This window comes from Alligator mississippiensis, chromosome 11 (genome assembly GCF_030867095.1).
Source record: "Alligator mississippiensis isolate rAllMis1 chromosome 11, rAllMis1, whole genome shotgun sequence".
Classification (NCBI taxonomy): Eukaryota; Metazoa; Chordata; order Crocodylia; family Alligatoridae; genus Alligator; species Alligator mississippiensis.
The window spans coordinates 48,461,285-48,532,484 of record NC_081834.1 but is presented as its reverse complement, the minus strand read 5'-3'; the positions used below and the strand labels follow the sequence as shown (position 1 = coordinate 48,532,484).

At 45.6% G+C, this 71,200-nt stretch overlaps 5 protein-coding genes across 5 annotated transcripts; all 5 read right to left on the bottom strand.

The window, feature by feature from the left end:
* Positions 1 to 7,418: 7,418 nt before the first annotated feature.
* Positions 7,419 to 10,125, bottom strand: LOC106737324 (olfactory receptor 2V1-like). The gene is made up of 2 exons (XM_019490634.2): positions 10,120 to 10,125; positions 7,419 to 8,366 (listed from the first exon to the last, which is right to left on the bottom strand). Exons 1-2 carry the CDS (start codon positions 10,123 to 10,125, stop codon positions 7,419 to 7,421), a joined length of 954 nt encoding a protein of 317 aa, XP_019346179.2.
* Positions 10,126 to 21,763: 11,638 nt separating this feature from the next.
* On the bottom strand, positions 21,764 to 26,621 carry LOC132244047 (olfactory receptor 2Z1-like). Its single transcript, XM_059714972.1, has 2 exons — positions 26,486 to 26,621; positions 21,764 to 22,734 (listed from the first exon to the last, which is right to left on the bottom strand). The coding sequence occupies exons 1-2, from the start codon at positions 26,619 to 26,621 to the stop codon at positions 21,764 to 21,766; spliced, it is 1,107 nt and encodes a 368-aa protein (XP_059570955.1).
* Positions 26,622 to 30,839: 4,218 nt separating this feature from the next.
* On the bottom strand, positions 30,840 to 36,993 carry LOC132244046 (olfactory receptor 2V1-like). The gene is made up of 2 exons (XM_059714971.1): positions 36,937 to 36,993; positions 30,840 to 31,700 (listed from the first exon to the last, which is right to left on the bottom strand). Exons 1-2 carry the CDS (start codon positions 36,991 to 36,993, stop codon positions 30,840 to 30,842), a joined length of 918 nt encoding a protein of 305 aa, XP_059570954.1.
* A 1,705-nt stretch (positions 36,994 to 38,698) lies between these two features.
* LOC132244045 (olfactory receptor 2V1-like) lies at positions 38,699 to 39,643 on the bottom strand. The gene has a single exon (XM_059714970.1). The coding sequence runs from the start codon at positions 39,641 to 39,643 to the stop codon at positions 38,699 to 38,701; it is 945 nt and encodes a 314-aa protein (XP_059570953.1).
* Positions 39,644 to 50,693: 11,050 nt separating this feature from the next.
* LOC132244044 (olfactory receptor 2V1-like) lies at positions 50,694 to 51,650 on the bottom strand. The gene has a single exon (XM_059714968.1). The coding sequence runs from the start codon at positions 51,648 to 51,650 to the stop codon at positions 50,694 to 50,696; it is 957 nt and encodes a 318-aa protein (XP_059570951.1).
* Positions 51,651 to 71,200: the final 19,550 nt, after the last annotated feature.

Sequence of the window (71,200 nt, the reverse complement as noted above, 5' to 3'; positions counted from 1 at the left end):
GACCTGGTGCTGGCTACTGGGGATGACCTAGTCGGCGACCTAGTGATCGATGGGAAGCTGAGTGACAGCGACCACGAGCTGATCACCTTCACCATCCGCCAAAAAGCTGGCAAGTCAGTCAGCAACACGGAAGTCTTTGACTTCAGGAAAGCCGACTTTGACAATCTCAGGAGGCTTGTCAGTGAGGCCCTAAGGGACCATGACCACAGGGAGAGGGGAGCTCAAGAAGAGTGGTTGCTCCTCAAGGGAGCGATCCTCAATGCACAAACTAAGTCTATTCCATCTCGGAGGAAAGGCAGCAAGAGGGCACAGCAGCTCCCCTGGCTCTCCAGGGACCTAGCAGACCTCCTGAGGCTAAAAAGAAAGGCCTACAAAGGATGGAGGATGGGAGTCACCTTCAAGGAGGATTATTCTGCACTGGTCCCATCCTGTAGGGAGCAAACCAGGAAAGCCAAGGCTGCAACTGAACTCCAGCTAGCTTTGAGCATCAAGGACAATAAAAAGTCCTTTTTCAGATATGTGGGGAGCTGAAGGAAAAGCAGGGGCAACATTGGACCACTGCTGAACCAGATGGGGCAACTGACAACTGACGACCAGGAAAAAGCCAACCTATTAAATAGGTACTTTGCGTCGGTCTTTCATCAGTCCCATGGGATGCCCATGCCCGCTACGGGACAGGGAAGTCAGGGTGGGGGTGATCCCCTGCCCTCCATTAATGCTGACTTCGTGAAGGAACATCTTGAGAAGCTGGATACCTTCAAGTCAGCCATCCCTGACAATCTTCAACCCAGGGTACTCAAGGAGCTGGCGAACATCATAGCCCAGCCTCTAGCGTGGATCTTTGAAAACTCTTGGCGCTCTGGTGTACTTCCCGAAGACTGGAAGAAGGCCAATGTGGTGCCTATCTTCAAGAAAGGGAGGAAAGTGGATCCGGCTAACTATAGGCTCATTAGCCTGACTTCTATCCTGGGGAAGATCTTAGAAAAGTTTATTAAAGAGGCCATCTTTAATGGACTGGCTGATGCCAACATCTTAAGGGATAGCCAGCACGGGTTTGTTGCAGGTAGGTCTTGCTTGACCAATCTCATTTCCTTCTACAACCAGGTGACCTATCACCTAGACAAGGGAGAAGAGATTGATGTCATATATCTTGACTTCAAAAAAACCTTTGATCTGGTTTCCCATGATCAAGTCTTGGAGAAACTGGCCAATTGTCGCCTTGGGTCCTCCACGATCCACTGGCTGGAAAACTGGCTCCGGGGTCAGACCCAGAGGGTAGTAATTGATGAAAGTCACTCATCATGGTGTCCTGTGACCAGTGGGGTCCCCCAAGACTCTGTCCTTGGACCCATACTGTTCAACATCTTCATTAACGATGTGGACACTGGAGTCAGAAGTGGACTGGCCAAGTTTGCCGATGACACCAAACTTTGGGGAAAAGCATCCACACCAGAAGACAGGCGGGTGATCCAGGCTGACCTGGACAGGCTCAGCAAGTGGGCGGACGAGAATCTGATGGTGTTCAACACCGATAAATGCAAGGTTCTCCACCTTGGGAAGAAAAACCCACAGCATCCTTATAGGCTCGGCAGTGCTATGTTGGCTAGCACTATGCAAGAAAGAGACTTGGGGGTCATCATTGACCACAAGATGAACATGAGCCTTCAGTGCGATGCTGCAGCTAGTAAAATGACCAAAACGCTGGCTTGCATCCATAGATGCTTCTCAAGCAAATCCCGGGATGTCATTCTCCCCCTGTACTCGGCCTTAGTGAGGCCGCAGCTGGAGTACTGCGTCCAGTTTTGGGCTCCACAATTCAAAAAGGATGTGGAGAAGCTTGAGAGAGTCCAGAGAAGAGCCACGCGCATGATCAGAGGTCAGGGAAGCAGACCCTATGGTGACAGGCTGAGAGCCCTGGGGCTCTTTAGCCTGGAAAAGCGCAGGCTCAGGGGTGATCTGATGGCCACCTATAAGTTTATCAGGGGTGACCATCAGTATCTGGGGCAACGTTTGTTCACCAGAGCGCCCCCAAGGGATGACAACTAGGTTGAATGGTCATAAACTACTACAAGACCATTTCAGGCTGGACATAAGGAAGAATTTCTTACTGAACAAACGGTCCCCCAGATACTGGTGGTCAGCCCTGATAAACATATTGGTGGCCATCAGATCACCCCTAAGCCTACGCTTTTCTAGGCTAAAGAGCCCCAGGGCTCTCAGCCTGTCATCGTAGGGTCTGCTTCCCTGACCTCTGATCATGCGCGTGGCTCTTCTCTGGACTCTCTCAAGCTTCTCCACATCCTTTTTGAATTGTGGAGCCCAAAACTGGACGCAGTACTCCAGCTGCAGCCTCACTAAGGCTGAGTACAAGGGAGAATGACATCCCAGGATTTGCTTGAGAAGCATCTATGGATGCAAGCCAGAGTTTTGGTCGCTTTACTAGCCGCAGCATCGCACTGCAGGCTCATGTTCATCTTGTGGTCAATGATGACCCCCAAGTCTCTTTCTTGCATAGTGTTAGCCAACATAGCACTGCCGAGCCTATAAGGATGCTGCGGGTTTTTCTTCCCAAGGTGAAGAACCTTGCATTTATCGGTGTTGAACACTGTCAGATTCTCATCTGCCCACTTGCTGAGCCTGTCCAGGTCAGCCTGGATCACCCGCCTGTCTTCTGGTGTGGATGCTTTTCCCCAAAGTTTGGTGTCATCAGCGAACTTGGCCAGTCCGCTTTTGACTCCAGTGTCCACATCATTAATGAAGATGTTGAACAGTATGGGTCCAAGGACAGAGTCTTGGGGGACCCCACTGGTCACAGGACACCATGATGAGTGACTTCCATCAATTACTACCCTCTGGGTCCGACCCCGGAGCCAGTTTTCCAGCCAGCGGATCATGGAGGACCCAAGGTGACAATTGGCCAGTTTCTCTAAGAGGTGATTATGGGAAACCAGGTCAAAGGCTTTTTTGAAGTCAAGATATGGGGTTTTTTAACATGACATGGCCTAAGCCAACGCATAGCCTAAGCTTCATTCCAACTGGACCCTCTGGTGCTACAGCCATGTGAGACTAAGGTGGGAAGTTTTCATCCCTACCTGGGGTAACTGTGCTTTCTGTGGCAGAGTACAAATCCACACTGTGGGGGCTGGAGGGATCTGAACAGAAGGGGCTGAGCATCTGGCACTTGTGTCTGTCTCTCAAGGTGGTGTTACAGGAAGTGGCTGCGTGTTGCAACCAGCTGGAGTTGGCACCCCTGGAAGATGGCGACAAGGGGCTTTACCAGGACCAGAAACTTTACCAAACCCATTTTTCCCTGGGTAAAGCTCCCTTTATATACTCCTTCCCACATCTGCGGAACCTTTGAATTTCTTTTCCATCTTCAGTGCTATCCTTACCAGTAGCTGGCTGCTGTTTCAAATCCATGTTTTTAACACCACTGCCATTTGCTAGCACTTTTATTAGCTTCTTAAATTTCCATAGTTTCCATTATTTGATCCCACCACCTTGTCTTGGCTCTTCATTTTAGTCCGATTTTTTGCAGTCTGCTGCAAGCCTCTGCCAACCAGCCTGCTACACATCCTCCCCCTGAAGAAGGAAACCCTCTTAAAGTTTCTCTCCCCAGCTCACACATTTGGTAGGGCCCTCCTTTCCATCCATGCCCTAGTTACATTAAGGGCTTCAGTGGCAGGGTACAAGGTAGGATAGAGCCCATGAAATAACCCTCAGCTGGCTTACAAGAGCTACAGCCCAGCTGCATTCAGTTGAGAGTGATTACAGGCTGGGCCAGCTGAGAAAGATAATTATGTGGCCACAGGAAGTAAATGTCTCCCAGGGAAAGGCACCAGCAGGAAGAGATTGAGATTGAGATTGAGATTGAGATTGAGATTGAGATTGAGATTGAGATTGAGATTGAGATTGAGATTGAGATTGAGATTGAGGCATTTTCTCAGGGGTAGAAGAGACAATTATAAATGCACTCTTTATGGGCTATACTGAATTAAGCTCTTGAGTTCTGTTTTATGTTGCTGATAGCTCCTGAGAGGCAAGAGTGTCCAGGAAATAAAGAGTCTTTGAGAGCTTAAAGATTTTTGAGATTAAAAAAACCCAAATCTGCTACAGGGTCAAAATACAAAACTATTTGGCATATTCTAAATGTGAGAGGGGGATGGAAGGATTATAGCCATTCATGAATTATTTTATTTGAATCAGTACAGGCAGTCCTTGGACATATGACAAAATTGGTTCCAGAAAGCCGTGTCTTAAACCAAAACTTTGTAACTTGGAACCAATTATCTCATAGGAAACAATGTTATAAATGAAGGATTTGTTCCTGAACCAAGGCCCGATACCCTATTTTCACCAAAAATAACCCAGAATTTTGTACTGTTGCCCTGTGGGTTCAGGCCAACTCTCAGGATCTCAAGATTGTGCTGTTAGACAGGAGGGTGTGACACAATTGCACATATAAAAACACATAAATCAATTAGGTGCATACACACACACACTACCAGCTCTGACACACACACATCCAAACCAGCCTAGGCACATGCATACCTATCACCAATTCAAGCACATACACTATACACCCCAAAAGTTAGACACAGATCACTAATCCATATATCATGCACACAATGACATATATATATACACACACTCATCAGTTTGCACACATACAACCCACCTACACATACACACAAGTAAGTTCCTAACTTGGATGGTACAGTGTGTGCTTGGGGTACCTGGGATACTTGGGGGAAGGTTCAGGTGAGAGAGAGAGTTGCCAGACCCGGGATTGGAACTGGTGGACTCCAGAGAAGCTGGCTGAGAAACTGAGGCTTGGGTTTACTTAAGGTAGACTGGGGCTCTATACTGAGGCAGACAGCTGAGCTATGGTGGGTGGGGGCAGATAAGTGGTGGAAAAGAGGAGACAGCCCGGACTGAAACTGAGGCAGAAACCTGGTTGCCCAGGGGAAAAGGGAAAGGCAGTGGGGATAAGACAGTGGCAAAGAAACATGGGTTTGAAGGCAAAGAGGAGCTCAGGCCAGGTGTTGGAGGTGGCAGTGAGCCAGAAGCAGGAGAGGGAGAAATGAGACAGAAGTTAGAGGGGCAAGGAGCAGAGATTGGAGCAGGGCCAAACCATAGTAAAGCAAAACCCAATGTAGGGGTCCAAATAACAGTTTTATTACAAAGACAACACACTACACAGCCCCATGAAGTCATTGGTACGCATACGCGCGCATGCACACACACACACACACACACACACACACAAGCACTCAGAATGGCAACAGGAGAAAGAGACTCAGTGGAAGGGCTGGAGTCCAGGTGGGGAAGAGAAGCAAAGTCCAAGGCCTTGGTTGAAGAGTGGGTGGGGGAATGATAGCTACCTGTCTAGGCTGGAAGGGGTCCTTGTCCAGTAGGTGTTGTCCAGAGGGGGGGGGGGGGGGGTCGCTGGCAGGGCCTCTGGGTGGTTAGGTGGTGTGGCACAGTGCTGATCCAGATGGAGACGGCGTCCCACTGGGTCTGTCTTCACTGCCCCTTTTTAGAGGGGCAGACCTTGTGTCACCCTAGTGAAAGGAGGCATGCCCAGGCAAGGGTCAGCCCCTGGCATACTGAGCATGTGTGCTCCATGCAGGGATGTGCAGTTTTGGGTGTCTGTAATGGTGGGGTACAATGGTAGAGTTGCTGGTTCTGCAGGGTCTTTTGTCTTTCAAATGATGGGGTCTTGTCTCTGTTCCCAGTTGAGTTCCGTGGTTCCTGGATGAATCAATGCAAGGTGATGGCCTGGCCAGTACAGGCCATTCAGTAGAGGCCTGCTACCATTGTATTTCAATCATTCCCAATCACTCTCATTCATCTGGAAACCAATTTACATGGGAGGGGTACATGAATCATACAGTTGCAACACAGGGGATGCCCGGGCAGAGGACACAAGATGGAGGCTTGACATACAAAATGGAAACTTTACATGACTTATGCTAACTTACATATTTAGGCCTAAAACAGTAATCACACAATATAAAACCAGTACAAACATAATAATTATCACTTACAGAACAGTGGGTATCGATATCAAAATAGCAGGGAACTTATTTGCAAAGAGGAAAAATAAAACTTACTACCTAAAATAAAATGTTAAAGCTTATCCTACATCTTAGCTTTCTTATACTTATCTATAGGGAATAGAGAGGGAGAGAAAGAGTCAGCAATGTTTGGGGAAGGGGAGGGAATGCATTTTAAAATAAATAAAAAGAGAAAAACTGGGGGTTTTGCTACAGTACTCTATCAATTATAGATGAGTAATATAGCTACATTAATTTATTTATAATGTAAGTAGCAATCATATTCATTTGGAAGGACTTCTTTGAGGTGACTTTGCTGGGCTTCTTGAAGGGCTCTTGGCTGGAGTCTTCCCAGGAGCCTTGGCTACAGGTTTTTCTGGAGTCTTGTCTGCTTCTTCTAGAAAATGTCCAAGGACATTTGGACAGATCTTCTTCAGGGAGATTGGCGATGCAGCAAACTTGTTCACTGGCATGGTATGGCATCAGAGAAAGCATTGTAAAGTCAAAACTGACGTCAGAAAGTTGAAACAGGGTGTCAATTTATAAACATTGTCAGTGCAAAATGTTGTAACTCAAAAAGTTGTAAGTAGAGGACTCCTTGTATTTGCATTCAGTAAATTGTGCATCACAATCTGCTCCAGTTTTTCCAGGTACAGAGAAAGAAACCCTTTCCTTTTCACTTTCTCTATGAAGAAAGTCTCATTATGGATGTAAAGTTAGGAAGCTGCCTAGTCTTCTCTCTTTCCTTTTTAGTGATGCAATGCATTAACCAAATTAATGTATTTTGAACAAAATGTATAGACCTACTTGTTAAAAGTGAATTCCTATTTTTCATGATTAAAGCTACCAACAAAAAAAAATATTATAATTCAAAATGAGCTCTTTCTCTCACACTCTTCCTACCCCCCGGCCTTTCCCCCCCATCCTGTCTCTGGTAAAACCCAATGATTCAACTCTTGAGCTCTGTGGAGTTTAATTTCCTTAAAACAGATGTGGGTAGGAGAAGAAACAAGCCCAATTACACCTGGAGAAGTGGCTGCTGGATATGTGTCCATTTGAACACTTGACCTATTTCCTGCAAGAGAATTTCAGCCTTTTGTAGGACATGGGCTACACAGGTTTCCAATCCCACATAGTCTTGTGATAATCTGGTTAAATCTCCTGCAACAGGGGCTGGAAGGCTTTTCCTAAAGGATCAAGTGATAGAGGAGTCTGAATGCCCTTGTTTTGCAGAAGGACACAGACAGTTAAGGCAGAGGCCTCAGAAATGTAAGGTTTCTTTGTTCTGAATCTTCCAGAATATTCTCTTGTCTTTGATCAGACCAGTCACATAACAGGAAACTATGGTTATCAATTTTACTAGAGGACTCGGCATTTTCCAACCAGCCTCCTAAGGGCTCCTAAAACATCCCTGTTTCTCAGGCTGTATATGACAGGATTCAGAATGGGGGTGACAATGGAGTAAAACACAGGCACAATATTGTCTTGCCGTGTTGAGTGGTCAGCATTGGGTTTAATGTACGTGAACATTGCTGCCCCGTAGAACAGCCCCACCGCAGTCAGGTGTGAGGAGCAAGTGGCCAGAGCCTTCTGCTGTCCTGTGGTTGACTTCATCTTTAGGACTGTAGCAAGGATTCGAGCGTAAGAGGCTAGTATAATGGAAAAAGGGATAAGGAGCAAAATACTGCTATTCACAAATATCAGAGTCTCATAGGTGGAGGTGTCGGAGCAGGACAGTTTGATAAGGGCTGGAACCTCACAGAAGAAGTGGTCAATGTAATTTAAGCCACAGTAGGGCAGACGCATGGTATAAACAGCATGAATCAAAGCATTTATGGGTACACAGATCCATATTGCAGCTGTCAGGCGCAGGCAGACTCGTCTGCTCAGGAGGACGGGGTATTGCAAGGGATTGCAAATGGCTACATACCTGTCATAAGACATGACTGGCAGAAGGAGGCATTCTCCCACTCCAGTGGTCAATATCAAGAAAATCTGAGTCCCGCAGCCAGCCACAGAAATGGTGTTGCCTGGGGTCAGAAAGTCCACTGACATTTTGGGGATTATAAGCAGGCTGGGGCAGATGTCCATGAAGGCCAGTTGGCTGAGGAAAAAGTACATGGGGGTGTGAAGGGAGGGAGTCACTTGAATTAGAAATATGAGGAGAGCATTCCCAGACACAGCGGTAATGAAGGCAAGGAAAATCAGAGCGAGGAAGAACATGTGGACTTTGCTGTGATTCAGCAGTCCCAGCAGAATAAATTCTGTTGCATTTTGCCTCTCCACTTGCACTTCTCTTGGTTGGTCCTGAAGGAAATAAGGAGAGAAAGCTGAGAGGATGTGCATGTTTTGTACTGGACAAACCTAGAGATGCCAGATTTGTGGCTCATTTGCAAAAGGGCTGTCTGCTCCAAGCAGGGGAAACAGCAGTGGCAGCAGAAATCAGACTAGCTTCCCTTTGGGACGGTGCCTTCAGCACCTCACTGCCTGCTGGTCCCCCTTAGAACAGATTTACTGGGGGGTTTTTTGGTTTGTTTTATTTATTTATTTATTTTAAATAAAGAAAACCCTTTTTGCTTCCTTTCTGTTCTTTGCCCTACTGTTGAATTCCTTATACAAATAAGGATTTTTTTTTCTTTCAAACAATATAAGCAATTGTTTTGCTGTGGTCTTCAGTACCTTTTCGACTGAAGGACTATGCAAATCATTCCCATTTTCTGCACAGTGACTGAAACAGGCACATCAAGCCATATCGTGTGTGTTTTAATCTGCCTCTCCTCCAGTGCTGTCCTATCTTTGTTATTGTCCCCCTAATACATCCCTCTGGTCCTTTCCAGTAGGTCTGGGGAACCAGGGCTCTGTCATCACTCTGCATGCTCTGTCCAAGCAAGTAGGGGCTGGGGGGGGGGGGTGTAGGTGCTAAGGTGCAGGCTTGATAGCCCAAGAGGGTCATGAGTTTGTGTCCATAGCAGAAATGTGTATAGTCATCTTGTGAGATGCCCACAAAGCCTTCTAAATACCTTTCCAAACAGCTGCAGTTCCTGGAGAGCTGCTCTAATTAAACTGACTGTCACATATATTACGCCCCTCCACATTTAAAAATGGCAGTGTTGTGATTTATTTAAACCTCATTCAATGAGGTTGGTTCAATGCTGGAGCCTCCCAGTTAGAACAGAGAACAGTGAGGGCATGTGGAGGCAGCCAAAGATTTTACAAAGGAAACAAAGGATCCAGGCAATTCAAAGTGTCTGAAACATGCCCTTTACCAACCCCAGCAGGGTCCATGGGGTAGCTTGTGAAATAAGGGAGACAGTTTAGAGAAGCCATTTGTATTGATCCTGCAAAGCTTGGCGGATGCTCAGCTTCATGGGTGATAGAGGAGCCTCTAGTTCCACTCAATACAATAACAGGGTGCAAAGTCTCACACAGGCAGGAGGCTTTCAGGAACAGAGCCAAAAGGTTAATCTTTGAAATCCAAATCTCTATGTGATTCATTCTTGTGAGGCACATAAAAAAAAACAAAGCAAACCTTGCATGATCTCGCTAGGTGATGGATTCAAAAGAACTAGACATGAATATTTGAATGAGAGCAGAATAAAAAAATCCATATTTGAGACTTCCAATGAAATTATGCCTCAGTTAATCATTCAGAGGGCTTCTCTCCATAATGTCCGTACAATCAGGATTTCACCCCTTATCACATTCTGTAAACTGCTGCTTCTACTGCCATGGACACGGGTCTGGTTTATGGAGCTTCCCTAACGGGAACATTCTGCTTTAGTTAAAGAGGGACTGTCCAACTAATTCATGAAGTTATCTGCATCCTTTACATATAATGCTCATCACATTTTAAATTTTTCTGCTAAAATTAATACACGTTATTATTGATGCTACTAATTAGGACATGGAGAAGCATTTACTCTGACCTTTATTTAAAAATCATGAGTGAAATTAGGTAAAGAAGAGCAAATAGAAGAGTGGCGGTGTTGGTAGAAGGTCATACCTATTTCTGAAAATCTAAACCTCCGTAACTGGCAAACCTTAGGAAACAGAGACTTACCTTCATCAGTCTTATGTAGTTGAGAGAGCAGTTCCAAAAGGAGAGAATATTGATCTTTTGAGCCAGGAACTCTTCCAGATTTAGTCTACTGGGTTTTTCTGTTCATAGGACACATTCTTTTCCGCATCACTCTAGTAAAGAAACACCTATAACAGAACCATAATTTTGTGATCAATATTTATTGCAATATGGAAAGAAACAAGCAACTCCTGTGAATCTCATCTTCTTTGCCAATCAACAAGTGTCATAGAACATTGCATCATTACAGACACAGATACTGAGGATATGAGTTAATATGCCCTGTCCATCCTGTAATACTGCTCAATATTATTTTCTTACAAAAAGCAATCAGTTCAAAATGGTTTGAGCCTAAGTTCCATTTCCTTTCCCAAAACAAAATACTCCATTACATTACGAAATATTACATAAAAGATCCATGCCTCAAGTATGAAAAGATCTTTGTGGATCTCTCTATAGACTAAAAACTGGATCACTGACAAGGTCATAAAAAGAATCTCGAATTAATACCAAAGTGACAGATGGACCGTTGAACTGAACATAGTACAGCAAGAAAGAGTAATAACACTGCATCTCCAACTTACTTCTACAGCTACCCACATCAAGTGCTTATGGGATTGAAAGCATATGTAATTCTCAGAGAAAAAGCAGTCTTTTATATGCTGAATCAACATTGAGAGAATTACATCTTCCAAGCAGAGACCATTTTAAAGCACTAAACAAAACCATTACATTAATTTTCCCAGGCCCTGGGGACTCTTTTCCCAAGTCTTTAATTAAAGTTCAAAAACAGGTAAGGCCCTGCACTAACTTTCTCTACAGAGATGTAAGGGAACAACTGTGGCCTCCTGTCTTTTACTCTGTTGGTTCAAGGTGGGAAAGGCTGCAAAATACAACATTTTGAAAAAGGGAAAACAATGTTTAATTTCTTCCTAAATGAAATTCTGTGGTTACGTGTAGTGGGAATTGTCCAGTATTAATGGTTTTATTTTAGTTCACGAGGGAAAGCATCCCAATATTTAGGAACTTTTGGTGCAAGAGGAATCCGGGCCCTAACTGGTTCTAGATGACATTTATCGATGAGGACCAGCCATTCTTCCAACATGCGTGTGGAACAAATCCCAGATCAAGGAGTCACTTCTGAACATAGCAAGAGGGAAAAATCAGTGTTTCTACAATGGGTCTCAATGTTTTACCTTAACCGACTAACACTAATTCTGGTAGGGGACCAGGCCCACACACCTCAGTTTTGCAGAGTTTCTATACAAATAAGCAGGAGGTTTTCTTGAGTAAGAACCGTAAATGCAGTTCATTATCTAAGACTGGCTTGCCTGTAGATACACAAGGCTGAAAATGGAGTTGCATCTAAGAAACAAGATGGTGATTAATGGGAAAGTTAGAAAAGTCAGGATTGACAGCTAGGTAGATTTAAGTGCTAGATCATTTTTCATTTTATGTCTTTATGGCTGGTGTGGAACCACAGAACTGCAATTATTGGCACTTTTGCACAATTTGGGATTCAATTACCTTGTAATTGTAGTGACAGAAGCTGTGATTTAGAGACACTCCTTTACTTGGAAGACTGTAAATGTTGGGAATTGGGAGCTGGTTGAGGAGTTAGAGGGACTGAAGGTATGCAGAGGGGGTCTACTGCTCCACAATAAAGTCCAGTATTTAGTTCATCTCATTCACACGTACGTGTGTAAACTAGGCCTGGCAATTACTACAGTGGTGACATACAACTGCCCAGCAGGCCCATCTGCCCAAAGTAAGTTAGCAGTGGAAGGCAGCCCTCACGCCTTTCTGCCATATGATCAGGGCAATCTTCCAGGTGAAGGAGACCCAGATTCTAGGCACCTTTTGCACAGAAGACTTTGGAACCAGCATTTCCTGTTGCCTAGCACAGGGCAGTAACCACCAAATCACAGCTCAGCCCTTAACCATTTCTCTGTCTAACTCTTCTCTTGGAGCTGGCGTGTTGTACCCTACATTCCCTGGATTCACACCACTGGAAAAGTTTCTATTCAGTAGGATCAGGGGTCCAAGCTAGAAGGTAGGATCTCCTCCCATCTGAGGCAGCAGATTGAGTTGCACACCTGTCTTGTTCTCTTCCTCCTGGCTCCACATATCTCCCTTTCTCAGCTTCTCAGTGGGCCAGCTTCAAGAGGAGGATATGTTACTTCCATGCCTTTGAGGCTTTTTAAAGTGAAATAGAATTAATAACATTATATTGTAGGCTTTGATGTTTGTCTGTCTCCAGATCTGGGTTGTGAAAGTCCCCAAAAGCCACTTATGCACAAGATGGCATTCTGTTCCCATGCACAAAACCGTATGAACTGGGACGTCGATACAAGACTACATGGAGCAGGGATGTCAAACTTAGGGACTGAAGAACTATCATGTGGTCCTCAGGGGTAGTGGAGGGGTCTGCCATTTGAGATGGGGCCTACCACTGACATCCAGGCCAGAAAGTCCTGTTCAGCAACAGAGAGTGAGTGATGGCCACATAAACTCCTGCAACCACTGTAACTTGAGACCATTGCTTCTTGTCTATCATTTGCCACCACTGAGAACATCTATCAACATCTATTATCTTTCAAACTCCCCTTCAGGTAGGTGAAGGCCCTATTAAATCCTGGATAAGTCTCCTTTTCCTTAGACTAAATAATCCCAGTTCTCTCTGTCTTTCCTCACAAGTCATGCCCCCCACCCCCTTGTCATGTTTGTTTCCCTCTGCTGGACCCTATACAATTGATCCATGTCCTTTCAGGTGGGGGGGTGGGGAGGGGAGGGATGTGGGGAGAGGGTGGCAACACTAAACAAAGTACTCCAGATGGGCCTCACCAGTGCTCAATAGAGGGGAATAATTGGACACTTCCCATGACCTGCTGGCAACACTCCTACCAATGCATCCCAGTATGTCATTAGCCTTCTTCGCAACAAGGGCACACTGTTGGTTTATATTTAGCTTATTGTCCATTGTAACCCCAGGGCATTTTCTACAGAGCTGCTGTACAGCCAGTCAGACCCCAGCCTGCACCAGTGCATGGGATTGTTCTGTCCTAAGTGCAGGACTTTTCACTTGTCCTTCTTGGGCCTCATGAAATTTCTTTTAGCCCAATCCTCCAACATGTCTAGATTGCTATGAATCCTAGGCCTACCCTTCAGCATGTCTACTACTTCCCCAGCTTGGTGTCATCTGTAAACTTGCTGAAGGTGCACTCTATGCCATCTTCCAGGTGATTGAGAAGACATAGAACAAAACCGGCCCCAGGACCAACCCCCTGGGGAACTCGGCTTGATAGTGGCTGCCAACTAGACATACAGCCATTGATTATTACTCTCTGAGCCTAATGCTTCAGCCATTTTTCAGTCCACCTTACAATACATTTATCCACCCCATACTTCCTTCGTTTGACTGCAAGAATGTTGTGGGAGACCGCTTCATAAGCCTTGCTAAAATCAAGGTATACCACATCCACGGGTCTCCCCATATCCACAGAGCTAATCATCATGTCATAGAAGGCAATCAGGATGGTGATGCATGACTTGCCCTCAGTGAATCCATTCTGACTGCTCCTTCACCTTCTTCTCCTCCAAGTGGACCACAGTTATAGGGGGTTACACCCTGTATAGGAGGGATCATGTTGGGAATAAGGGCAGAGGGGTTGCTCTCTTTGTGCAGTAACATTACACCTCCCTAGAAGTGAAGATTGGAAAAAAAGAAGGGTGACTTGAGACCCTCTGGGTCAAGTTACAAGGAGAGCAATGGGAAGGGGATTTAAAGGAGGAGCTTACTACAGACCTCCAAACCAAGAGGAAGAACTCAACTAGAAATCTCTAGAGAACTGGCAGAAGCTGTATGCTTTCAGAGCATGGTCGTCATGGTTGACTTCAACTACCCAGACATCTCATTGGATAAGCACTCTGCAAGATCAGACTGCTCACAAAGTTTAATCACTCGCATTGAGGAGCTGTATCTGACTCAAGAAGTCTACAGGCTGAACAGGGGTAAGGCACCCCTTGGCTTGGTTCTGGCCAAAGGGGATGATCATGTGAAGAACCTGAGGATCAAAGGCAAACTCGGCAACAGTAAATATAAAGTGATCATTTTCTCCATCTACCATAAGTCAGGGAATCATAGAATCATAGAAGTAGGGTCAGAAGGGACCTTGCAGATCTTCAGGTCCGACCCCCTGCCTGGGCAGGAAGAAAACTGGGCACAAATGACCCCAGCCAGGTAGGCATCAAGCCTCTTCTTAAAGACCCCCAGGGTAGGAGCCAGCACCACTTCCCTTGGAAGTTGGTTCCAGATCCTAGCTGCCCTGACTGTGAAGCAGTTCTTACGGATGTCTAATCTAAACCTAATCTCCAACAACTTGTGGCCGTTATTCCTTGTTATCCCAAGGGTGCTAGCAGAAACAAGGTCTCCCCCAAACCTTTCTGGTCCCCCTTAGTGAGTTTATAGACGGCCACCAGGTCCCCCCTCAGCCTTCTCTTGTGAAGGCTGAACAGGTTCAGGTCCTGTAACCTCTCATTGTAGGGTCTGCCCTGCAGTCCCTGGATCATGCGGGTGGACCTCCTCTGGACCCTCTCAATGTTGTCCACATCCCTCTTGAAGTGGGGTGCCCAGAACTAGACACAGTACTCCAGCTGCGGCCTGACCAGTGTCACAGCTGGTCAGGCCAGGGAAATCAGACAGTAAGGTAGAAATCCTTGATTTTAGGAAATCTGACTTCCACAAGCTTAGGAGATTGGTTGGTGAGGCCCTGCCGGACCACAGTCCAATGAGGAAGGGAGTGCAAGGAGAGTGGTTGTACCTCAAGGAAGCAATCTTAGGAGCACAAAGGAAGTCCATTTCTTTTCATAAGAAAGGCAGCAAAAGGGGTGGGTGACCCCCTTCACTCAAGTACTAAGTCATAGACCCCCTGAAACTAAAAAGAGAAGCCTACTAAGGGTGCAAGTCAGAAATAACCACCAAAGAGGACTACTTAGCAGTAGCCTGCACCTCTAGGAAGCAGATTAGGACAGCAAAGGCACAAACCAAATACAAATTGGCAACTGGAATCAAGGCCAACAAAAAGTCCATGTTTAGATATGTAGGAAGCTGGGGATAAAATAAGGGAACCATAGGGTTCCTAATGACTGAAATGGGATGGCTGATAACTGACCCTCAGGAAAACACTGAACTCCCAAATGCATACTTCGCATCAGTATTCCACCAGTCCAAGGGTGTTAGCTTGCTTGATAGGATATACATGATTAAGGTTTAACAATTTCTTCACCTCTATTTTCTTGTGCAGGGACCAGGACTCCCATACCAAGATTCAGGATGGACTCAGGAGAAACTCCACCAAGCCTAAGGTCAGGGAGGACCGGGTTCAAGAACTTCTGGAGGGGCTGGGCATGTTCAAATCAGCAGGTCTAGATGATCTCCACCCCAGGGTGTTGAGGGAATTGGCAGGGGTTATCACAGGGCCCCTGGCATGTCTTTATGAGCACTTGTGATGTCTGGCCAGGTGCCGGACGACTGGAAGAGGGCCATTGTGGTCCCCATCTTTAAAAAAGGGAAAAGGAAGGACCTGGGCAACTATAGGCCCGTTAGTCTTACTTCAATCCAGGGGAAGCTCTTTGAGAATATCATCGAGGAGCACATCTGTGATAGGCCAGCAGCGGGAATAATGCTCAGGGGCAACCAGCATCGTTTCATTAGGGGCAGGTCCTGTCAGACCAACCTGATTGCCTTCTATGATCAGGTCAGAACATCACTGGATGCAAGTGTCATGGTGGATGTAGTCTTTCTGGATTTCGGGAAGGCCTTTGACACTGTCTCCCACCCCATTCTCATTAAAAAGCTAGGCGACAGTGGCATTGATGCCTAGAAAGTCAGATGGATTGCAAATTGGCTGAACGGTCATACTCAGAGAGTGGTGGTGGATGGGTCAGATTCGACCTGGAGGGAAGTGGGCAGTGGGGTCCCCCAGGGCTTGGTCCTTGGGCCCACACTGTTCAATTTCTTTATTAGTGACTTGGACAATGGGGTGAAGAGCATCCTGTTTAAATTCTCAGACGACACCAAGATTTGGGATGCAGTGGGCATGGTAGAAGGGAAGGACAGATTACAGCAGGACCTGGACAGGTTACAGGCAAATGAAAATAGTATGGGTTTCAATACTGACAAGTGCAGGGTGCTGCACTTGGGCAGTAGGAACCAGAAGCATACCTATACATTGGGAAACTCCCTTCTCGAAAGCACGGTGGCAGAAAGAGATCTTGGTGTCATTATTGACTCCAAGATGAACATGGGCCAACAATGCGAGGTCACGGTCGGTTGTGCTAACTGTACCTTGTCCTACATCCACAGATGCATCACAAGCAGGACCAAGGAGGTGATCCTCCCCCTCTATGTGACACTGGTCAGGCCACAGCTGGAGTATTGTGTTCAGTTCTGCACGCTGCACTTCAGGAGGGATGCAGACAGTTCGAGAGGGTCCAAAGGAGGGCCACTCGCGTGATCCGGGGACAGCAGGGGAGACCCTATGAGGAGAGGCTACGGGATCTTAACCTGTTCAACGTTCACAAGAGAAGGCTGAGGGGGGACCTGGTGTCCATCTATAAACTTACTGGGGGGACCAGCGGTGTTTGGGAGAGACCTTGTTCTCCCGAACGTCTCCCAGAGTAACAAGAAATAATGGCCATAAGTTGCTAAAGAGTAGGTTTAGACTAGACATAAGGAGGCACTACTTCACAGTCAGGGTGGTTAGGACCTGGAACCAACTTCCAAGGGAAGTGGTGATGGCTCCTACCTTGGGAGTCTTAAAAAGAAGGCTTGATGTTTACCTGGCTGGGGTCATTTGAGCCCAGTTTTCTCTCCTGCCCAGGGCAGGGAGTCAGACTAGAAGATCTACAAGGTCCCTTTCGACCCTTCTTCTATGACTCTATGAATCTATTAATCTAGAGGGGGTGATCACACTCCCATAGTTGGTGAAGATCTTGTGGGGGAGCACCTACAAAGGCTAAATATCATGTCAGCAGAATCAGATGAACTATACCCGAGTGCTAAAAGAACTGGCTGACATCACTGTGCAATATGTGGCAAAGCTATTTGAAGACTCTTGGCACTTGGGAAAAGTCCCACATGACGGGAAGAAGACCAATGTGGTACCTTTCTTTGAGAAAGGAGAACCCGGGAAATTACCAGCCAATCAGTTTGATGTCAATCCCTGTTAAAATCATGGAGAAAATTATCAAAGAAGCCATTACTGATCACCTAACGAAAAACAGTATTCTGATGGATAGCCAACATGGCTTCACTATGGGTCAGTCATGGCAGGACAACCTCATTTCCTTCTATGACCAGGGAGCTCGCCACCTGGATAGGGGAAATGAGGTCGATGTCATAACCTTGGACTTGAAAAGGACTCCCATGATGTCCTCATGGTAAAATTGAGAAAATATGGCCCAAACTACTTTATGGTCTGGTGGCTAGGTAACTGAATCTGAGGTAGGACCCAAAGAGCATTGACTGACAGAACTGAGTCAACATGGTTGAAGACATCCCCAGTGGTGTCCCCCAGGGTTCAGTACTTGGACCAGTACTTTTCAACACATTCATCAATTATTTGGATTTGGGTATAAAAAGCAAACTGGCAAAGTGTGTTGATGACGACAAACTATGGAGGATTTTGGTCACACTAAAGGACAGGCTGCCAATACAGTCTGACCTGGCCAGGCTTGCACAGTGAGTGGAACTCAGCCTGATGAGGGTTAATACAGAGAAATGTAAAGTGCTCCATCTGGGGTGAAATAATCTGCAACACACTTACAGACTTGGCAGTGCTACGCTTGCCAGCACCACAACTGAATGAGACCTGGGTGTCATGATAGACCATAAAATGAACATGAGCCAGGAATGTGATGGTGTAGCTGGCAGAGCTAATCAAATACTGGCATACATCTACCGAGGCATCTCAAGCAAGGCTAAGAATGTCATCCTCCCACTCAGCTTAGCCTTGGTTAGACCACAGCTGGCATACTGCGTCCAGTTCTGGGTGCCACAGTTCAGGAAGGATGTGGAGAAGCTCAAGAGAGTCCAAAGGACAGCCAAGCTCATAAATAGAGGCCTAGAGAGCAGGTCATATGAGGAGAGGCTGAAAGACTTGGGACTGTTCAGCCTGGAGAAGAGAAGTCTCAGAGGGACTTGGTGACAGCCAATAAGTATATTAGGGGTGTAAATCGGGACCTAGGGGAGCATCTGTTCACCAAGGCCCTAAAGGAGAGGGCGAGAAACAGTGGGCACATACTGGTTGAATATCACTTCAGATTGGACATAAGGAAAAAACTTCTTTACAAGTGAAGTACCGAGGGTTTGGAACAGGCTCTCCACAACAGAGGTTGTACAGTCACCCACACTAGCAATCTTCAAAGCCTGTCTTGATGCCCATCGTGCTGGGGTCATCTGATCCCAGCAGTCTTTCCTGCCTAAGGGCAGGGTGGTTGGACCTCACGATCTGTAAGGGCCCTTCCAGCCCCGAACATCTATGAAACTATGAAACTATAAGAGCTCAGAAATGGATTACTTGAGGATCTGCTCCATAATATTTTCAGGGACTGAGGTGAGGCTGACTGGTCTGTAGTTCCCTGGATCCTCCTCCTTCCCTTTCTTAAATATGGGCACTATGTTTGCCCTTTTCAAATCATGTGGGACCTCTCCTGATCTCCATGAGTTTTCAAAGATGATGGTCAGTGACTTTGCGATCACATTGGCCAACTCCCTCAGTGCCCCTGGGTGAATCCCATCTGGCACCATGGACTTGTACATGTTCAGCTTTTCTAAATAGTCCCTAAACTGTTCTTTCATCACTGTTGACTGCTCACCTCCACACCAAACCTGTTGTCCAGTGCAGTAATCTAGTAGCTGACCTTACCTATGAAGAATGACACAAAGAAGCCATTGGGCACTTTAGCCTTGTCTGCATCTTCTGTCACAAAGTTGTCTCCCCATTCAGTAAGGGACCCACACTTTCCCTGATTCTCTTCTTGCTATCGACATACTTATAGAAACCCTTCTTGTTACCTTTCATGTCTCTTGCCAGCTGCAACTCAGTTGTGCTTTGTCCTTCCTGACTTCATCCCTGCATGCCCGAGCAAAGCTCTTATACACCTCCCTATTCATTTATCCAAGTGTCACTTCTTGTATGCTTCCTTTTTGAGACCTAGTTTACTGATGAGTTCCCTGCTAACCCAAGCTGGTTTTTTTTTTTTGCCATACTTGCTAGTTTTGGTCCCCCAGAAGTTGTCTAACAGGGGTGAAGACTTCAGGTTGTTCCCACTTGGTGGCAGACTTGACACCACTGGCTGGAGTTTTTTAGAGCCTCAAGAAATTCAAGCTAGTAAACAGTTAGTAGCAACCTGTGTTCTGTGCTCTGTAGACCCAGGAGCCCTACTAAGGAGTGCTAGTCTTCAAGAACAGCAGCCTCATGTAGTATTCATGGGGCACTAGCTCATGTCTCCTGATACCCCGAGTCACAGTTTCCATGGGGAGAAGGTGGTCCCATTCCCTATATAAGAGTCCCTTAACCAAAAGGTATGTCCCCTTGCATTTCTCATTAAGTGGATCGAGCCCCTAGTCCTCTCCTAGGAGGTTCACGCTGTAGTTCGTTTCTGAGCTCAGAGGTTGAGGCATGGAGTCTTCATTTGCCTCCTTCCCTGCCTAATTTTTCTTGTTCCCTTTTACGATTACATATGCAGTACTATGCATCTAACCTTAGGATCCACAATTTAACATTATGGTTTTATCCATTTAGCTCAGACCTAGGGCATCCACTTCCAAGTTTTAGAATACTTGGGTAATTGCCTGACGTCATTGCAGAATCACTAGCTTTTTCGTGTTTTTCTTCTTCCTGAGAAGTCATGGAGGTGTCATGAGGTCCCAGAAGATTGGAAAAGAGCACATACTATACCCATGTTTTCATGGACAGATGGTGTGGTGCATTCATCACCTATAACACAACACACTTTTCTCCAGGTAAGGATAAATTTGGTGAGATCCTAAGGCTATATTATATAATTTAAGATTGAGGCAAAAACACATACAACTTTTCTGGAATGTGCATTCATTATCTATATGATATTTTCAGTATAAAAACACAACAGATGAGGCAAATAATAAAAAAAAAATATGTTGTTTCATTATTCCTGTAATTATTGAAATTAAATTTATGTTTTATTCAGATTCATAAAATAAAATCTAACCTTGTGTGTCTTGACAATGCATCTAGTATTTCACTGACAGTTAGCCCCAGTAGGTCATGAGTGTATTAAACACAATCTTACCATGCTACTCAGTTGAGTTGGGCCAATGGTGTTTGGACATGGTGCCACACACACCTGGGAAACCTATACCACTTGGGTAGACAGGCATAATAGTCATGTGAGCCACCCGCTCCACACCTGAGGCCAGCCCTGCTGTGCCAGTGCATTAGAGATATAGAAATTAACTCCTTCAACCCTGGCCGTGGCTGAGGAGCTGGCTATGTGCTACCTCTCCTTTGATAGCTTCATCACACAATTTACTACACAAGTCTGCAATGCACAGACCTGTCCTAGGGCTGCTCTGGCCCCCAGGGGGGCTTCTTGGGCCATTTGAGCCAACAGAGCCCTGAGTGCCACGGGAATGATCGTACTGTTCAACGATCTCCTTTCCCTGGTGTGAAGTGGGGGCTGTTCTTCTCCCCAAACCCCATACCTGTTTCCCCCTTCTGGAAAATTTCAGAACTAGTCCTACTATCAACAGGTTCATCAGCCACTTTCACCGAGGACCTTGTGGTCCTCGAGCACAGACTCAGCTCGGGAGGTGGGCAGGGGGAATAAGACACGCATCTTGTGCTAACAATACAGTGCTCACAGCAATGGAAGGCTTTAGAAATCAAAACTGATTGGAATTTCCTCCCAAACTCATGAATCCATCCCATGGATCTGTGCATTTTGTTGAGGTGATGTTGAGAACAGTCACCTTTTCAGTTTTTATTGCATATTTCCAAGATATACAGCTTGGCAGCTTCCGGTTCCTCCCTCCTACCTTTTTCCATGATGTAATACATAAACCAAATTAATATATTTTATGCAAATTTTATGGACCTAGTTGGTTAACAGCCACTTCCAATTTTTCATGTTTGGGGCTGCTAAAGATAGAAGACAAGGATTTAATCAACGCTTTTTTTTCTCCTTTAACACCAAGGGCTCCACTGCTGAACTCAGTGGAATATAATGGGTATAAAACTGATGCAAGTGGAAGGAGAGTCAATACAAAAGTCCTGCCTTGACAAGCTGGCATTTGAAATGTCCAAATCTAAACACATGACCTATTTCCTCCAGGATTATGGCTATACAGGATGTCAATCCCACTTGAGGTGCTAGCTACATTCAAGAATCATGTTCAATCTCCCATAATATAAAGTGTGTGTGGCAGAGGGAGAGGGGATGAGACAGGAAGAAGCTTCTTGACACCTTTTCTGAAGTGATTCAATGGTAAAGGAGGCAAAATGCCCTTGATTCTAGAAAACCCAATCAGTGGCCTTCTGGACTTCGTTCAGTCCTAGCACAGATCAGGCAAGTAGACCTCACATTAGTTTTGGTGGAGGACTCTGCATTTTCCAGCCAGCTTTATTAAGGCTTGTAGGACATCCCTGTTTCTCAGGCTGTATATGACGGGATTCAGAACCGGGGTGACAACAGTGTAAAACACAGCAACCATCTTGTCTTGCTCTGGAGAGTGGTAAGTGTTGGGTCTGATGTACATGAAGATAGTTGCCCCATAGTACAGCCCCACCACAGTCAGGTGTGAGGAACAAGTGGCCAGGGCTTTCTGCTGTCCTCTGGCTGACTTCATCCTCAGGACTGTAGAGAGGATACAAGTGTAAGAGGCTAGTATGATGGAAAAAGGGATGAGGAGCAGGACAATGCTACTCATGAACACCAGAGTCTCGTATATGGAGGTGTCAGAGCAGGACAGTTTCAGCAGGGCGGGGACCTCACAGAAGAAGTGATCAATGTCTTTTGAACCACAGTAGGGCAGGTGCATAGTATAAGCTGTATGGATTGAGGCGTTCACCGTTGCACAAATCCAGACAGCAGCTGCCAGGCTCATGCACATTTTCCTGTTCATGAGAATGGGGTATTGAAAAGGATTGCAAATTGCAACATATCTGTCATAAGACATGACAGCCAGAAGGAGACCCTCTGCTCCACCCATCATTAGCAGAAAGAAAATCTGAGTCCCACAAAGTGCCAGAGAAATAGTGTTGCCCAGGATCAGAAAGTCCATTGACATTTTGGGGATAACAATTAGGCTTGGACCCATGTCCATGAAGGCCAATTGCCTGAGGAAAAAGTACATGGGAGTGTGAAGGGAGGAATCCATTAGGATTAGAAACATGAGGAGAGCATTTCCAGAGAAGGCAGTAATGGAGGCCAGTAAAATCATGGCCAGGAAGATGGTGTGGACTTTGGTGTGCTTCAGGAGTCCCAGCAGGACAAATTCTGTTGCTGAAGTTGCATTGCACCTTCGCTCCTTCTCTTCACTGGGCTGGGCCTGAACTAAATGAGGAAAGACCAGAAGAAAAAGCTCATAAAGTGGGCACACGTTTCTTGTTGTGTAAACCCTTTGGTGCCAGATTCAGAAGCACTTCCCCTCTTCTGTGAAATGGCTGTCTGCTCAAAACTGAAGAAACAGCCCTGGCCGCAGAAAACAGAAACTTGCCTACCCTGAGGATATTGCCTTCAACAACTGACTGTCTAGCCAGAATCCCTTCTGCTTGCTGGTCCCACACATCCTGCTCCCCTTGTTCCCATCTGGCCCAGCTTCAGCAGAAATATTGTAGGGGGTCCCACCCAGCTGATTTTATGGGCCTGTGATAGGGAAAGTTGGGAAAATAAGTTTCCTGAAACATTTCTTGTGTTGAAAAAATGATTTTCCTTTCATTTTCTTATATCTACATACTTTAGACACAGAAGCATTTTTCTCTAGGTCAGTGTTTTTCAAACGTTCTGAAGTCATGAAAATCTTTATTGTCACTTCTTTTGCCATACAGGCCCCACCCCTATTTTAAAGACTAATGCAGAACCAGGTGACATGGCCTGGCATTCATCTTTCATTTGACAGGGGTCTGTCCTGGGCCTGCTGTTGTTCAAAGTGTTTATTAATGTTTTGGATGCTGGCATAGAAAGCTTCTTGAGCAAGTCTGCAGACCATAGGAAACTGGGAAAGATGGTGAACACAGAGGATCTTGACATATTGGCAAGCTGGGCTAGTGCAAACAGGATGAAGTTCAATGTGGACAAATGCAAGATACCACACCTTAGGAGCATGGATGACTGGTGTCACCTTAGTCAGGGGCCACCCCCCAAGCAACCAGTCAGTGACTGGGACCAATCTCACCGACGGTGGGGGGATGGGAGGGGGGGTGCCGTGGCTGATCACGAAGTGGCCGCAATGCTCCCAGAAGTGGCTGCAGCACTCCTGGAAGTGGCCATAGCTCTCCCACTCCCTGGCTGAAACTTGCAGGAGGGGCACCGGAGCTCCCGCTTGCACCCCCTGCCCATCGCCTAAGCAGGGAGCACGGCCTGTCAGGGGGTACAACGGCGCTCTCAGGGGGTGCATGTGCCTCTCTACTCGGCACTGTTTAGGCCTCCCCTAGAGTACTCTGCGCAGTTCTATCCACACAACTGAAATGTTTGACACACGTGTTTTTTAATATGTCTGGCAGGTATGTGACATAGTTAATGAAATCAGGTAGGCAGTTAAGTGCAGTCATCTATACTGTGGCCTTGACCCTGCAAAGGGTCGGGTGCACATATGACTTTCTGGATGATAGCTGAGCTTGCTTCCCTGAGGACAGATACAGGATGTAAAGGTAGGAGTGAGAGAAAGCACAGCTACACACAACTGTCAGGCTTTTCAGGAGCAGAGAAACCAAAGCTTGTTGGTACTTGCTACTGAATGGGTCAAAAGGACAAATCATGGACATTTAAATGAGATTAGCTGCAAGGTACTTCCTTAGATGGGAGATTTTAGATGAAATCCTGACCTCGTTAAAGTTACTTCATCTGGTTTCTCTGTGATGTCCACATACCCCTTTAACCAAGTTCTGTGCACCACTGTTTCTGCTTTCCTGATAGGAACGCTGTGCTCTAACTGAAGATAGAATACAAAATCATTCCTGAAGTTATCCACATTTCTATGGAATCCTTATCATGTTTTAGTATCTTTCAGCTAAAAACTTAAAATAGTAGCAAAACAAACGTTATTATTTATACTATCAATGGCAATAAGAATGAATGAAATCGCATTAGCCCAACTCAAATAATAGAAAAATTCTTTTTAGCAAGCTTTCAGGTATAAATACGTTTCATGAAGCTCTAAGCTTGCAAAGAAGATTTTTTTTCCCCCCAACTATTTGGGCTGGTCTAATAAAAGCTATCAGATTTACCAAAAGAACCCTCTCTGCCTATGTCCCTAGACCAACACGGCTACAACCTACACCCCTAAAATTGCATTTACTTTTATCTTTAGTAAAAAGTCAGAATTGAGATTCTGTAACACAAGAATGGTGGTACTCTTAATAAAAGGTAAATATTTCCAGAAATCGAAACAGCTATAATCTGGAGATGTATGGCAGCAGTACTCACTTACCTTCATCTGTCTTATCTAGATCTGACAGCAGTCCAGGAAGGAGAGGATTTTGAACTCCTGAGCCAGCAAATCTTTCAATTCTAGTCTACTGTGTTTGAATCTAGTCCTAGAATATAGTCATTTTTACCTAAACTCTGGTATATAAACAATCACAACAGATCCATAATTATGAGATCAAAATGTACTGTAATAGGAAAAGACCTATGCCACTCCTGTAACATTCATTTTTATCACTGATACATTTGTGGTTCCAGGAGTACCAAAAGCACAATGTCTCACTGCATACCCAGAATAGGACCACTTTAGGAAATGTGTCCGTCTCATAACATGGGGCAGTACTATTTTCCTAAGGAAAGGAATTGGTTCAAAATATTTCTTGTATGAATTCCATTCACTTTCCCAAAATAATACACTGTCAGACGAGATCTTTGTGGCCCTTTTTATTGATTAAAAATGGCATGAACAGCAGTGGCCTAAGATAACCCAAAGTCAATACCAAAAAGACCTCTGGACCCTTCACACTAATCAAGGGGATGTAACAACACTGAATCTCCAACTGTCTTCTACAGCTACCCATGTTAAGGGCTTACTGAATTGAAAGCACAAGTCATTGTCAGCAGGAAGGAAATTATTTTATAAACTGAGTCAAAACTGGGAAAATTACATCATTCGAGCAGAGATAATTTTCAGAATCTAAACTAGGAAAATTAGGTGATTTTTCCCAAGCTCTGGGGATTCTGGTCCCAAGTCAGTGTATTTAGGAGCAGATGAGGCTCCATGATAACTCTCTATATGAAGATGTGTGCAAAAACTGCAGCTTCTGTTCAGGGAGATTGCTTTGCATCCTTTGTCTAGAGGTAGGGTCTAGAACAAGACATTTTAAAAAGGGCAAAAGAAAATATGTGAGAGGCAAGGATTTTTGTGTGGGTGCTATCTGTTATTGGACCAACTGTATGTTTGGGATGAAGATAGACAAGCTTTCAAACACAAAGCATTCTTCATCAGGTCTGAGACACACCTTGCATTCAAAAGCTTTTCTAACTTTATCCGAACCCTGCAGTTGGTCCAATAACAGATAGCACCCACAAGAATCCTTGTCTTTGCATTGTTCCTGGACCATTGTCGTTGCAACATCACTCCAGAGCTACCAAAAGAAAATATGTGTTAGTTCTTCCTTATCAAAATGGGAAATTTCCAAATGTTAGTGTTTTCATTCTGCCTCCTGAGGCAGAGCTTCTGAAAGTTAAGGCATTTCTGGGGAAATGGTTATTCTAAGTTCTGACTGGCCCATGATGAGTTTAATGCATAGGGAACAGCCACTCTTCCAACATTTGTTCAAAACAAATGGCATGCTTGGAGCCAATTTGGAAAAGAGAAAAGGGGAAAGGATTAAGTCATTGTTGGTCCCTGCAACCTACATTAGCTGAACAATGGAAAGTATGGTGGAAGTTGTGTCCCAAACACTTCAGTTCAGAGTTTTTACACAAAAGAGCAGCATATTTTCTTGAATAAGTTCATTAAAAGCAGTGCTTTATCCCAAACTAATATGCACTCGAGTGTCATACATCTGAAAGTGGACCTACATCTTTAAAGACAAGAAAAGAAGAAAGGGTGACTAAAAGGAAGCATATTAAAGGCAGGGGTGAGAGAAGGTACCGGTACAGACAGGTGGCAAGCTCATCTTTGTGTGGTACTGAATGGGTTCAAAAGGACTAGTTGGGGCTATATCAATGAGGTCAACAGCAAAGAAGTTTCCATAGGCCTGAGATTTTTGATGAAATCCTGATCCCATTGAAGATACCTAACATGGTTTCTCTTACTGATGCCCACATACCCTTTTGACATAATTCTGGAAAATGTGGATCCTGCTCCTGCTCCTAAAGGTCTTGTTTAAGAACGGTTCCTAATAGGAACTCTGTGATTTAATTGAAATTAGAATGCCAAGTAATTCATGGAAGCTGCTCATGTATTAATATTTAGGAAGCAGCAGAGGTAACAAACAACTAATTTATGAAACTGTAGCATGGGGGACAGGGAATTATGTGACTGACTTTTGTATTTTTGGTAGACAAACAGACTAGGATTAAAGTCTAAAGGATTTGCACCATTACAAGCTGGGGACTGCCTGGCTAAGCAGTAGCTCTGCAGAAAAGGACCTGGGGGTTACAGTGGTCCATAAGATGGATATGAGCCAACAGTGTGCCCTTATTGGAAAAAGGCTAACAGCATACTGGGCTGCATTAGTAGGAGTGTTTCCAGCAGATAGAGCAAAGCAATTATTCCTCTCTACAGGCAGTCCTCAACTTACAATGTTTCGAGTTACAACGAACAGCACTTACAACGTTATAAATTGACACTGTCAATTTCTGATGTCATTTTCAACTTTATGACACTTGATCTCATGTGATGCCATGCCAATGAACAAGTTTGCTGCATTGCCCATCTCCCTGGAGAACATCTGTCCAAACTTCCAGGGAATCTTTCTTTAACAAAGCAGCCAAGACTCCAGATAAACCTGCAGCCAAGAACCCTTCAAAAAGTCCAGCAAAGTCAACTCAAGGAAGTCCTTCCAAATCAATATGATTGTTATTTACAATATAAATACATTATTGTAGCTTTATTACTCATCTATAATTGGCTGAGTACAAAATTCTGGGTTATTTTTGGTGAAAATACAGTATTGGGTCTTGGTTCAGAAACAAATCCCCCGTTTATAACATTGTTTCCTATGGGAAAATTAGTTCTGGGTTGCAATGTTTCAACTTAAGACATGGTTTTCAGGAACCAGTTGTGTCATAAGTCCAAGGACTGCCTGTAGTCAGCACTGTTGAGGTCACATCTGGAGTACTGTCATGTTTTGGGCCTTCCACTACAGAAAGGATGTAGACAAATTGGAGAGAGTCCAGCAAAGAGCAATGAAAATGGTTAGGGGGCTGGGGCATGTGATTTATAGTTCCATAGTTTCATAGTTGTAGGGTCGGAAGGGACCTGAGCAGATCATTAAGTCCAACCCCCTGCCATGGCAGGAAGAGCACTGGGGTCAAATGATCCTGGCAAGGTGTTCACCTAGCCTCCTCTTAAAGACCCCCAGGGTAGGAGCCAGCACCACTTCTCTTGGAAGTCGGGTCCAGATCCTAGCTGCCCTGACAGTGAAGTGGTGCCTCCTGATGTCTAGCCTGAATCTACCCTTTGCCGGCTTGTGACCGTTATTTCTAGTCACTCCTGGTAGTGCTCGGGGAACAGGGACTCCCTCAATGCCTGCTGGTCCCCCCTGACTAGTTTGGAAATGGCCACTAGGTCCCCCCTCAGCCTTCTCTTGTGGAGGCTGAACAGGTTCAGGTCCCTTAGCCTCTCCTCGTAGGGCCTGCTCTGCTGCCCCCTGATAATGCAGGTGGCCCTCCTTTGGACCCTCTCCATTTTGTCCACATCCCTCCTGAAGTGTGGCACCCAGAACTGGATGCAGTTCTCCAACTGCGGCCTGACCAATGTCGCATAGAGGGGGAGGATCACCTCCTTGCACCTGCTCATGATGCATCTGTGGATGCATGACAAGGTGCGGTTGGCCTTCCTGACCACATCCCCACTCTGTTGGCCCATGTTCATTCTGGCATCAATAATGACCCCAAGATCCTTTTCTGCCTCTGTGCTGATAAGAAGGGAGTTCCCCAGCCTGTAGGTGTGCTGCTGGTTCTTCATCCCCAGGTGCAGTACCTTGCACTTGTCAGTGTTAAAACCCATCCTGTTCTCATCTGCCCACCCCTGTAACCTGTCTAGGTTCAATTGCAGCTCATTCCTCCCTTGTAGCATGTCCACTTCTCCCTACATCTTAGTGTCATCTGCGAATTTGAACAGGGTGCTTTTTACCCCCTTGTCCAAGTTGCTGATGAAGATGTTGAACAGACTGAGCCCTGGGGATCCCACTGCCCACATCCCTCCAGGTCAAAAATGACCCATCCACCACCACTCTCAGGGTGCAGCCCTCCAGCCAGTTAGCGACCCATTTGACTGTGTAGGTGTTGACACCACTGTCCCCTAGTTTTTTAATGAGAATGGGGTGAGAGACAATGTCAAAGGCCTTCCTAACATCCAGAAAGACTACATCCACTGCTACCCCTGCATGTAAGGATTTTGTGACCTGGTCATAGAAGGCCACCAGGTTGGTCTGACAGGACCTGCCTCTAATAAACTCATGTTGGTTGCTCCTAAGTATGATCTCCCCTGCCGGCCCCTCACAGACATGTGCCAGGATAATTCTCTCAAAAAGCTTACACAGGATCGAGGTAAGACTAACTGGCCTACAGTTTCCTGGATCCTCCTTCCTCCATTTTTTGGAAAATGGGAACCACATTGGCCCTTTTCCAGTCCTCTGGCACCATGCCAGAGCACTATGAGTGCTTGTAAAGCTGTGTCGGGGGTCCCGCAATGACCTCTGCTAATTCCCTCAGCACCCTGGGGTGGAGATCATCAGGACCAGCTGATTTAAATACATCCAGTCCCACCAGAAGTTCTCTAACTAGATCCTCACTGACCCTGGACCTGGGTGCGCCTCCCCTGGGGCCTGTGGGGGTCCCAGTGGGAGGTGACCTGGCCCCTGCTCAGAAAAATGGAGGCAAAGAAATTGTGAAATAGGAAGAGAAGCTGAGGGAATTGGGCTTATTTAGTCTGAAGAAGAGAAGACTGAGTCGGGATTTAATAGCTGCCTCAACTGCCTGAAGGGTGGTTACAAAGAGGATGGGGCTAGACTTTGCTCAGTGATGGTAGATAACATAACAAGGAGCAGTGGTCTCAAGTTGCAGCAAGGGAAGTTTAGATTAAATATTAGGAAAAACCTCCTCACAAGAAGGGAAGTAAAACACTGGAACAGGTTACCTAGAGAGGTTGTGGACTCTCCATCCTTGGAGGTTTTTAAGACCTGGCTAGCCAAAGCATTGGCTGGGATGATCTAGTGGGGATGGTCCTGCCTTGAGCAGGGGTTGGACTACATGACCTCCTGAGGTCCCTTTCAGCCCTCATTTTCTATGATTCTATAAAAGAAACTGACTGCGAATCAGACACATCAGGGTCAAAGGTGAACATAGCTGAGAGGATGATGTCATTTCACTCTGCTTTACCAACAACTTTCTCAGCCTGTTCACTTAATAAATGCTCCTTTAATGTTACCAACTACTTGATAGGCATTTCAATTAATTTGGTTTAATGCTTCTTAGATAACCACTTACAAATATCACATTTTATTCAGCCTCCTTTTATTTCCCTGAAATTGAAAGTCTTCAAACAGGACTAGATTCAGAAAACATTGACTTTCTTGTGGCTCTGTAGTGGTCTAAAGCAGTGATTGATAATGTATTTCCCACCAAGTTACAAAAGGCAGGCTTGTTAGTAAATTCATATTTCACATGAATGAGGCGCCTAGAGAGAAGTCAGACAGAAAAATGAATCATAGGCTTATTTATTTGTTTACATAATGAAGTAAGATTTAATTTTATTGATATTTATGTACATAATGAATAACCTGTGCATCGACAGAACTGGTGGCTAAGGTCAATTCCAAGGCTAATTTTGTTGTCAGCTACATATGTGAAGCTTTATCCGTTATATAACAGAAACTCTCCACGTAGCCGGGGGCAGGCACCAAAAGCAAAAAGGTTCACAGAAATGTCACTAGGTATAAGGAAAATGGGATGAGACAGATGAAAAGTGAGCAGAATTTTGGCCTGTAATACCCATGCTATTGGCAATGATGTGCAACAGGGAAAGAAAAATCAGGAATACTATCAATAGAGGAAACTGAATTAAATATTCCAATGCATTAGAGGATAAAGCATTAAATATTGGTCAAGAAAAGAGAGATTGCATTTTCCCCATTTTTTTTAAATGCATATTGAATTTAGGAGCCATATGCATAGAATTGAATTTCACCCATTCTTCAGTACAATAAATATAAACCCAGTTCAAACCAATGCTTCCTCTGCTATGAGCACTACAATTTAAATAAGTCTGTGACAAAATGTTATGAGGAATTATACTTCCCAAACAGCTTTCTTAGGGCTCCTAAGACATCCCTGTTTCTCAGGCTGTATATGAGGGGATTCAGTACTGGAGTGACAATGGTATAAAACATGGGTATGATCTTGTCTTGGTCCGGCGAGTGGTAGGCATTGGGTCTCATATACATGAACATTGTTCCCCCATAGAACAGCCCCACTACAGTCAGATGTGAGGAGCAAGTGGCCAGAGCCTTGTGCCTTCCCTTAGCTGAGCTCATCCTCAGGACTGCAGAGAGGATGCGGGCATAAGAAGCCAGTATGATGGAGGAAGGAATGAGGAGCAAGATGACACCACTTATGAACACTGCAGTCTCATAAGTGGAGGTGTCGGAGCAGGACAACTTCAACAGAGCTGGGATCTCACAGAAGAAATGGTTAATCTCTTTGGAGTGACAATAGGGCAGCTGTATCACATACACCATTTTTATGAAGGCATTTAGTGTCCCACCACACCACACCCCAGCTGCTAGGCTCAGGCAGACTCTCTTGCTCATGAGGATGGGGTATTGCAAGGGATGGCAAATTGCTACATACCTGTCGTAAGGCATGACTGCCAGGAGGAGGGACTCAGATGCTCCAATAGTCAGGGTGAGAAGTATTTGCGTCCCACAACCAGCCAGAGAAATGGGGTTGCCTGGGATCAGGAAGTCCGCTGACATTTTAGGGACAATGATGAGGTTCTGACAGATGTCCATGAAGGCCAACTGACTGAGGAAAAAGTACTTGGGGATGTGAAGGTGGGAATCCACCCGGATTAGAAACATGAGGAGAGCATTCCCCAACAAGGCAGTCACAGAAGCAAGTAGGGTGCAGCAGGAGGGTGTCTATCTTGGTCTGGTTCAGGAACCATTTTTTCCCTTCATTTCCTCATCACTTTGTTTGACCTGATGGGTACCAATTTGAAACAAACAGACAGGCACATATGGAATAAACACAAGTTATGGTGAATAACAAGAAGGGAGCTCATGCGAAGGAGAAACCAGTCTCCACTGAAATAAGCAGTAAACTTTTGGCCAAATCCTCTTCCACCTTTTAGGTGCCTAAGTGGACTCAGGTTGGCATAATGGTGATCCTGTTCCACCATGCTGAAGCCCCTGAAGAAACTTTAGCGCACCTACTGATGTAAAGAGCCATCATCTTGCCCTTAAGAGTTAGGCTGAGTTTCAAAAAGACAAGAGCTGGAGCAGGACCATCCAACTTTTTCATTACCTGTTTTTCAGACTCAATCACCCAGAAAAGGATCCTATGTCCACTTAGGTGCCTATGTCCACTTAGCTACCTCAGATGCAGAATAGGATTTGGCCCTTTCTGTTTTAACACAACTGTCCCTTGGAGGCCAACATCAGCTCCAAAGAAGAGTGGCTCAAAATCCTGTGGGTCAAACTACAGGGGGCAGGGGCAGGGGCAGGGGCAGGGGCGAGGTGAGGGAGATCTAACTGTAGGTGTATACTACAGACCACCAAAACAGGGGAAGGAACTCAATCTGGAGTTCTTTTGAGAACTAGCAGATGCTACATGCACACAGGACATGGTTGTCATGGGTGACTTCAATCACCCAGACATCTCTTGGGAGGAAATCTCAGCTAACTTCGACCGATTGTATTACTTCCTGACCTATATCAAAGAGGAAGGAAGGGCATGGACCAACCAGAAATAACGCTCTCCTAGACTTGGTCTTGGCCAAAGGAGACAATCTGGTGTGCGACTTGAATACAGAGGGTAGCCTGGGTGACAGCGACCAGGAAACCATCATGTTCACTGTCCATCGAAGGCAGGCAAAGCAGCTAGCAGGGTTGATGTTTTGGACATAAAAAAAAAATGAATGTCAGCAGGCTCAGAGCAATAGTAGTGGAATTCATAGATTTCATAAATTTCATAGACATTAGGGCTGGAAGGGACCTCGGAAGATCATCGAGTCCGGCCCCCTGCCAAAAGAGCAGGAAGTCACCTGGGTTCATAGGATCCCAGCAAGATGAGCATCCAGTTTCATCTTGAAGGTGTTCAATGAAGGCGCTTGAATCACCTCCGGTGGCAGGCTGTTCCAGTACTTGGGGGCTCGGACAGTAAAGAAGTTCTTCCTTATGTCCAACCTGAAACGGTCTTGTAGTAGTTTATGACCATTCGACCTAGTCATCATCCCTTGGGGCACTCTGGTGAACAAACGTTCCCCCAGATACTGGTGGTCACCCCTGATAAACTTGTAGGTGGCCATCAGATCACCTCTGAGCCTGTGCTTTTCCAGGCTAAAGAGCCCCAGGGCTCTCAGCCTGTCACCGTAGGGTCTGCTTCCCTGACCTCTGATCATGCGCGTGGCTCTTCTCTGGACTCTCTCAAGCTTCTCCACATCCTTTTTGAATTGTGGAGCCCAAAACTGGATGCAGTACTCCAGCTGCAGCCTCACTAAGGCTGAGTACAGGGGGAGAATGACATCCCGGGATTTGCTTGAGAAGCATCTATGGATGCAAGCCAGCGTTTTGGTCGCTTTACTAGCCGCAGCATCGCATTGCAGGCTCATCTTCATCTTGTGGTCAATGATGACCCCCAAGTCTCTTTCTTGCATAGTGCTAGCCAACATAGCACTGCTGAGACTATAAGGATGCTGCAGGTTTTTCTTCCCAAGGTGGAGAACCTTGCATTTATCGGCGTTGAACACCATCAGGTTCTCATCCGCCCACTTGCTGAACCTGTCCAGGTCAGCCTAGATCACCAGCCTGTCTTCTGGTGTGGATGCTTTGCCCCAAAGTTTGGTGTCATCAGCGAACTTGGCCAGTCCACTCCTGACTCCAATGTCAACATCATTAATGAAGATGTTGAACAGTATGGGTCCAAAGACAGAGCCTTGGGGACCCCACTGGTCACAGGACACCACGATGAGTGACTTCCATCAATTACTGCCCTCTGGGTCCGACCCCGGAGCCAGTTTTCCAGCCAGTGGATCATGGAGGACCCAAGGCAACAATTGGCCAGTTTCTCTAAGAGGTGATTATGGGAAACCAGGTCAAAGGCTTTTTTGAAGTCAAGATATATGACATCAATCTCATCTCCCTTGTCCAGGTGATAGGTCACCTGGTCATAGAAGGAAATTAGATTGGTCAAGCAAGACCTACCTGCAACAAACCCGTGCTGGCTATCCCTTAAGATGTTGGCATCGGCCAATCCATTAAGGATGGCCTCTTTAATAAACTTTTCTAAGATCTTCCCCAGGATAGAAGTCAGGCTAATGAGCCTATAGTTAGCCGGATCCACTTTCCTCCCTTTCTTGAAGATAGGCACCACATTGGCCTTCTTCCAGTCTTCGGGCACTTCACCAGAGCGCCAAGAGTTTTCAAAGATCCACACTAGAGGCTGGGCTATGATGCTCGCCAGCTCCTTGAGTACGCTGGGGTGAAGTTTGTCAGGGCCAGCTGACTTGAAGATATCCAGCTTCTCAAGACGTTCCTTCACGAAGTCAGCATCAATGGAGGGCAGGAGATCACCCTCACCCGGACTTCCCTGTCCCATAGCGGGCACAGGCGTCCCATGGGACTGATGAAAGACTGATGCAAAGTACCTATTTAATAGGTTGGCTTTTTCCTGGGCGTCAGTTGTCAGTTGCCCCATCTGGTTCAGCAGGGGTCCAACGTTGCCCCTGCTTTTCCTCCGGCTCCCCACGTATCTGAAAAAAGGACTTTTTATTGTCCTTGATGCTCAAAGCTAGTTGGAGTTCAGTTGCAGCCTTGGCTTTCCTGGTCTGCTCCCTACAGGACTGGACCAGTGCAGAATAATCCTCCTTGGAGGCGACTCCCATCCTCCATCCTTTGTAGGCCTTTCTTTTTAGCCTCAGAAGGTCTGCTAGGTCCCTGGAGAGCCAGGGGGGCTGCTGTGCCCTCTTGCTGCCTTTCCTCCGAGATGGAATAGACTTAGTTTGTGCATTGAGGATCGCTCCCTTGAGGAGCAACCACTCTTCTTGAACTCCCCTCTCCCTGGGGTCATGGTCCCTTAGGGCCTCACTGACAAGCCTCCTGAGCTTGTCAAAGTTGGCTTTCCTGAAGTCAAAGACTTCCGTGTTGCTGACTGACTTGCCAGCTTTTCGGCGGATGGTGAAGATGATCAGCTCGTGGTCGCTGTCACCCAGCTTCCCATTGATCACTAGGTCGCCGACTAGGTCATCCCCAGTAGCCAGTACCAGGTCGAGCAGCACTTTGCCTCTCGTTGGCCCATAGACTTCTTGAGTCAGGTAGAGGTCATCCACGCACGAGAGGAAGCTTTGCGACTGCTCAGATTTTGCTGAGCGATCCTCCCACGAGATGTCTGGGTAATTGAAGTCACTCGTGACAATCATGGTCCTGGAGCAAGCTGCCTCAGCCAGTTCCCAGGCAAACTCCTGGTCAAGCTCAGGACTTTGGGTGGGAGGTCTGTAGTAGACTCCCACCATTGTGTCCCCTGTGCCGTGTTCCCCACAGATTTTAACCCAGAGGGTCTCCAGCCGTCCACCCTGGTCGCCAATATCAGCTTGCAGGGACGCGTAGCTTTTCTTAACATAGAGAGCTACACCCCCGCCCCTTTTCTCTACACGATCCCTCCTGTACAGGGTATAGCCATCTATACCCGTGGTCCAGTCATGGGTGCAGTCCCACCAGGTCTCCATTATCCCTATGATATCATAATTATTTGCATTAAGCAGGAGGAGGGTGGGAATTGCTGTGGGACCAGGCACCAAAAGTGAAAGGAGTGCATAAAGAGTGGTCATTCCTTGAGGACATGATCCCTGAAGCACAAAAGAAGTCCATTCCCATGTGGAGGAAGGGTAGCAGAAGGGCTGATAAGCCCTCTTGGCTGAATAGGAATATCATGGCCCTCTTGAAAAGAAGAAAGAGGCATACAAAACTTTGGAAGCTTGGGGCAGTTCCCAAGGAGGACTATACAACAACGGCCTACACTTGTAGGGAGAGGATTAGAAAGGCTAAGGCAGTGACTAAATTTAAACTAGCAACAGAAATCAAGGACAATAAGAATTAATTCTTTAGGCATGTAGGGAACAGGAATAAAACAAATGGAAGTGTCAGGCCTTTGCTTAACAACTCAGGACAGCTTGTTACCGAAATTCAGGAGAAAACTAAACTCCTAAACAACTACTTTGCTTTGGTATTTCACTGGGCTAAGGGGAAAATCATACTAGATAAGGTTCAGAGTGGGCATGGGGGGAGTGAATACCTTCCTACCGTTGATATTGAGTTGGTGAATGATAAGTTAGAAAAGTTAAATATTTATAAATCAGCACGCTCAGATTATCTTCATCTGGGAGTGCTGAAGGAGCTGGATGAGGTCATCATGGGACCTCTGGTGAAACTCTTCCAAAATTCATGGCAATCAGGAAAGGTCCCTAAAGACTGGAAGAGGGCCAATGTTGTGTCCATCTTCAAGAAAGGGAGGAGAAGGGACCCGGGCAACTATAGGCCAGTTACCCTAACTTCTATCTCAAGGAAAATCCTGGAAAAGTTCACCAAGGACTCTATGTCTGATATGCTTACAGAAGGTAGGTTTCTGAGTGACAGCCAGCGTGGCTTCATTGTGGACAGATCTTGTTTTACTAATCTCATCTCCTTCTACATCCTGCTGGACAAGAGAGAGGACATTGACATTGTATACCTAGATTTCCAAAAGGCCTTTGATCCGGTATCCCATGATGTTCTCATGGGAAAATTGGAGGATTGCAGGCTTGACTACGTGACAGCTAGGTGGGTAGGAGGCTGGCTGCGAGGTAGGACCCAGAGAGTTCTAATGAACGGATCTGTGTCGTCCTGATGAGAAGAGGCCACTGGTGTCCTTCAGTTGTCCATGCTTGCTCCAGTGCTTTTCAACATCTTTATCAATTATTTGTATGTGGGGGTGAAGATATCACTCGCCAAGTTCACAGACTACACCAAGGTATGGGGGAGTGTGGTCACGCTTGAAAATAGGCTCCAGATACAGGCAGACCTAGATAGGCTGGCGAGTTAGACGGATTGGAACCAGATGAAGTTCAACAGTGAGAAGTATGAAGTGCTTCATCTGGGGATAAACAATCCCCAGCATACCTACAGGGTCGGTGGCGCCAAACTGACTAGTACCACGACTGAAAGGGTAATAATTGACCATGGTATGAACATGAGCTGTCAGTGCGATGCTGTAGCCAGCAGGGCAAACGATTCTCTGGCTTGTATCAACCGATGCATCTCAAGCAAAACCAGGGAAGTGATTCTTCCACTTTACTCAGCACTGGTGAGACCACAGCTGGAGTACTGCATCCGGTTCTGGGTGTCACACTTCAACAAGGATGTGGAAAAGCTCGAGAGAGTCCAGAGAAGAGCCACCTGTATGATCCATATGAGGAAAGGGTGAGGGACCTGGGTATTTTCAGCCTAAAAAACAGAAGGCTGAGAGGGGACTTGGTAGCAACTTACTGTTATGTCAGGGGAATACATCAAGAGCTTGGTGAACAGCTGTTCACCAGGGCACGCTTGGGGAAAATCAGGAGTAATGGCCACAAACTCCTGGCACCATTTCAGGCTTAACAGTAGGAAAAACTTCTTCACAGTCAGGGTGTCCAGACTATGGAATAAACTCCCTCCAGAGGTGGTGCAATCACCTACCCTGGAAATCTTCAAGAGGAGACTGGACAGTCACCTCACTGGGGTCATCTGACCCCAGTTGTCTTTCCTGCCTAGTGCAGGGGGGCTGGACCTGATGATCTTGTGAGGTCCCTTCCAGCCCCTGACAATCTATGAATAATCTGTAAATGGGGTCTGTACTCCCCTAGTAGGTCCATGAGTGTATTAGACATAGTCCCATCATATACGTTCTTCTGCATACAGCAATGTCACAAGGAATTACCTTTCAAACACATGATGAGTGCTAAGTCCATCACATTTTCTTGTGCATTTTTATGTGCATGATACAGGGAAGATGAGGGAAGAGGCCATGGCTTTGCAAAATTGTTATATTTGCTCACTGAGAATTGGTGCCAGAATACCAAAGTCATCAATAAATTCTAGATGTAAAATGGAAGAATTATATCACCTAACCAATTCATTTTCAGCATTTTTATATACATTTAAGGAATAAATCAATATCTGTATTTATGATATTAGACAGATCCATTTCTTCCAGTTACAAAGAAATGATATGCTGAACACCATCTCTGTTCACTTTCTACTGTACATAGTCTCTCTTGGTTTTAAAACTATGACTCTGTCTGTTTTTCCATCCTTACCTTTTCTGACATTATACATATATCAGATTATTAAAATAAGGGTGAGGACTATTTTATTAACAGCTATGCCCCATTTTTCATGATTAAGGCTCCTAATGAGAGAATACTAGGATTAGGTTTGAACTTTTTTTCCCCCTGTAAAACACAAAGGATCTAGTGTTGAATTCAGTAGAGTTTAATTGTTTGAAAGTTAATGCACATGAGAGAGGAAAAAGACGCCCTCAGTACAGTCCCACACTAACAAATAGTTTTTGGAAATGAGCTGTCTAAAAACTGAATCTGTTCTGTGCAAGAAAATTTCAGCCTTGTGTAGAGGGTGAAGATGATGGCTACACAGATTTTGTATTTCAGAATAAGGTCTTTGGTGCATGCAATTATTTGGTTACATTTTCACTACTTCCTAAACCTTTTTCCAAAGCAATTACATGATAGAGGAGTTAACATGCCCTTGATTTTCACTGGGCCACTGGCTGTGGAAGAAGACAGGTGCTTTAGAAAATGTAGTCACCCTCTAAATGTTCAAGAAAAACCTGCTGACAACCTTGTTGATTTCAATCCAACCTACAGCCTAACAGTAAACTACAACTCCTGTCAGTGTTGCTGGATGACTCTGTATTTCCCAGCCAGCTTTCTTAGGGCTCCTAAGACATCCCTGTTTCTCAGGCTGTATATGAGAGGATTCAGTACTGGGGGAACAATAGTGTAAAACAGAGACACAATCTTGTCATGCTTAGGTGAGTGGTAGGCTCTCGGTCGCATGTACATGAATATAGCTGCCCCATAAAATAGCCCTACCACTGTCATATGTGATGAGCAGGTGGCCAGAGCTTTCTGTTGTCCTTTGGTTGACTTCATCTTCAGGACTGTAGAGAGGATACAAGTGTAAGAAGCTAGTATGATGGAAGAAGGGATGAGGAGCAGCACAATGCCACTCACGAACACCAGAGTCTCATATAGGGAGATGTCAGAGCAGGACAATTTCAGCAGGGCAGGGAACTCGCAGAAGAAATGATCAATGGCTTTTGAACCACAGTATGGCAGATACATGGTATAAACTGTATGAATCAAGGCATCTCCTAATGCGCCAATCCAGACCCCACCTGCCAGGCTCAGGCAGACTCTCTGGCTCAGGAGTATGGAGTATTTCAAGGGATTGCAAATTGCTACATATCTGTCATAAGCCATGACTGCCAGGAGGAGGCACTCTGCTCCACCTATGGTCAGTGTGAGGAAAATCTGAGTCCCACAGCCAGCTGGAGAAATGGGGTTGCCTGGAGTTAGAAAGTCCAGTGACATTTTGGGGACAATTATCAGGGTCTGACAAATGTCCATGAAGGCCAAGTGACTGAGGAAAAAGTACATGGGAGTGTGAAGGGAGGAATCCACCTGGATTAGAAACAGGAGCAGCGTATTCCCAGCCAGGGCAGTAATGAAGGCCAGTAAGATCATGGCCAGGAAGAAGGTGTGGACTTCAGTCTGGTTCAGGAGCCCCAGGAGAACGAATTGTGTTGGTGAACTTCCATTCCCAATCCTCATTTCCTCATCACGTGGATGGACCTGACGCACTGGGGAGGAACAGAGACCTTTTTGAATAAGGAGTAGTGGGATCGAAGAAATGTTGAAATGTCATTTTATTTTCCCATTATTTGCATGTCTAACAGGCACATACTGATTGATTGACTTGGATGTAGGCATAAATAATTTCTTGCTCTGCTCCCTGCTGCTGATAGTACTCAGACTTACCCATAAATCTGACCAGAGTCGATAGGAAATTAGGCTGCTCATAATCTTGGGGAATTAGCTCCAAAATCCAAACATTTCCCCAATGACCCAGTTGCCCAGATTAACTGTTCTCCTCTTCCAGCAACAAAAACAATGACATAGATTATGACCACTATCAGTAGGAATAGGTGGAGCAGCTTGATGTGTGAAACCCCAAGCATTACCATAGGGTAGGGTATGAAAAAACAATCTCTGTCCCCCAAACCTCATCTTTTGATAAGTAATTAAAAAAAAAAACAATACCTACTCCCAGACCATAGTGTCTGCTGGGCAGGTGATGTAGGACAAAAAATTTGTTAAGACAAAATAATTTTTATGTAAAATTTGCAATGAAAATACGGCTTTTTTTTTTTTTCAATGGAAATTTGAATACAGGAAAGTTTCATTTGGGAGCTGAAGGTGAAATTTTCAATTTGTCTTTTTAACAGAGAATAGTCCATCAGCATTAGATTTTGATTTTGTGTCCTACCTTTCAAATCCACAGCTTGATACCCCCTAAAACATCTGAATGTTGGTGGCTAATCGAAGCACAACTTGGAGAACCCAAACTGACATACAGGAAATCATTAATTAATATATAATAATAATAAAGTAGGTTGTTAAAAGATGGAAGTTAAACATGAAAAGTATTTTCTTGAAAAAGTGTGAAACTTGGATATTCTATTTATTGATTAATTTTTGCTGTAGCTGAATGAGGTGATGGAATCACCTCACTCAGCACCCACATTGAACACCTTCAAGAGCAAACTGGATGCTCATCTTGCTGGGATCCTATGAACCCAGCTGACTTCCTGTTCTTTGGGCAGGGGGCTGGACTCGATGATCTTCCGAGGTCCCTTCCAGCCCTAATGTCTATGAAATCTATTAAATCACCCCCAGTATCCCAAGATGTTATTGAGGCAATAGCTTCAACGATCAGGATTTGATTCTACAAATGCTCTGAAATATTACTTGAATATCGTTATCCTCCCACTTTTTGTGCCAGCAGCCCAGGGAGCAAGAGAGGCAGTGATGAGTCACTCTCTACTACAGGGGATTTGGCTAAAGCCAAGTGCTCTAACCATTAGGCTACAGACTAGTGATTGCCCAGAGCATTCTCTAGCTGCCTCTTGAAGCTGACACAATGCATCTAGTATTTACATGTCACTGGATAAGCAAAACTAGGACAATTTCTACCCCGTGGAGGGTAAGGACCAAGTTGGAACCAAGGGTCTCCTCCCTTCCAGGTTGGTGTCCATCCCACTGAGAGGCCAAGGTTTCAGGTTCAAGCGGACGGTTGGAGAGGGATAATATCTGTTGGCTTTGTCCGAGTGGTTTGCTAGAAAGATGGAGATGGAGATACCAATCCTTTCTGAGTGAGGGGTGAGGAAGGGAGACTAGAAACCAAGTTTCCTGCTGCATAAGCTAATGTCACTGGATAAGCAAAACTGGGACAATTTCTACCTCCTGGAGGGCAAGGACCAAGTTGGAACCAAGGGTCTCCTCCCTTCCAGGACAGTGTCCACCCCACTGAGAGGCTAAGGCTGTCACAGGACAATGCCTGTCACACTAAGCTAAAAGGAGGAAGAGTCCTGTCTCTGTGGCTGCCTTCCTTCTGGCAGATGTGCTTGCAAGGTAAACTAGAATACCACACTGCAGCCACACAGCTAAGTATGCCGCATCCAGACACTTAAAGTAAACCTAGATTTACCCCTAATGTGCAAATTTATGGACAAGAGAAAGTCCTTGAAGTGTGGAACCTAAGCTTTGCGTCTGACAGAGCCGGGACCACAAGCTGGCTGTGAAACACACAGTGGTGGAGGACATTGAAACAACAAACCCTTCTGCAGGATGGGTTTCAAAGGCATTCAAAACAGAAGTGTATTGTGTGATAAATAGATATGATTATATATTATAAATGTTATATTCAAACTATGTATTATTATAAAACAAATCTATCTGTGTCTGATATTGCTAAAGGCCCTAAATGTGGCCTGGGTGAAATCCTGGACCTGTCAAGGTGAATGGGGATTTTGAAATTGATTCCAAGAAAGGCTGGATTTACTTATATGTATGAGACAAGGGTTTATTTGAGGGATATCTTTTATTTGACCAACTACATTGTTGTCATAGAGTTAGACAAGTTTTTGAATGCAAGCCTTTCTTCCTCAGGTCAGAGGAAGACATATATAGTTGGTCCAATAAAAGATCATCCTAAGAAATCTTTGCCTCACATAAAATCTGGACCATCACAGCTACATCATCACTCTTACACTCTTTATATGTAAGCATTTAAACATCAAATTCATTTGAAATGCATCAATATATGTAGCTGTCCTCACAGGAATAATCTGCCTTCACGAAAAATTGGAAGATGCAAATAATTAATTGTCATTTGCATCATTTTCAATTATAGATCACTGGTTTCTCCCTGCCTCACTGGTGGCAGGTTAGGGTGTTCTGCCTCCTGGCTGTTGCAGGGTTGACTGTGTAGTTGTACTAATAGGTTAGACCAGGGGTTTTCAACCAGGGGTACTTGGGAAGCCCCCAGAGGGTACTTGGCAGCTGCCTGGAGAATTGGGGCCATCTATCTGTGCGCCGGTGGCACTTTAAGTTTTGCCACTGGCGTTTCTGTGCTTCGTGATTGGCCTCTGGGTACCCCCCCCCCCCCCGCCACCACCCTCCCCACTGCCCCAGCTTGGTGATCAACTGGGGGACTCCATGATTGTCAGTATGCCGGGGGTACAACAACCCAAAAAGTTTGAAAACCCCTAGGTTAGACAGTGGATTAGTATAGGATGTTTTGAACAAGGACAATGACCTCTGAAGGTCAGCCCCACTTTTCTATGATTCTATCATATTGCAGCACATTTTCAGTTAAAAAATCAACATGAAATACAACAGGTTTTAATATTAATAAAACTAGCAGATGTAACAATGAGCAAAAATTAAACTTAATTTAAATTTATTGAAAAGTAGCAACTGAACTACATACAAAGAAACATTCCAGTGAAACCTCCTCTACAATTATCACAAGGAACCTTCAGTCAAATAATGGTGGTGTTTTTCTTTTAAAAAATCCTATTTTTGAATGTCTTAACCTGTACAAAACAGGAATTTGCAAAAACAAGAATCACTTACCTTGATCTGCTTTATCAATGGCCAGTCTAGAAAGGAGAGCAGCTTGACATCTTGCAAAAAAAATGCTGTCTGTCCATCATGTAAAATGAATCTCTCAAGCCAAGGATCATTACATTTCTATTCTCCTGCATGCTGTTATAATCCTAGAAGACAATGTTCCTGGGACACTGGTAAATAAGCATGTCTTGGAAATAAAGTTATTATCTTGATAGTGATTGCCGTAATTCATATATGAGTAATCCATATAAATCTCTTTTTGCAGTCTTTACTTCCAAAATAAAAAAGTGACTGCACTAGTTAAGATTGCATGTCTTTCATATGAGGCAGCAGTACTTTTCTAAGGAGGTAAATAAGTTTAAAATCATTCAGGCATGAATTCCCATTTAGGTTCCAAAATTCAAATTATATATAAGGATTCACGTCTTCAATTGGAAAAAAAAAAAATGTTTTTACTGGTTGAAAAATGCAGCACTGGCAATACGTAATAAACAGTATGAAATCAGTATTACGAATCACATCCTCTGCACTGAATCTCTAACTTTACTTCTGCAGCAAGCTGTGTGAGTTACCTAGTGGCAAGAGAGAAATACTCATATTAAAGATGCAGTCTTTAAAAAGGCCAGGTTAAGCTTGGAGCCATTACATCACTCAAGCAGCAATAAGCTTAATATCTAAGTGGAAGAAAACAGTCTTTGGGGAATCTTGTCCCAAGTCCTTAATTAAGGTTATGTGCAGGTGGTGCCCTGGAAAGGCTTTCCCTATTCCAGTTGTAAACTCTGAAAACGTCTGCTTGGTGGGATTTCTTTGCATCCTGTGTATTGAAGTAGCTGAGGGCTCACAACCATGAATTTTAGAAAGGACAAAAGACAATATTTTTCTTTTCTTTTTTTCAGTGACACATATTAAGCTGTAATGTTTTCAGTCCAGTGCTGAATGCCAAGCACCTCACTATGTTTGATTTTCTAGTGCAATGGGAATTTGAATAACCTCTAGGTAATCTTTTTTTTTCCATTAAAGCATCAATTCCTGCATCATTTATGCATGAGACATATTACTCACATGGACAATTTTGAACAGAGGAAAGGGGAAGAAACCTCAGCAGGTCAAACCTAAAGCATTACATTATAAGTACATTATTTGTCTGATATGCCTTAGGGTGGAAAGCCAGGCCTGTAGGCCTCGAATTTGAATAGATGCTGCTCAAAGGAGCTGCAGTGTTTCTTGAACAGAGATCACAGAGGCAAGTCCATTATCAGACAGGTGTGTACAAGTCACATATATGTGAAAATACACCTGTATTTAAGAAAAACCCAGCACTGATTATCCGGGGTAGAAATGTGAAAGGTGTAAGTAAGAGCTATGTGTCTTTCGGTAGGAAATGAGTGCTTGCCTCCTGGCAGGCTTTGGAAGAAGTCTTGAATTCTGCCACCAATCCACTCTAGGCTGGTGGTTTAAATAAGGCCTCAGCTACACAAAATGCATAGCAAAGTAGAGGACCCCCTCCTCCATCACTACTTCTCACCAACTGACATATCTATGCTATGAAAAATTTGAAGTGAGGACAAGGCCCTGTGAACCTACTCTGAAAAATTCTCACGCTCAGGCCAAGACATGGTGAAACAAATTTCCTGTTTTTTTCTAAAAAGGGTGGCCCTGCATATATTAAGCATGTTCTGCTATGGTTATGTCTGCTATGGTAACTTTGTGGATCTTTTCTCTACCTACCCTCATTAGTTTGTCCTTTCAGAGGTTTGGGGGCTACTTGCATCTTGTGTTGCAGTTTATAGACTTGTTCCTGCTGTTTGTAGATAAAATTTGCAGATGTAAGGTCAAGTGGCTCTGATCTTTATTTCCACATGGCCTGCTTTCCAAAATTGTAAAGTTTACAGGCGTGCAAATGTGGCAAATTGGAAGTGGCATAAAGGCCAGCACTCACTGTGGATGCAGCAGAGATCCTTAGTGGGGTGGCCTCAGTTCCAGCCCAATCACACAGGCTGTGAGAAGCAGTGGAGGCTCTAGCCAGGTGTTGCTCCTTGGTTGGCTTTGTGGATAAACCATCACTTTCTCAAAGCAATATGTTCATGTGCACAAGAGGCCTGTAGTGTGTTAAGATAAAATCTTACTGAGTTTGCCTTTGACTACTATGCAACTTGAAGAGGACCAGCAGTGACCTCTGATGGTGGCTGTGACCCCTGGCAGAGGTTACTCATGATGATGCAGCAGTGATCTTCAGCAGATATGCAGCGGCAGTTGTGGAGGTAAAGCCCCTAGCACAGGGCAGCAACCCCTTGTGGCAAGAGGCATCAGGATCCTCCGCAGCGGAGGCCCCAGCAGCTGGTGCAGTTGTCTGGTGTAAGGAGCAGAGGCATCCTTGGGTGAGCCTCCCTTCCCAGTGCTCTGGCCTCAGTGGTGGCCTCATTGGGTTGATTTGCCAGTGGCTCTGAGAGTCTGTGATGTGACTTGTTTTGGGTTCCAGTTAATGTTTAGTAATTCAAGTTTTCTTTGATGTTGTGTGTGTCCATTTTCCCCTGAAATATATCGTGTTTTAGTTTAATGTGTGTTTGCAAGCAGGGAAGTTTGTTCACATTGAAACACCAAGTAACCATGTATTTTCCCAAGTTTCTGGGCAAGGGCTTGAACTAGATTTAGAAAGTTGGTGTTAAACCCCTAAAGCTGAACCTGGCCCTTGCAGCTGCTCTCTGGTGCCTGGCAAAAGGGTTACGTAAGTAAGAGCTACCTCTCTTTGTGGATCTTGTTCTCTTCCCCTCTCTCGAGAACGCTGCATTCATCATCATTTTGAACTGGCTGCAGTAACTGGCTACTCACATAATCTTTCCAAGGGAAAATAAAATACCTTAGAGACCCAGAAGGGAAGAATATATATATATATATATATATATATATATATATATATGTGTGTGTGTGTGTGTGTGTGTGTGTGTGTGTGTGTGTATGTGTGTATATATATGTGTGTGTGTGTGTGTGTGTGTGTATGTATATATATATTCTGGAATAATGAGAGACTGTTCGTGAAACTCATCTCTGTGTTGAATACCTAAGGCAAAACCATTTTCCAGGCTCAAGTGGCTTGTACTGTTGTTCATAGCTGCTAAGCTAGACAGGACACGTTTTAATTTCAACCACAATGAACAGTTATCTGAAGGTCCAATGTGCAAATATGGGCCTGGCCATTTCAGTAAATTGATACTACTTCCATTGGCACCTTTCAGTTGTTTCCATCCTGTCTCTTTCCTTTGATCTTTGGACAATGCTAGTCATCAGTGCCAAAGATCGCTATATAAACTGTTTATCCTGAGTGCATTAATGCTTGAACTGCACAGAGAATAGCCTGCTTCTGCTGCAGCCTAAAGCAGGGGGCTAATCCCTTAGCACATGAGACAGGATTCTGGGTGTTTGAACCCATGAATGTGTGTCTGTACCACCCCCCATCTAGCTAGAGGCACAGCCATGGTACCCACTCCTGCATGCCTGGGCCAAACCTAGACAAGAGGCGAAGATGTGCCCATGGGGCACCTCCTGCTGCCACTATCAGGCAGAGCTGGGGACAGAGCACTTGACACCGGGGGTGAAGTCGCCTCAGTGCTGCTTCGCTTATTTATTTCTAATTTTATGGTGGCTTTCTATTCTGCTCCTGGCTATCTAAGTGTCCCAATATGGTCATCTCTATGGCATTTTTGGTCGTGCAATGTTGCTTTTATGCAGGTAGAGGGGATTCAATTCTTGGCCATGTAGGTTGCATTGTGTAGATGACACACACACAGGTTAGGCACGTGCTGCAGGCTATGTATTGGCCATGTATGTATGTATGTATATGGCAAGGGTAGACATGAGATCTTCTTGCAGACACTTGTTTTTGTCTCAGGACCAGAAATGTAGTCAATCAAGGGCGTTGTTACATGTTTCAATTGGTATGTGTTAACTCAAAGGAATATTTGGTAGCACTGAAGTTAAGGGGTAATACCCTCCCTTACAGGTACAGCTCTAACTAAGCAGATGTGTGGCTAGGAGCTGCCACGTCTATCCTGGAGCTGCCTGGTAGGCCTGCGTGAATAGAGAACTATTCGATTCAGATTTGGATTCGGACAGTTTGATGCCAAGATTTGATTCAGAGATCTGAATCATTTTTCTGATTCAATTCGGAGATTTCTGATTCAGAGATTCGGCCCTAGAATATAATAGGGAATCAATGAAATATCTATAACTTTGTTGTGTTTTGGCTGATTTGGATGAAACATGCAGGGATGATATCCTCTTCAGTGAGCATGACACGTACCACGTTTCAAGGTGCTAGGTTCAGGGGTTTCTGGAAAACTGCACCTCAAAGTCCTGAAAGCAAACCTCATGTCACGTGTGTGTGTGTTAAGCCACAGTGGGGTGAAAATTGTAAATATCGTAGCTCTTACTGAGGCCACAAAGCCTGCCAAGTTTCAAGGAGATAGATGCAGGGGTTTGGGGGAAACTGTACTTCAAGCTGTGGACAAGCAAAACTGGTGACGTATGTGACACTGTGTGTGTTAAGGCACAGCAGGGTGAAAGCTGCAGGCCTGCTAGCCCCTGCTGAGTCCATGAAGCCTGCCAGCTGTCAAGGAGATGGGTGCAGGGTGGTTTTGGGGTCCTGCACGCTTAGCTGCTGACAGGCAAAACTCGTGACATGGGTGCTTGTGCAACTGACTGTCGGTCTTGGGGCAGAAACAATTTCCGGCTCTCTATTGATTCTTTCCTCTCCATTCTCTGTGGATGTGTAGGTGTTAATCCTTGCTCATTAACTCATTATCTAGTAGCTAGTTACTGTGTATTGAGCTGGTCCCTGAGTGAATCAAGATTGGTAACACAATAGCCTAGCAGCCAGGCCTGCAGTAGTTCCCCCCCCCACCCCAACCCTGAGCCCCACGACAAACACAGTTGAACAAGCAGCCATGTCATGAGTTTTGCCTGTCAGCAGCCAGAGGTGCAGGGCCCCAGAACCCCTGCACTGATCTCCTGGACAGCTGGCAGGCATCGTGGCCTCAGCAGGGGCTACCATCCCTGCAGCTTTCACCCTTCTGTGCCTTAACACACACAGTGTCACCCATGTCATGAATTTGCTTGTCCTCAGCTTGAGGTACAGTTTCCTCCAAACCCTGGCACCTAGCTCCTTGAAATGTTGCAGGCTTTGCAGCCTCCACAGGGGCTACCATACCTGTAGTTTAAACCTCAATGTGTCTTAGCATATACATGTGACAAGAGTTTTGCTTTCATGATTTTGAGGTACAATTTCCTGGAAACCCCAGCATCTATCTCTTTGAATCATTGCATGTGTCATGCTCTCAGAAGAGGCTACCATCCCTGAATTTTTATCCAAATCAGCCAAATGACAACAAAGTTATAGATATGTCATTGATTCCCCATTATACTCTATGGCCGAATCTCTGAAACTTTTGTGAATCTTTTCCTAAAGCTTCCAGCAATTCAATTCAGATTTGTAGATTCAGCCTCCGGATCATCTGAATTATCTCCAAATCTGAATCATGATCCAAAGCTTTGCATAGCCCTGTCTGGCTCCCTGGTGGCCCTATACATCTGTGCCTTAGTTTCCTGGATGTCACTCACAGGCTCTGTACCTGCACCATTCTGCCCCAGCTTGGGGCATGCGCAATCATGTGCCTGAGGCGACAGGCATCCTATTCTCTGCCTGTTTGCCTGCGTCCCTCTCTGAATGAGAGCATTCTGGCTTTGACTTCACATAAGGGCAAAGATGCTGAATGTGACCCTTCGCCAAGAGTCCATGCAGTTCCATAGTGACATCCCCATGGTTACTTGGACATGAAGTCCAACATCTATGGATTCCCCCCTTGCATCTCACTTCAGGTATATCCAAGCAACAGTCTCCAAGTTCACAGTCCCTAGTATGAGGATGGCATATTAGGTACAATCTCATGATGCCCACTCTATTGGTCAAGCCAACAACACTGGCATCATGCTCATGCACCCGAGACACCTTTGTCGTTCAGTTCTACAGGTGTGATACTTCTGAGAGCCGCCCACTTGGGGCCTATGGCTACCTTGCTGTATGTAAATACAGGAAGTGGAAGAGTGATTTCAGGGTTCCCAGCACTGCATGACTAAGATGCTGGTTGCATGGCCCTCTCCTCTGAAACCTTCATCACACAGTTAACTCTATAGATCTGCAGTGCAGGGTCTGCCCAGGCTGTGCTGGCCTCCAAGGGCCTGTTTGGGCCATTTGAGCGAATATCACCCTAAATGTGACAGGAATGACCCAGTTTCTCCCCTTCCGTTCTTGAGAGTCAATTTGGGATCTTTGGGTGCATCTACACATGTGCTGTACTGAGGAGTTGACTAATTAGCTCCACAGTAAAGCGTCACCATCTACACATGTGCCGGTATTAGGGCTCAGTAAATTAATACTCCACTGTAGGAGAGAACTGCTGGGGATAGTACTGTCCTATAGCAGAGTAATTCACCCCCCTAAAACACACGTGTAGATGTTGACGGGGCTGGCTGGGCCATGAGGGTGATACAATTGGGGAGCTGCCTGCCACCTAGCCCCGCGCTGTAGCTCCATTGTGCCCCAACCAGCCCTTCTGCAACCCAGTGCCCTCTGTGCCCCATGGCCAAATGATTGGGGTGGGGTCAGTCTGCAGGCCAGATCAAACCCTGTGGGCAAGGATCAGGTCCTGCTTGCCCTCTGGAACTGAGTGCCAACACCTGGAGCCCAGGGCTGACACGCCAAAAGGTTGAGCAGCACTGATATAGACAAATTCAGAGGAGACAGCTAGCTGATAGCTAGGAAGCAAAGCAGTCTGGGATGTGGACCTGACATCCCTCAACCAGCGATGGCTTATGTTCTTATAAATTTACCAATTCATTTTCCAACAATTTATTTTTTTTTAAGGAAAAAGCTTCTTTTTTTTTCATAAATGACCTGCATTCTATAAATCCCATCTACTTATTAGCTCCATTTCTTCCAGTCACAAAGAAAGGCAACATTGAACACCATACTGTTTTCATTTAGTCCCATGCAAAGTTTCACTGTGGATATAAAGGTAAGGGTTTCTCCCTGCTCTCCTTTTCCATGATGTCTTGAATCAGTCACATTAATTTATTTTATGCAAAGCTTAGAGACCTACTTGAATAATGGTCACTTTATATTTTTCATGATAAAGGCTGCTAAAGAGAAAGTACAAGGATCAGATCTGATCTCTTTTTTCCCTCTTGGAAAAACCCAGAATTCCCTGGCTGACCTCAGTGCAGTTAAAATTTCCACAGTTTAGAACCAATGCCCATGAGAGGAGAATCAGGCCTAAAGTACGTTTCTGGCTCTAAAATGTGGCATTTAAAATATCTCCACGAAAGCAATGGATCTCTTTCCTTCGGGCTACACAGGAAATAGCCTGAATTTAAGGCTACAGAGATTTTCTAGGGCAAGATAGTTTTTCCTGTATGCAATGATCTGATTAAATGTCCTATACAATCAGTGGGGGACTGACTTCCTGAAACATTTTTTAAGTAATTAGGAGATGGAGGATGCTACTAAATACCCTTGAATTCAGTGGGACATATCAGCACTAAGGTGCTTTATAAAATTTAGTCTCCTTCTAAATGTTCAAAAAGACACTGTCTGTGGTCTTGTTAACTTTGGACAGACATGGAACCTAAGGGTAAGTCACAGTTCCTGTCGGTTTTGTTGGATGACTCTGTATTTCCCAACCAGTTTTCTAAGGGCTCCTAAGACATCCCTGTTTCTCAGGCTGTAGATGAGAGGATTCAGCATTGGAGTGACAACCATATACAAGAGAGAAACAATCATATCTTGCTCTGATGAGTGGTAAGCATTGGGTCTCATGTACATGAAGATGGCAGCCCCATAGAACATGCCCACCACAGTCAGGTGTGACGAACAAGTGGCCAGAGCTTTCTGCTGTCCTTTGGTTGACTTCATTCCCAGGACCGTAGAGAGGATGCGAGCATACGAGATGATTATGACAGAAGGAGGAATGAGAAGGACAACAATGCCGCTCACGAACACCAGAGTCTTATAGGTGGATGTGTCAGAGCAGGCTAATTTCAGCAGGGCGGGGACCTCGCAGAATATGTGTTTAATCTCTTTTGAGCCACAGTAGGGCAGATGCATTGTATAAACTGCGTGAATCAAGGCATTTACAGGGGCACTAATCCATACCCCAGCTGCCAGGCTCAGGCAGACGCTCTTCTTCAGGAGGATGGGGTATTGCAGGGGACAGCAAATTGCTACATATCTGTCATAAGACATGGCTGCCAGGAGGAGGCACTCTGCTGCACCCATGGTCAGTGCAAGGAAAATCTGAGCCCCACAGCCAGCTGGAGAAATGGGGGTGCCTGAGTTGAGAAAGTCCACTGACATTTTGGGGACAATGGTGAGGCTCTGACATATATCCATGAAGGCCAATTGACTGAGGAAAAAGTACATGGGGGTGTGAAGGGAGGAATCCACCTGGATTAGGAACATGAGGAGAGAGTTCCCAAACACAGCAGTAAGGAAGGCAAGTAAAATCATGGCCAGGAAGCAGGTGTGGACTTTGGTCCTGTTCGGGAGTCCCAGCAGAACAAATTCTGTTGGTGAAGTTGTATTCCCTGTCCCCATTTCCTCACGGAGTTTGTCATGTGCACGTCTTCCTACTAGGTCACACTATAGGATCTGTTATCACCATCAAGTTCTCCCTCCTGTGGAAGAAATAGCAGGTATTGTGGTTAACAAGTATTTTGGTTGTCAATTTAATAAAAATAGTTCTATAATTTTTGTAAAAATGTCAGTCATTTCACTTATATGGACTGAATTGTAAAACAATAACAATATGAATTTTAATGCCCTCTGTATTAATATAAATTATGCCTGAAGAAGGGTGATTGCACCTGAAAGCTTGCAAATAACTTTTTCGTCTAGTCTGTTGGTCTAATAAAAGATATCACGTCTCTCCAAAGAGTCTTGCCTGCCTATGTCCTGAGACCGACACAGCTACAACCACAAGCCCAGCTCCATATTAATAAGTACATTCAGAAAACTTCTAGTAACACACAATGGAAATACTCTGTGAGGCCCTCAGCAGGAGAAAATTAGACCACTGACATATTAAAAGAAAGCATGATGGGATCTAATGCATGATCCCAACAATTGTACTTCCTGCCACAACACACGTGTAGGCTCCCCTTGCACTGACAATCTTTGCTCCGGTGGCTGAGAGCCCCAACAGTTGATTGGTGATCCCAGCCCAGGGGTGCGCCATGTGCTCCTGTGGCTGAAAACTCCCGTCAGCTGATGGAGCTCCCAGTTGCAGAAGCGCATGGTGCACCGCTGCAGCTGGGAGCCCCATCAGTGATCAGGCCTGTCCATTACTGGGACGGGGGCATCCTGCGCCCCCGCGGCTGGGAGCCCCATCAGTGATAGGACCTCTCAGCCACTGGGATGGAGGCATCCTGTGCCCCTGCAGCTGGCAGCGTCATCAGCTGATCAGGGATCCCAGCTGGGGAGCTCATTATAGTCCCTCAGCTAGGAGCCCCACTCAGCTGACCAGTGCTCCTAGCCTCTGGAGCACAAGGGAGTATGGTCTAGAGGCTGGGACCACTGGCCACAAATTCAGTTAAATCTATGATAGGAACCAGTGACAAAGTTACTACACATATTTTGTGTAATGACTGTGGCTTATTCCTAGTCTATCGCACCATGAATTGACAAAACATATGGCCAGGTCATTATTGAAGAGGTGGTTAGCCAATATCACATCTTAAGTGTGACATATGTCAGGTGCCTAACAACAGCATAAAAAGTCTGAACTATAGAGAAGCTGCCTCTCCCACCACATATATGGTCACAGTTGCCCTGGGTTTTTAATAGCTGGAGAAGGGGGGGGGGGGCTCTTTAAAGTTAACTTACAAGGTACAAAACTGTCTGTCAAACAAACCACTAGTTTAACCCCTGGTATTCCTGCCAAAACCCTGAAGGAGAGGCCGTGATGTTGACCCTGACATACTTTTGGCTGCACAGGCCATTGAACTCCATTGCCATGCCCCAAGGCTGAGTAGTATAAAAATGTCCAAGATTAGCCAGCATGGAGGAGCAAACAATTCCCAGGGTTTCCACCCTAGACACATGACCATTGCATGGAAAGGGGAGCTGGCCTTTCTGCTAGCTATTGCATAAATATGTAAGATCATGGGCTCACTTGTCCAGCAGGATTACATATGCTTATGGGTGTGAATAAGGCCATTTATTTAATTGGGCTACTCATCAGTGAGCTAAATTGCATTTCACTTCCCCAGTTTATGGGGTGTATTCAGAGTTGCCAGCAGCTTTTCAAGCTTATGCAACAATTTGCAATTGGGTACTGTCCATGCCTGGTTACTGAGCAAGATCAGTCAGGTGGCACATCAACTGGGCTCCTGAGCAGAGAAACAGAATCACCCTGCTATCCCAAGATTTTATTCAGGCAAAAGCTATAACTAGCGCAGCTTAGCTGCAGAGAGGGTGGCCATTTGTCCAGTTTTACAGAGGACAGGCCGGTTTTCTGGTGCTCTGTCCTCTATTGATATGAAACCAGACACATTTATGTCTTCTGTTTTTCACCACTAAGTACCCTCCCCACTCCGCTGCTGACACCACCACGGCTGCCTGTGGGAGCTCCCCGCTCGGCCCACTCCCTCTGCCAACACCACCGTGGCAGCCTGCAGGAGCTCCCCACCTGCTGCTGCCACACCCCCACCACCGACACCGCTGCCATCGCCTACGGGAGCACGCCGTGCCCCACACAGCCCTGGGAGGCATGCAACATTCATATAAATGCAACTGTCCCCTATTCTTGAGGTTCCTCCATGGCCACCCACTATTTTGCCCAGCAGTCTAGGACTGGGGCACTTGTCCACAGACTAGGAGGCTGAGAGTTGAGGTCCACCCCTGAGGTGATCTGAACCTGCCTCTCAGCCAAGTGTCTAAGTGTTTCACTCACCAGGCCAGAAGCTGGCCCCTGCTCAGAGTTCGCTGCAGCCTGCTCTGAAAGCTGGCCCAGCCGGACATGGCCCTGACTAGACATTACATAAACGGCGCTGGGAAAGATTCTGCTGCACAGGGAGAAATAACCTTGGGCTGCCCCAGGCCATGGCAGCATGCTCTCCCTTAAGCCATGCACTTTCTGCCTTTATTTTTTCCTCCCAGCCTCACTATCTCCCTTTCCTGGATGATCTGTGGGCCAGCTTTAAGAGGAGGGCTGGGGAAGTCTTGCACCTGTCCCACAGCCTAGTGGTTTGAGCATTTTGCTGGAAAGCTAGAAAGGAATATTCATATTTTCTCAAGGTGAGGGGTGGGGGTGGGGGGTGTCATGGGGCCTGTGTCTCCTAGGCAGTCCTCTGCTGTATGGTTGCTTTCCTTCTGGTAAGGGTGTTCACAGGTGGACCTAGGATCATAGGATCGTAAAAAGTTAGGGTTGGAAGGGACCTCAGGAGGTCATCCAGTGCAACTCCCTGCTCAAAGCAGGACAGTCCCCGACAGGATCATCCAAGCCAAGGCTTTGTCTAGCCAGGTCTTGAAACCTTACAAGGAGGGAGCTTCCAGCACCTCTCTGGGTAACCTGTTCCAGGGCTTTCCTACCCTCCTAGTGAGAACATTCTTCCTGATATCTAACCTAAACTTCCCTTGCTGCAACTTGAGACCATTGCTCCTTGTTCTGTCATCTGCCACCACTGAGAACAGTCCAGCTCCATCCTCTTTTGAACCCTCTTTCAGGTAGTTGAAGGCTGCTATTAAATCTCCCCTCAGTCTTCTCTAAACTAAATAAGCCCACTTTCCTCACCCACTTTTCGTAAGTCATGTCCTCAAGCCCCCTCACCTTTTTTGTTGCCCTCCACTGAACTCTCTCCTATTTGTCCACATCCTTGCTGTAGTGGGGGGCCCAAAACTGAACACAGTACTCCAGATGTGGCCTCACCAGTTCTGAGCAGAGGGGAATAATCACTTCCCTTGACTTGCTGGCAACACACCTACCAATGCCCAGCCGTTAGCTTTCTTTGCAACAAGGTCACACTGCTGGCTCATATTCAGCTTATAGTCCACTATAACCCCCAGGTCCTTTTCTGCGGAGGTGCTGCCCCACCAGTCAGCCCCCAGCCTGTACCAGTGCATGGGATTATTCTATCCTAAGTGCACGACTTTGCACTTGTCCTTTTTGAACCTCATGAGATTCATTGTGGCCCAATCCTCCAATTTGTCTAGGTCACTCTGAATCCTAACCCTACCCTATAGCGCAGAAGTTCCCAAACTCTGACAGTTCGCACACCAGCATTTTAAAACTGCACAACCTTAAGTACCACCAGCAATTTTTTCAGTTCAACCTTAAGTACCACCAGCAAATTTTTGTCATATCAAGTAATCATAATGAATCAGTTAATTTATACCCATACTGACAGGTTGTCTGTGTACTACTGGTAGTACCCACACCACAGACTGGGAACTGCTGCTCTAGTGTATCTACTATTCCCCCCAGCTTGGTGCCATCTGCAGACTTGCACTCTGTGCCATCTTCCAGGTCATTGATGAAGACATTGAACAAAACTGGCCCCAGGACCGACCCCTGGGGCACCCCACTTGATACCAGCTGCCAACTAGAATCCCAGACTCTGCCGCTGCATGGCCATGTAGGCCCAGACAGTGCGCTAGGATTTGGCCCATAATGTTCCAAAGGGAAAGACAGATCCCTTGCAGAGTGGAAACAAAGGCTAGGTACAGACATTCAAAATGCCTGAGGCAGGATCGCTCTAAGTTACATGGCTTTCTGTATGTGGTACAGTTTCAATTGGTAGTGAGGAGAACACACATTTGCCCTTTGGTGTGGGATGCAAATCTTAGACTGGCCTCCACCATTTCAAATCAGTCTATGTGTGCTGAGCTTCTGTTTTGTTTCAGGTATAGACCAGTTTCCAGTCACTTATATCACTTACACTGGTAAATGCATAATGTCTGTACCCAGGCTTCATTTCTCCTTTGATAGAGCAGAAACTTCAAGCTGGCTGGGAGCCACAGGGTTATAGGGTACCTGACACCAACACACCCTTCTATAGGACTGGTGTTGAAGACATTAGACATGTAAACACCTTGTATAATTTAAAAAAATGCATATGATATATATTTATTATCAATATATTTGTAATATATATTATAGAAGATATCACTTTGCATAAAATAAAACATACATAAGGGCCCTAAAAATGCCCTGGGTGAAATCCTAGACCTATCGAGTTGAAAGGGAGTTTTGCAGTTGATTTCAACACACCCAGGATTTTACCCCTTACATGTAACCATTTCCTCCATCTCCTCTGAAATACATCAATGCATGTAGCTATGGTAATCGGAATAATATATTTGCATTCAAAACTGAAAAGTGCAAGTAACTGTGTTCTCTCCATCATCTTCTTATCACAATTGTCACACGGAAACAGATTTTAGCCAAAATGTAAAAAAATAAAATAAAAAAAAAATGTTGTATATAGAACTCGTAGAAGTTAAAATATCAATTAAATTTACTTAGTTTCATAGTTGGTAGGGTCGGAAGGGACCTGAGCAGATCATCAAGTCCGACTCCCTGCCATGTCAGGAAAAAGTAGTGGGGTCAAACGACCTCAGCAAGGTGTTCGTTTAACCTCCTCTTACAGACCCCCAGGGTAGGAGCCAGCACCACTTCGCTTGGAAGTTGGTTCCAGGTCCTAGCCACCCTGACAGTGAAGTAGCGCCTCCTGATGTCTAGTCTGAATCTACCTTCTGCCAGCTTGTAAGCGTTATTTCTAGTCACTCCCAGGAGTGCTCGGGGGAACAGGGACTCCCCCAATGCCTGCTAGTTCCCTCTGACCAGTTTGTAACAGGCCACTAGATTCCCCCCACAACCTTGTCTTGTGGAGGCTGAACAGGTTCAGGTCCCGTAGCCTCTCCTCGTAGGGCCTACCCTGCTGTCCCTCGATCATGCGGGTGGCTCTCCTCTAAACCTGCTCCATGCTGTCCACATCCCTCTTGAAGTGCGGTGCCCAGAACTGAATGCAGTACTCCAACTGCGGCCTGACCAGTGTTGCATGGAGGGGGAGGATCACCTCCTCAGACCTGCTTGAGATGCATCTGTGAATGCATGACAAGGTGTGGTTGGCCTTCCTGACTGCGTCCCCACACTGTCGGCCCATGTTCATTTTGGCATCAATAATGACTCCAAGATCCTTTTCTGCCTCTGCACTGACAAGAAGGGAGCTCCCCAGCCTATAGGTATGCTGCTGGTTCTTCCTCCCCAGGTGCAGCACTTTGCACTTGTCAGTGTTGAAACCCATCCTGTTCTCATCCGCCCACCCCTGTAACCTGTCTAGGTCCAACAGCAGCCTATTTCTTCCTTCTAGCATGACCACATCCCCCCACTTTTGGTGTCATCAGCAAATTTGAATAGTGTGCTTTTTACCCCCTCGTCCAAGTCGCTGATGAAAATGTTGAAGGGTGTGGGTCTGAGGACCGAGCCCTGGGGGACCCCACTGCCCACATCCCTCCAGGTCGAAAATGACCCATCCACCACCGCTCTCTGGGTGATGCCCTCCAGCCAGTTAGTGACCCATTTGACTGTGTAGGTGTCAATGCCACAATACCCTAGTTTTTTAATGAGAATGGGGTGAGAGACAATGTTGAAGGCCTTCCTGAAGTCCAGAAAGACTGCGTCCACTGCTACCCCTGCGTCCAAGGATTTTGTGACCTAGTCATAGAAGGCCACCAGGTTGGTCTGACAGGACCTGCCTCTAATCAACCCATGTCGGTTGCCTCTAAGCAAAACCTCCCCTGCTGGCCCCTCGTGGACATGCGCCAGGATAATTCTCTCAAAAAGCTTACCCAGGATCGATAAATAAACTTGTAACTTTATTGAAAAATAGTAGCTGAAATATTTATTAAGAAATATTCATATGCCTCTTCCTCTGTGATTATCACATGAGAAATTTGATGTAGAATACTGGTACTGTTGGTAATAAAGGAAAAACCTATTTATGAAGGCGTTCACTCATATAAAATAGGAACAGTGGAAAACAATAATCATATACCTTGTACAGCGTTATCATGTTCTGTGAGCCATCTAGAAAGGAGAGAATTTTCATCTCTTGCAAAAACCATTGTCCTTGGTTTGAAAACAATCTCTCAAGTCAAGAATTCTTACAGGTCTAGTATCCTATATTTGAACATATTCCTAAATTGCATTCTTCTTCCCATCCCACTGGTATATAAATATCTATAAGAAATAAAGAGATTCTACCTCAAAAGTGGTTACAATAGTAAATAAATGACCAATCCACGTAAACCTTTTTGCCTCCATTTAAAAAAATAAAAATAAAACAACACGATTGCTCTAGTTAAGCTGGTATTCTTCTACAGTGAGGCAACAGGATTTTTTTACAGAGGTAAATTAGTTAAAAATCTTTCAGAAACAAATTCCATTTACAATCAAAAAATAAAATGATATAATAATGATTCATACCTTCAGCATGCCAAAAAACGGTTTTTATCACTTGCAAAATGCAGCACTGACAACATATTAAACAAAAATCTGCGATGGGTATTAAACAAAGACTGTCCACAATGAACAAAGGGACAGTGTAAGTCTGACTTTCCTATCTGTCTCTTCAGGTATTTCTGTAAATTATCTAGTGGAGACAGAGGAGTGCTCAGGTTGAAACACTGACATCTTTAAGAAGAACAGTCAAGCTTAGACCCATGACATCAGTCAAACCATGACAGGTTAAAAATTGAAGCCGAGAAAAATGTCCAATGGCTCCCAGGCTTTGGGGAATCTTGTCCCAAGTCTTTAATTAAGTAGCACTTTCAGGTGCAAGTAATGTGCTGGAAAACTTTCCATATTCAAGTGTGCAAACAGTCTGTGAACTTCTGTTCAGGAAGATTTCTCTGTCTTGAGGTGCACAAGGCTGCAGAATATAATATTTTTAAAATCAAATATTTTTAAACTTTTTCTTAAGTGAAGTTATAGAAGAGGTTGGTTTTTTCATTTGTTTGTTTGTTTTCCCCCAGTGAAGCATATCACAGTCTAATGTTTTCAGTCCAATGCAGAATGCCAGGATTTCACTATCTTTGAATCTATATTGGAATGGGTTCAGACTTACTTTAGGTGACCTTTTTGCATTAAGAACATCATTTATTCCTCCATTCTTTATGCACAAGACATCCCACACACATGGACAAGATTGAACAGAGGAAGAGGGAAGGAACAGTCAGAACAGATACACATGACATGATTTCTCAAATGGAAACCATAATGGAAGGCCAGGTCTGTAGGCCTCAGTTTTGACTAGACTCCACTCAAAGGAGGTCCACTGCCTGACCCTAATTTGACGTATGTGTAAAAATGCATCTGCATTTAAAAACCAGCACTGAATATCTAAGGCAGTGATTCTCAACTAGGGGGTAACATCGCCCTGAACTGCTTTGAGATGTTTTGAGATCTGCTGTGGGATGCCACTGTTAGGTGTGCAAACATGATTCACAAGAGAAACCCAACTCTTTCAAATGAGATTCCAGAGTGCTAAAAAAAAATGTTGACCTGTTGTGGTCCTTTTGAGTTCTTTGCAAGAGAAAACATACTGTCTACTTTTTCCATCATTGAAAAATAAGTGAAAACTAAGAGCGGACATTTTCCAAGGAGTTCCTGGATTCTAACGAGGGTAGAAGTTTGAAAAGGCAGAAATAAAAGGTAGGTGCCATTCAATGAGAATTGAGTGCTTGGCTCCTCTTAGTGCTTTGGAAAATCTCTTTGTAAATTCTACCATTTCACACAGCATCTAGGGCAACCTTTAAATAAGGCATCGTCTACATGGAACGCATAGTTAAGTAAGGCAAAAAAAAATCTCCTAATCTACCCTGACTTTAGTCACATATCTGTACCACCCAAAGTTTGTAGCAGGGACAAAGCCTGAGAGCCACATTTGAAAAATTATCACTCTCAGGACAAGATATGGTAGAACAAATTCCCTAGATTAAAAACAAGTAAAAGCTTCTTCCTGGATCGTGTTCTATTCTGTGTGGTTCCCAAAGAGAAAGAAAATTGGACACCACGTCACTCTGAGCTGTCTGTAATTTCCAGCTCCTTTGGTAAGTTTTCTGTGGGAAAAATACCTTAGAGATGCAGAAATGAAAGACTTTTAAAGACATGCAACTGTGTTGGTAAAACTTGTCTCTGTGCCAAGACCCATGCACTACCCAAGAAGACACCCCTCGTACCCAGGGCAGGGCCAGTGTGGTGCAGTGGAACAGTTCTGCCTCCCCTTCCACAGTAAAGATCACTTGCCAACAGCTCTATTTCCCCTTGTACCAACATGCCCGGTCCTCCTTCTGTGTCCACAGCACAGCTGAAGCCCCAATTGCAGTGGGATACACAGGGGACCCAAATGGAGAGCAGAAAAGGAAGGGAGAACCTGCTTGCAGCTGTCTGCTCCTGTTTCCAAGGCAGGAGAAGTCCCAGGACTGCTCCTGCACCTTTCCAGCTGGTGGCTGTGGACCATTCTGGAAAAGAGAGAAGTTTGATTTCCAGCAAAAAAAAAATATAGACTTCTCTTTAAAAAAAATCTTGCAAGCCAAGAATCTTCCCAGTCGATTCTCCTATATTGTATAATATTTGCAGGACCTCTTCTTTTTTCCTATCCCAGAGGCCTATGACCGGCTATAAGAAATAAATAATTATCAGCTCAAAAGCAGTTTCAGTAGTACAGAAATGTAGTATACAAATGAGCAATCCATATAAATCTCTTTTGGTCAACTTTACTTTTACAAAAAATATTTGAAAAGGAATTAAAAACATTTTAAATGGCATTCTTTTATAGTGAGACAACAGTATTTTCCTAAAACAGGGCACTAATTGGCACTATTTCAATTTAAGTTCCAAAGGAAAAAAATACAGAATAAAAATTCATGCCCTTAGTCTCAAAATATGAATAGTATTTTTATCTGTTGTAAAAAATGCAGAATTGACAAGATTTTAAAAAATCTGAAATAAGCATTAAGAAAAAACCTTTTTGTTGAACAAAGGGCAGTATAAATATGACTCTTACACCTGTTTCTGAACCTACTTGAAAAAATTACCTAGTGGAGAGAGAGGAGAAATTATTTAATGAAATGCAGTACTTAAAAAAGCCAGGTCAAACTTGGAGCCATTACATCACTCAGCAGGGATGAGTCTAAAATCTAAGGAGAGAAACAATTTCCGAGGCTTTGGGGAAATGGTCCCAAGTCATTAATTAAGTTTCACTATCTCTTCATTTGCTTGACAACTCTGCAGATTTCTCTTTGGAATAATTTCTTGGCATCCACTGCCTGAGGTGGTTGAGGCCACAGAAAAAATCATTTCAGAAAGGACAAAATTCTCTTCAGTGAAATTTTTGGCATTTTTCTCTTTTTTTTTTTTTTCCCAGTGAAAAATAAGCTTCTCACAATTTTTGATTGTCTTGGTCAGTACTGCTCAACCTTTCAGACTCAAGGAAGACCTTACTGGACTCAAGGCAACTTCCATAACTTTCATGAATTGGGTGCTGAGCCACAGCCCCCCCCCCTGCTGCCCTTCACTCCTGACCTGCAGCTTCCTGTCCCCCCAGCCCTGCCAGAGGGTCCCCATCTGTCCCTGTCCTGACTGGGCTGGAGCATGGTGGCTCCTTCTCATGCAGGCGGTGGCATGTGTCTGGCACCAGCGCAGGCTGGAGGAAAGAGGAGAGGTTTGTGGCATGCCCCTCCCCCCCCCCACTCGCCACCCTGGGATGGGACTGACTGGGCTGGAGTATCTTCTGTATTTCCCAACCAGCTTTCTTATGGCTCCCAAGACATCCCTGTTTCTCAGGCTGTAGATCAGTGGATTCAGTACTGTGAAGACAACAGTGTAAAATAGAAACACAATCTTGTCTTGCTCTGGTGAGTGGTAGGAGCTGGGTCTCATGTACATGAAGATGTCTGCCCCGTAGACCATGCCCACCACAGTCAGGTGGGAGGAACAAGTGGTCAAAGCTTTCTGCTGTCTGGTTGACCTCATCCTTTAGTACTGCAGCAAGGATGTGAGCATAAGAGGCTAGGATGGTGGAAGAAGGCATAAGGAACATAACGATGCTACACAGAAACAGCAGGGTCTCATACTGGGATGTGTCAGAGCAGGACAATTTGAGCAGGGCTGGGACCTCACAGAAATAGTGGGTAATTATTTTACAGCCACAGTAGGGCAAGTGCATTACAGCAGCTGTAAGAATGAAGGCATTGTCACAGAGCACTGGGGTGCCCTGTGCCTGAGGAAAGAAAAACTGCTAGAGAAGGAGCCCTAGTGGTGATCAGGGAGCACAGCTGTGGGTTGCCGGGGCAACTAATGAGAGCCAGCTGATCAGAAGGGGCAGGGCCTGGCCCTTATAAAGCCAAGAAGCAGAGGCCTGAGGCAGTTCCCTGCCAGCAGCCAGAGAGGTGGGAGCTCTGGGAGATGTGAGGAGAGGCCTGACTGGAGATATTGCTAACAGCAGCTCTAAGATGCTGGAGCAATGTTGTTGTAGCCAGACGGCTTATGTTTGATTTATAGCCAGGAGGCTCAAGTTTGTGTTGCTGTTCGTTATAAGACCGGTGGTTTGGGTGAGGCTATTAGGGGTTGGAAGAGGCCTCATAGGAGACCCACAATAGTGTGGGGATCCAGGCACCGGTAAGGGCACAGTTTACAGGGGGTGTGTAGACCCCAGCCCCAGAGAGGGACATTTGAAGAGCCCAAGTGTGGGCACAGAGAGCCTCAGACAGGGGGCAGCATTTTAAGAAGCCCAAGCTGGGCACGGCGAGCCCCGGAAAGGGGGCAGCACTAAGGAGAAGCCCAAGTTGGGCATGGCGAGCCCCAGAAGGGGGGTCGCATGACTGAGAAGCCCAAGTTGGGCACGGCGAGCCTCAGAAAGGGGGCAGCCCTATGGAGTAGCCCAAGTGGGGCACGGCAAGCCCTAGGAAGGGCGCCATCTGGGTGAGGAGCCCAAGTGTGGACGCAGAGAGCCCCAGATAGGGGGCAGTATTATTGCGAAGCCCAAGTTTGGGCGCTGGGAGCCTCTGATAGGGGGCCGCATTGTAGGGAGGCCCAAGTTGAGCACCAGAGAGCCCCAGGAAAGAAGGCCCAGGGAGAACGGTAAGGGGCCATATAGGGAGAGAATAGAATAAAGGCAACAGTGATTACATCTGTGAGGCTTGGGCTGCGGTATTGGGGAGGAAAGGAGCCGCAGACAGCGCCCCCTAGCGGAGGGGGCAGGACAAGGGCAGCCTCCCACTAATTAATTACTTAATTAAGTTCAAAGGTATGGCAGGAGAGACAAGGCGGGCAGTTGCCCAGAGACAGGTGCATGGGTCACATTGAGGGCAGCCCAGAGTGACAGCCTGTCACAGGCATCTACACATGTACCGATCCAGACCCCGCCTGTCAGGCCCAGGCAGACTCACTTGCTCAGGAGAAGAGGGTATTGCAAGGGGTTGCAGATAACTACATACCTGTCATAAGACATGACTACCCGGAGGAGACACTCTGCTCCACAAATTGTCAGGGAGAGGAAAATCTAAGCCCCACAGCCAGCTGGGGGGAAACATGGGGTTTCCTGGGGTGAGAGAGTCTGCTGCCATTTTGGGGACAACAATAGTGTTTGACTGATGTCGATGAAGGCCAGTTGGCTGAGGAAAAAGTACATGGGGTGTGAAGGGAGGAATCCACTTGTATTAGAAATATGGGGAGACCATTTTCAGACAAGGCAGCGATGAAGGCTAATAAGATAAGGGCCATGGAGAATATGTGTACATTGGTCTGGCTCAGGAGTCCCAGCAAAATGAAGTCTGCTGAAGAAGTTTTGCTCCCACTCTTCATTTCCTCTTCCTGTGGATGTGCCTGAAGTCCTGGCCAAGAACTACATTCCTTAGTGAATGTGTACAGACTTCCTACTAGAAAATACTAATAGCAGCTGAGGCACCCAGCAGGTTTCTTCTCCAGTGGAAGAAATGACATTTACTCCTGCACTTTCTCACCATGACTGTAAAGCTAGGGAGCTTCTTGTTTGTCCCCATTGCCCTTTTCTGTTATGTCTTGCATAAATCTGATCAATTTATTTTACAAAAGCCTTAGAGAGATATTTGGGTAACAGCTTTTATCATTGGTAAGGTTGATAAAGAGAAAAGGTTAGATTAAAACAAAGCTTTCCTTTTATCCTGTGAAAACCATGTGTTCCACCTTTGGCCTTAATGGAGTGAAAGTGGTGAACAAACAGGTGAGAGAAGAATCAACCCTGAAGTACAGCGCTTCGCTCTTACAAGTAGTTGTTGGGAAGACCTGCATCTAAGCACTTACACTCATAGGATCATAGGCAAGTAGGTGTGGAAGGGACCTCACAAGGTTACATCTAGTCCAGCCCCCTGCTCAAAGCAGGGTCATCCCATACCAAGTGTCCCCAACCAAGTGTCTATCTCACCTGCTCTTAAAGCTTTCCAAGCATGGAGACTCCTCAGCTTTTCTAGGTAATCTGTTCCAATGCCCAGACAGTCCCAAAATCAGCTAGTTCCCGATAATCTCCAGCCTAAAGTTCCCCTGCTGCAGCTTGAGGCCATTTTTCCTAGTCTGGTCCCCAACAGACACAGAGAAAAGCCCATTTCTATAATTTCTATATTACCCTTCAGGTATTTGAAGACAGTTATAGAAACCTCCAGGCAGTCTTTTCTTCTTCATGCTATATATGCCCAGTACTTTAAACCTTTCCATAGAAGTCTTGGCTCCCAGGCCCCAGATCATTTTTGTTGGTCTGCTACTTGACCTATTTGCTGCAGAATGATTTGGGCTTTCTGCAGAGGGTCAGCATAAGGGAACCACAAAGTATCAATCCCCCATAAAGTCTTCATGTATGCAATAATTTAGTTAAATTTTCTGTAAGAGGAGAACACTAGAGAGCTGGGAGAGTGGGGTGGACTTCATCAAAACTTTTTTCCAAGTGTCTAGGAGTCCAGACACCCATGATTCTCAGTAGGAGACTAGCTGTTAAGTTACTGAAATAATTTATCTTCCTTCTAAACATTGAAGTCTTCTCACTTTAATGAGACACAGCTCATAATAAACTATAGTTTCTGTAAATTCTCCTAGAAGACTCTGCATTTACAAATCAGATATATTAGGGGGTCCTAAGACATCCCTGTTTCTTAGGCTGTAGATGAGTGGATTCAGTACTGGGGTGACAATGGTGTAAAAGACAGACACAATCTTGTTTTGCGCTGGTGAGTGGTAGGAGCTGGGTCTCAGGTACATGAAGATGGCTGCCCCACAGACCATGCAAACCACAGCCAAGTCAGAGGAGCAAGTGCCAGAGCTTTCTGTTGTCCTCTGGTTGAGTTCATCCTCAGGACCCTAAAGAAGATAGAGGAATAAGAGGCTAGTGTAATGGAAGAAGGGTTGAGGAGCAGGACAATACTACTCACAAGCACCAGAGTCTCATACTGAGACGTGTCAGAGCAGGACAATTTTAGCAGAGCTGGGACCTCACAGAAGAAGTGGTCAGTCTCTTCTGAGCCACAATAAGGAAGAGTCAGGGTAAACACTGATTAAATAAAGGCATTTACAGATGATCCCATCTATACCCAAGCTGATAAAAAAAGCAGATGTTCCTGCTCATGATGGGTACAGCAAGGGGTTGCTAACAGCTAGGTATCTGTCATAATCCATGACTGCTGGACGAAGGCACTCTGATACACCCATTGTCAGTGTGAGAAAAATCGGCGTCCCACATCCAACTGGAGAAATGGGGTTACTTGGGTCAGGAAGTCTGCTAACATTTTGGGGACCACAATTAGCATCTGAAAGATGCCCATTAAGGCCAATTGGCTGAGGAAAAAGTATGTGGCTAATAAGATGACAGTCAAGGAGAACATGTGTACATTGGCCTGGCATAGCAGTCCCAGCACAATGAAGTCTGCTGAAGAAGTTTCATTCCACACAAAGAGGAAATTTAGAGTGGGATGTGCCTGAAGTCCTGGACAAGTCCTTAGGGATTGTGCACACTTCTAGTGGAGAATACCAATAGCAACTGAGGCACCCAGCAGGGTGTCTTCTTATGTGAAACAAATGACAGACAATTTAGCCCTGCACTTTGTATGTCCAGCTGCAGTCCATCCCCTACCCATTCTGGGGCAAAATTTGTGAAAGCTGGAGGCAAAGTGTGTCTCTTATATGAGATCTCATCATGTCTGGTGGACTCCAGGTAGAGGTGTGCCTCTACTTTCCCAGTAAGATGCTAGATTGTGCTCATGTGCCTTCCTGTCACGTAAGAAAGTTGGTGTCTTGAAACATGGCAGCTAGAGCTCATCATACGCCGTGGGAGAATGAGTGACAGGAGAAGCCAGTTAACAAACACCATTTTCAGTAAGCTTTCCTTGGTTCAAGTTTCTGGCTGGGGCAGTGAACCAAAGAGTATCTCCGCATCGGAAGCAATCAGGGCTCAAAGTAAAGATGATATATTTTATTAGACCAACAAGATTTTTGCACAAAAGAAAAATTTCTTCAATTGCAAGCTTTCAGGATCAGGCATTGGAGAAAAGATTATAAAAGTGCTCCTGGTTAGAGCTTTGCCCCGGGTGTTCCTATAAATAGGAATGATACTTCCCACTTGTTATTGCTGACGCAGTATGATCATTCCCTTTTCTCTCGCACAGCCTCAGTCACCCGCATACACAGCTGGGCCGAGCTGCTGGTTAAAACTCATTGGCCTTAAAAATGTGAGGATAGACAGGCACTGGTTGAGGAGACGATGTGTGCATTTGAATAAAATCTGCAAAAAATTGCCTATCCTGGCACTTTTTGGATTCATTTGAACTCTGAGACCAGAGAAACTCCGGGACCTGATGTGAAGTGTGTCCTGGAGTCAGGAGGTGGGTGATGGGTTACTGCATTGTATTTGATCCCTTTTGGTGGGGTTGAGACTTGGGCAGAAGCCTGTTACATCCAAGAGATGTCTGGCTGCGATGCTCTTAATACATAGGGAACGAGATTCCCTGGAGGGCAAATACCTGTCCTCTCTCTCTCTTTCTCAGTCTGTTGATGAAAACCATCTATGGCATGGGAAGCCATTGCAAAATCTTTCAAAAAATCTGAATGTTACAGCAGTAGCTCTGAATAAGAGAAGCAGCCCTGAAGTCCTGTCTTAGAGGGACCACCGCAAAGTACCCTTGTAGCACCACAGGGAGCAAGGGACTGCTGGCCCTGCTGCAGCTGGGGCAGGCATGTATTGTGGGGGTGTGTAACAGGGAACCCTGGCCCTGCTACTAGGAGTCACGGTGGCCCCTTCAAGTCCAGAACCTTCCCGTCACGGCCGGCCGGTCACGTAGGGGTTGAGGGTCAAGCCCTGCAGCTGGTCAGAGGACAGGAAGAGGGAGGCCAGGACCCTACAAATGGTGAGTGGAGAAGGCCACAGGGCAGCAGGGAGGCGGACTCCCAATGACTGCGGTGCCGCGGCTGCAGTCTCTGTCGGAAGACTACCCCATGCCCGCAGCCGTCCTCACGATCAGCTGAAGTAAGCAGGCATGTTGCCTCCCTGTTTCATGTTAACAACCTGTGGTTTGGGTGAGGCTATTTGGGGAAGCAGGAGGCAGTATGTAGGGGTGAGCAGACCCCAGTGCCCCAGAGGTGCGGGGTTGGATTTTTTTTTTTTTTTTGAGAGCTAGAGCCTGGGAGTCGCACCCTGATTAGTGGGGCGGGTTTTTTTGTTGTTTTCTTTTACTGGGAGGCCTAGCTACAGAGAGAAAAAAGGGCCCACAGCGGCCTAGGCCCCAGCAGAGAGAGGAATTTACGACTACCACCTGCGAGGCTTGGTCTGTGGTGTAGGAGAGGAATGGAGCCGCAGATAGCACCCCTGGCATCGGGGTAGGAAATGGGCAGCCTCCTGCTTAATTACATCATTTAACTAATTACCTACAAGGCGTGGCAGATGAGAAGGTGGGTGGTTGGTCCATAACGGGTGGGCGGGGTCACCAGTAAACAGACCCCGAAGTGGCCCCCCCGTTACAGGGACGAAGCTGTGCTGCATTCCCATGGCATTGACTTTGGTCCCTGAGGATTTCACCTTCTCTTTCCCTGAACAGAGCCAGGGAGGTGATGGTTGTGACTGGGAGGTGGGGTGCACTTTGGGGTTATAAGGCTGGTCCTTATTTCAGGTTGGCAGTTGCCCAAAGAGGAGACCAGACAGTGACTCCCTTCCAAGAGCCCAAGCTACCGACCAGGAGAATTGAGGCCTACACTAAACAGATGGAGAAGCAGGAGGAAAAAGAAACAGAAAATGCAAGGCTAAAAGACAGCCAGAAGAGACTCACAGCAGCAAGAGACTGCAAGGACCACCAACCATGAGATGGGAGTGAATGCACAGACACACACACTCTCCTAAGGCAGAAAACCGCTCCAGGGGAGAGAGGACCAGCGTGCAAGAGTTTCCAAACAAGATCAGCAAAAATCTAGGAGAGCCCCTGGCAAGCCATGGACTGGACCTGGGAAAACTATCTGCCAGATGAGAAAAACACCACTGTTTTAGAGCACAGGATCCTTGCAAGGACCTTGTTGCCACTAACTTTTGTTTTGTTTTCTTACTGCTATGAAATAGAATGTAAAGGCAAAAAGAGGGAATCCAGCCTCAGAAAACCTAGACATTCAAAGGAAAATCTCCGACACCCTGTTCTCAAGAGGTACACAGGGAAAAACAGACATGTTTTGATTCCTGATCCTATGCAGGAACTTAAGAAAATGGGATTTCATGACTCTTTTCCCAAGTCATGGGGAAGGATTTAAATAAACTACTGATCATATGCAAGGCAAAATGTCTTTCAGGAAGATAATTTTTCTCCTTATGATGGGAAGCTGCATGGGGAAGATGGGAAGAGGAGGCACAGGAAACTGAGGAATATCCCTTCTCCCTTCCCTGCTGTCCTTTTTTATTTACACAGAAAGAAATTAAAATGTACACCCCAAAAGAAAAATGGATATCCGGGGAAGCCTGGTTGGAAACCCCAGCCTGACACAGGCTGCTTTATGACACAGGCTCCTTTATGATATATGCCATCTCATCACAATGGAGACTTGTGATGTGAGAGGGAGAAAGGCAGCCTTGAGTATTTCTTCCTGTACCTCTGCTGGTATCCCCCGAGAGCGAGTGGTTAGTCTGACTAGATTTCCCAGGTGTTGTTTATTGTTGTCCCTCTATTTCTAGGATTAGTGATTAGGATTATTGAGTAGTTTAGTTTGTAGGTTAAGATTAGTTAGTTTATATAGTTTGTAGTTTAATATTATATAGTCAGTAGAGTTATCTTAGAAGTAGTAGGAATTAGTTTTTGAGAAATTATTAATAGCCCCTAGTGATAAGATACCCAATAGCTTATATGGACACTTTGTGGGAAAAGACAAGAATGGACAGAAGACCAGGATCCCGCCCAGTGCGTGTAAGTGGCTTGCTAGGGTTTCTCCTTCATTTCTCTTGCTTTTTGTTGGGAAGTCTTGCACGCTGGATCTGTCTCTCACCTGCGGCTTTCCAATGAAGGACACTGTCTGGGTCTGTGCATGTTCTCCCGTGTCATGTGCTTGTGGTTCCTTGCAACCTTTTGCTGTTCAATTTGTGAGTTTCTTCTAAATGTCTTCTAGTGTGTTGCTGTCTGTTTTCTTTTCCTGCTGCTTCTCCATGTTTTTAGTGTAGACCCCTATGGTCCTGGTCTGTAGCTTGGGCTCTTGAAATGGAATCACATTTAAATCTCATGTTTGGGCTTCTGCAAAGGTAAGATAAGAAATGTAGTATCCTGAGCAAGGTGTTGTTGAGGGTTGGAGAGTGCAACACTTGCCCAAGGTTGGTGCCATCTGGCCGTCCTCTAGACATGCTAATGGTGGTTCATTCTTATCAGATCTGACCAAACAGATTTGATCACGTCCTCTGAAAAATCATGTGGGATTTCTGAATACAGCCCCAAATAATTATATTAATGTTGCCTCCCATGTCCTCATCCTCACACACCTTCTCCCTTCACTTTCTGCTGCTGAAGATTTCAGTACAGTAGTTTCAGGGCCTACAATATTACCTCTCAAAGCACCTGGCCACAGAACGAGCAGAGCTTTCCCGTGGGGAGCAGGGATGATAATCATCTTTGGCAGGACCTAGGACTTCAGGACCATGGTGTTCCCCACTAAATAGGGAAAGTGTCCCTACTGCTTCCCCACAAACTGCAAAAGAGTAGGTCATCCCCACCCGGGGAGACTGGGCCCCAGAGTGCCTTCTGCCAATCCTCTCTTCCCTTCCTCCAGCTCCCAGAGCTCCAGGTCTGGGGCAGCCAGCAAAACAAGCTTATCCTGCTAACCCCTCCTGAAAGCATGAGGACCACTCCTGCCAGGTCCAAGACCAGCTCCCCCCCGCAAGGCTGGACAAGGGCAATGGACAGAAATTTGGTGCCCAACAGCACCAACCAGGTGAGTGTGGCATGACCTGAGCATTTCCAGCCATGTGCCCACGGTCTGCTTGTGGAGATGGGGAAACCAAGGCACAGGCTGCATGAGGGTCATTGGCAGAGCCATGGATGGGGTGTGGGAGCCCTGAGCTTTGAGCACTACTCCCCTGTGGTCTCGTTCCAGTGCCTAGGAGCTAATAGTGCCTCAGGCCTCCTGTTGCTCCAGGAAAGGCTGTGTTCAGGCAGGTTGGGCAGGAGCCCTCTTGGGCAACCCTGCACAGAGTCTGAGCTGCCTGCCAGGGCCCTGTGATTTCTGGGGCTGCTGTCGACAGTGTGCAGGACAGCACAGCCTCCCACCCTCTTGGGATCCCACAGAGTGTGCAGAAGGATCCCCAGCACATGGCCATGTTAAGGTGCTTAAAGGACTCTCTCTGTTTCCTGGCAGGATGTCACCAGTCTCCATGACTGCCTGAAAATTCAGAGCTGCCGGGCTTTCCTCCCTGTCCAGAAATGGGACCAACAAAACCGGCGGCTGGAGGAGCTGGAAAAAGCCCTTGTCCGGCTGCACGGCATAGAGAAGCTGGGGGTACTGCGTCGAAAGATGAAGTCCTGGAGCACTGCCCTGTGCTCTCAAGGGGTAGATGTTTCTGTGTGTCTGGTGAGAGGTCACTCATGGGGTTACTGGGCTGTGGATGATGGAT

Coding starts and splice junctions, on each gene's coding strand:
- LOC132244044 (XM_059714968.1), bottom strand. CDS start 51,650: ATGGGGACAGGGAATACAACTTCACCAACAGAATTTGTTCTGCTGGGA.
- LOC132244045 (XM_059714970.1), bottom strand. CDS start 39,643: ATGAGGATTGGGAATGGAAGTTCACCAACACAATTCGTTCTCCTGGGG.
- LOC132244046 (XM_059714971.1), bottom strand. CDS start 36,993: ATGGTCAATTATTACCCTTTCAGTCGTGGTACTAGTCAGTTTGGCGCC. Junction 31,701..36,936: donor AGTTTGGCGCCACCGACCCT/GTAGGTATGCTG, acceptor AGACCAAGATAG/ACACCCTCCTGCTGCACCCT.
- LOC132244047 (XM_059714972.1), bottom strand. CDS start 26,621: ATGGGATCAGGATTTCATCAAAAATCTCAGGCCTATGGAAACTTCTTT. Junction 22,735..26,485: donor CTTGCCACCTGTCTGTACCG/GTACCTTCTCTC, acceptor TTCCTCATTTAG/TTCAGGCCCAGCCCAGTGAA.